Source organism: Myotis yumanensis, unplaced genomic scaffold (assembly GCF_028538775.1).
Source record: "Myotis yumanensis isolate MYYU_CA2020_CCGP unplaced genomic scaffold, mMyoYum1.0.hap1 SCAF_8, whole genome shotgun sequence".
Taxonomy (NCBI): Eukaryota; Metazoa; Chordata; class Mammalia; order Chiroptera; family Vespertilionidae; genus Myotis; species Myotis yumanensis.
This window is the reverse complement of record NW_027223759.1, coordinates 28,126,446-28,197,635: the sequence shown is the minus strand read 5'-3', so window position 1 is coordinate 28,197,635 and position 71,190 is coordinate 28,126,446. Positions and strand designations below refer to the sequence as shown.

Here is a 71,190-nt window from a genome sequence, read left to right as displayed (position 1 = left end):
AGAATATGAATATAATTTTCCCCTATAGTCTCATTCTGACCAGTTCAGGCATATTTTTTAATAATCACTTGTGAAAACATAATTCACAAAGCAGATCTCCCTAGAACAATTGTGCATTAATTTACCTCAGTTGTACCACATGCTGGTGCTCATCCAGCATAACCGGAAATAATTATTTAGCATCAACATGGTAACTTTAAAATCAGAATCCACTTTAAATACTAAAAAAATACACTTTCAAATTAGCCTCTCAAAATGCCCTCAATTGACGAAACTCTGTACTGAAAGAATATATATATGAAATTGTTATTGTGAGCTTGAGAAAAATATATTTTATAGCACATACTCAGTTGAGTCTGCAAATATTTGATAGGGGCAGAAACAGAAAGTTGTAAATCAGCTGTAATTGTAAGAAATATTAATCATGCTCTGTTAGCCCTGATTGTTTTATTCTGATTAAAGAAGGCACATTCTAACCTGGCTGGCAGTTACACACAGGACCTGGGAGCTCACCTGGAAGTGCAGCCCATCCTCCCCATCAGGGAGCTGCCCATTATCACGGAAAGATTAACAACCTTGTTGCAGAAACCAGAATCGCCAGCCCTTTGAAGACCCCAGCCCTTTTGCATATCACTAACCCTTTGAAGATCCCTAGTCCTTGTATCCCAGCAGGCATTGCAAAACTCCAACCCCCATTTCCTGTAAACTGCCCATTTGGCATAGTCTTTTGCCTACTCCCCCATGTAATCTTTGTTCCTCTGCCCAATATAAGCAGCTGGCTTATGGTGGGGTGCAGAGCAGATTTTTGTGGATGACCTGCTGCTCTCCCGTACTGCAGGCAGTATTGGAATAAACTCTATGATTCAACCCTGTCTCTGCTTAATTGGCTCAAGTAGTGACAGGCAGCATGGACCCATTGATTGGCCAGTTACATATTGACAGGTCCAGGATGTCCATAAGGGAGGGACAGTTTAGTAGAAAAAGGTGCTTATCTTGAAGTGCAAACACTGTATAGATCTCTTAGGCTGATGTGAAGGGGCTTTTGGCAGGGATTGGGGCACTTTAGTCCTCTAAGCCCCTTAGCATTCTGGTCTGCAAATATATTTTCTTTCTATTTATCTTCTTTTTTTCTCATTTATCATGGTCAATGATATCTTTACTTCCCTTTTACCCTGTTCAATTTTATAATTACACTAGAGGTCCGGTGCACAAAATTTGTACAAGAGTAGGCCTTCCTTCCCCCAGCTGCTGACACCAGCTTCCTTCCCTCTGGCACCCGGGATCCAGGCTTCCCTCACAGCCTGGCTTCATCTGGAAGGTCGTCTGGAAGGACGTCTGGTCTAATTAGCATATTATGCTTTTATTATTATAGATGAAGTATTTGTCTGCATGTGTGTGTTAATGTGTGCATATGAGTTTGATATTTCCTATGAAGAAATGCTAGCTTTTGGTGCAAAATGGTCCATGCAGAATTATGGCAGAAATATAAACAATGGTGAATCCATTGCTCAAACTGGAGACTTTCATCAGAAACTCCAAGCACAGGAGTACAATTTTCCAGCAGGGCTCTGTCACAGCCCATTGGTCACACCAGGCTGTATCTAAAAATCGTACTATTTTTCATCTTATTTTAAAACTAAAGACATCAACCCAGATAAAATTATCTTTCCTGCTGGTTGATTTCTCAATAATATACACAAGTGGCTAAAGGTTTATCAAAAGAGATTGCTAAGGTAATTTAGGACAGCTTCCTTCAAGAAATACATTTCCACATGGTAACACATTTGTCATTGTGTTTTCAATAGAGTTAATATCAAAATTGTATTTAAAATTAAAGCTTTACACTTGTCAAGCTAATTTTGAAAAGAAAACAAGACACCTCAAACTAGAAATCCCTTTGAGTTTACCAAGCCCTTCTTTAACCTATTTCCAAAGCAATTCAATCACCAATGGATTCCATGTAACCCACTTACATCTTCTCCTTTGACTGTAATGTATAAAACAGGGTAAAAACTGTCATTCTCTGGAGCACTATCTCCATATGTTGAGATTCTGCTTCCTGGCAATTGTCGACAGTTTGGCTCAAATAAACTCACAAAAATTCTTTACAGGTTTTAAAGCTTTTTTTTACATTAACATTACAGATGCAGCTATAGATGGAGATAGACATAGACATAGCTATATAGATATATTCATATTCTTCTATTTCTATTTTTTTCCTTCAAACCAAATCTAAAAATACCTTATACATATTTAAAAGATAGCCTGAAACAAGGTGTGTACATATAGCCAATGCATAAAAAATTTTATTAATACTAAATTAGAATTGAGCATTAGCCCAAATACTTAAAAAACAAACAAACAAACAAAAAACAGCTGATGCTATTTTAAACACGGGCCACCTGCTTTTCCCAAGGGAGTCAATAAAACCTGAGCTCGTGGCTAAAAGCACATCTGAGAAGGGAAGGCTCGGGGCTGCAGTGCAGGCACACAGCGGCCAGAAAGACGAGGAGCTGCCCTTGCCCATGTTAAGAAGGGCAGTTCGTGCAAGATCATCTCTTCAATTACACAAGACAGCCCTGATTCCAACCTTGAAATGGCACATTCTCAATGGAGAAAGAGAAGGTCAAGAACACTTATTAGCTGCCAACTATACCACAGGCCTTGTGAGCTGGTTTTTCTTCTCGTGTATAACTGATTTCATTGTTATTGTATTTCCATTTTATAGGTATAGGTATTGTATTTCCATTTTATAGGACTACAAGTTAAGCACTGTCTTAATACAAAGTCCAAACTCTTTGTCACATACCGTGTGAAGTGGGTTTTCTCTCCCAGGATCATATACTGACTCCAAGCTCATCAGCCTTTGTGTGAATCCTGCCATCTGCCCTCGGCAGAAGGAAGACACCAGTCTGCAGTGGGGGGAATGGGCCACCACCAGGGATTTGTTTGAGGGCAAGCCCGGACAGAAAATGTCTCACCTTGCACAGTTACAGCAATATTTTAGGTTGAACCACATAAAATTAGTTTGCTTAAGATTAAAATTTGTCAAATTTAACAATTTCATACAATTCAGCCTAATTATTTGCTCAGGGTAATAACCCAAGAGTTAATAACTGTACCTGCTACTCTAGTTTCTGTTGGAGATGTTCTGGCCTAGAAAAAAAGTGCACATCTCCTTTTGCCCCAGGCATACATAGAAGACAAGTTTCCTCTTGCCTGGGGAAAATACCCAGCATCATCCTCCACTACAGGAAGTGCATTCCTTCACGAAAATAGGGAAAAACCACATCTGCGTTGAGCAAAAATGCAGGCATTCCCCCTTCAAACTGCCATCTCCATAATTAAAGACAAGAGAGTGTGTCTGATATAGACCTACAAATAAAGTATCTATATGAAGAAAAATACTAAACCAGGAGTCACATCTCAAGGGATTCAAGAGGATCATCATACGTTTGGCATAAACCCACGCCAAAAACGATACAGGTCAACGCACTGGAGGGGCCAAGGGGAAGTGTACCTGTGATTGTGTCTACAGAGGGCCACTGGCCTCTTTGATTGACAGTATGAATAATTAAAATTCAAATTTGAGGACATTTGTCAACTCTTCCAATATGTAAGAATCACTGAAATTTTAATAGAACCATCAGAACACCCTAGGGAATATGTCTAACTTTCAGATATTTTCTTAAGTATTTGACAAATTCCCTTTAATTTTTCTAATTATCTTCTCAAGTACTGAAAGGGGATTCTAGGAAGAATTTTGAAATTCCACTTACTGATATTTGAATCTTCTTGTCAACAATGATTTTGATGGCTGTGCAGGCTGGACAGGTTTTTACTCAGAATACAGATTTGCAAAGGAGGGAAACTACTGAAAATCTGGGAAGATTCAGAGCCAAGACCACTTGTTTATTAAACTGAACCAAATTTTTATTCACACGCCTGAATCCATAAGAATTCATGCAAGATAAGCTGAAAATACTGACTGCATTTATTTTACTCCCTTTCAGTTTCCTGGGAGAAGGTGAATTGGAAGGTTGTTGTTGTTTTTTTATGTCTACTGCAGAGATATCCGAAGCCATCGTCATGAATGAGAAAATGTGCATTGAATGTACAAATTCTTTCTCAATTCTTAAATTCTTTAATTTCAAATCATTAAGCAGTGTCCACAAATAATATTAGCTACCCATTAATTGTGTCTGATATATTGGGCTCTTTATGTATTTCTTAAACTATTTAAAGCTACCATACTGCCCTGCTGGTGTTGCTCAGTGATTGAGCATTGACCTGTGAACCAGGAGGTCATGGTGCAATTCCCAATCAGGGCACATGCTCAGGTGGCTGGCTTAAACCTCGGTAAGAGTCATCTGATCAATGATTCTCTCTCATTGTTGATCTTTCTCTCCCTCTCCCTTTCTCTCTGAAATCAATAAAAATATATTTTTTAAAAACATAAATCCCATTCTATTATTAGTCCCATTTTATAGCTCAGTCAAGGGGTGTTTGAATTATCAAGGTACCACAACCAAGAAGTGATTGAGATATTAAAACAGGTATTCCAATTCCTGAGTCTATATTTTTAAAGACAAATTTCTGTCACGCCTGAGTGGCTATCAGGACAGGCACCCCCCCCCCCCAAATTAAGATCATTACAACAACTTAATGGCAACGAAGCATCCACTGACACCCTCCCTCCAATTTTTCCAGGAATTGGCTACCACAGAAAACCTCCCGCCTATACCAGTGAACAATCCTTTTTTTTTTAATGTCTCAAACTGTTTGCTGCCAACCAAGGGCTGCCAAATGTACCTGAAGACCAAGTAGAAAGTCACTCAATTTCCACCTGAATAGAACACTTGGCAATTGGAGACTATCTCAATATTGCATCTTTTTACTCTATGAAATTGACTCACTTTAACACTTTGAACACCTGCTGCAATGAGAGTGACAGCTGATGGTCTCCCTTGACACATTTATAAATAAGTAGTCTTTAGAAATTTGGTTTCAGACTTAGTTTTTGTCTTTAATAATCAAACACAAATCAGTTTGACCCTTTTGATTTACAGTTGTTAAAATAATAAAATTTAAAGTGCCCACAATTCTTAGATTCTTAATCCACTAGAATTATAATAAACTTTATTCAAACATAAAAACAAATCCATGTCACACTCTGATCAAATATTAATATTAAATACATCATTAAACGTTGTATTCCAGATGGATTGAATCATTATAAAATCACTAAGTGTAAAATGGATTTCAGCAGAGAAATCTATAGAGAGAAATAGAACTATTTCTTCCTTACTGGTCTGTGTCCTCAGAAATAGATGGAAAATGTCTCCACAGTGCTTCAGGTATAATGAGATATGTCATTTGCCCCAGATATGGCAAGATGGTCCTAAGCTTTAAGCCATACCACTGAGCATTGTTATATATCCTCACATAACCCTGACTGAAAAGGACATAAAGTTTAATCTTTATACCTTTCATTTGTAGCTATTAAGAAGCAAGAATGTTTCTGCCAAAAGATAAATACTGCCACCTACTGAGATAAGAGAATAAATAAAAGCATAAAGCCTGTGAGCTCATTTGTTTTTAAAACACAGCAACATTTTCTAATTTTCATTGCTACTGGTAAGAGCAGTAAAAAGTGTGTTCTTCATTGCTCAGAAGGAAACACAGATATCTAATGTATCGCAGTAGTTATCTGATGAAGATCCCACAGACCCAAAAAGTAGTAGCAGAGGCAACTTTGTTCAAAGAGGTGTATCCAACATTTCCCCAAAAGTAAAATCAGCTTCTGTCCTTGTCTTCACTGCACTTACAATCTATAATAATAAAAGCATAATATGCTAATTAGACCAGACGACCTTCCTGATGTCCATCCAGACAACCTTCTGGATGAAGCCAGGGCTGCAAGGGAAGTCCGGGTCCCGGGTGCCAGAGGGAAGCAGGTTTCAGCATCCTGGGGAAGGAAGGCCTACTCTTGCAAGAATTTCGTGCATCAGGGCCTCTAGTTTCTATATAACTGCTCTAGGGTTCCCATCTCCTGCATCCCCACAAATCATCATAAACTCATTAAGATCTAGGTAATAGAACCTGAAAATCCAAACTTAAGAGAAGAATTTAGAGAGAAAATGATGGTTTGGCCTTGATGTGCAGAATTCAAAAAGTACCCCCCCCCCCCCACACACACACACCTTTATCAACTATCCTCCATATTTTAAGCCAGCGATTTTCAACTTGCCACAGGAAGTTTTAAAACATGCAATACCTGATTATTTAGTCAGAGGCATTTACCTCTTTTCCCTTAGATTGTCAAATTTAAAAAAATGACAAGAGTCAACACAACAATAGCCTCCTAGTATGAATGAATCAAATTATGCCTATTTTTTGGTCAGATCAGCAAAAAATATATATTTTTGGTATGGTGCAGAATTTTAGCAATTAGTTTGTGTGCCAGATGAAAAAGGCTGAAAATCATTGTTCTAAGCCAATATCCATCCTGGGATTTCTTATAAAAACCAGGATATTTCAGAGGATAGATGTAAGAAAGTAGTAAATAGTGTTAGTAAAAGACTCCAAGTCATACCAACTCAAAGGTGAAGTCTTCCAGATGTTATAATGATTGATCTCCATTGGGTTTACCCTAAAATGGCAGGGAAGCCCTCATAACGACCTTCCTGAATAGAGACTACTCTTGCACAACCAAAGTAACATTGGAAAGCATCAAACCATGAATTCTTAAGAGAAAACTTTTCTGAGAACTTCTGGGTCTTGTAATTTGAAAAGCATCAATTACCAACTGGATCTTCCCTTTCTGGGCCAGATTTTTTGCCAAAATAAGAGAGTGTTTTCCTATCAAGGTTCACTTTTTTCATTATACAGGTTTTATTTTTCATTTCCAAGATGTCAATTGCATTGGTTATCATACCAAACATCAAAACCTAACTAGTGGTGTCAGAAATATTCTCAATACTAACAAAAGAAAGGAAACCCCTGTACTGGCCCATGCAGCTCAGTTGGTTGTGTGTCATCCCATGCACCAAGAGGTCACTGTTTCAATTCCGGGTCAGGGCACATAACCAGGTTTTGGCTTTGATCTCCAGTAGGGAGTTTGCAGGAGGCAGCAGATCAATGTATCTCTCTCTCATGGATGTTTCATTCTCTCCCTCTTTTTTCCTCTATCTCCAAAAAATCAATTAAAAGCACATAAAAAAAAAAAAAACTTCCAGCCCTAACCGGTTTGGCTCAGTGGATAAGAGTGTCGGCCTGCAGACTGAAGGGCCCCAGGTCCGATTCTGGTCAAGGGCATGTACCTTGGTTGCAGGCACATCCCCAGTAGAGGGTGTGCAGGAGGCAGCTGAATCGATGTTTCTCTCTCATTGATGTTTCTAACTCTCTATCCCTCTCCCTTCCTCTCTGTAAAAAAAAAATCAATAAAATATAACTTAAAAAAATTCCATAGCTTGTTTGTCCACTAAAAAACTAATTATATTGCTTGTAAAGATAGCTCTTAGCTTAGAGTCTCAGAAACAATCATTGTTGAAAGATATAATCCAACTTCAAATATACCCAATGAGCTAACACCAATATCTTTATAGCTTCTGTCTTTTTCCCAATGAAAAAATATATGAGTATTTACATATGAGTATTAGCATAATAACTAATGCAATTGGTATCTTGGAAATGAAAAATAAAACCTGTACAATGTTGGGAAAATTGATCACTTGCCTTGGATTTAACAAACTGCATTTAAAAATGCAATCCTTTGTAATAAATAATGACCATTCAAGAAATATCCAGAGTCAGGAATACAGTTACATAAATCAAAGAAAAAAAATCCCTATAGTGTTATTATTTAAGTATATTCATCGAAGAAAGCATCAATTTCATAAACAAAATTAACTCAATTTACTGGCTTTGTGGTCTCTTTTCCTGTACATTTTCTAATGCTTTTGTTTCAGATTCTTCATTTTATATGTCTTTATATTGAGGTTAGGCCATTTTATTAAGCAATTACTAATATCCCTCTTACTGTGGCTATTGTTACAGGGTAGAAAAACTTCCAGTTTTAAATGAACAGCTTGCTTTTATAATCTCACACAGGCCTTTCTAGTACTGAATGCAGTTCCTAAATCATTATTGTATCTACCTTTTCACTATCCACATTGTTGTATGAACAATAAGAATCTGAGCATCTGTTTCTTTATATCTCCAAAAGCTATTCTTTTTTGCTTTTTTATTTAGTGTCTGTGATGTTTACAAGAAATATTTCTAATCTGTTACAATATAGTGGCTGGGATAAGAGTGAATTTGTAGTTATCAGGCCATCTGGAACTGGGACTGGATTACAAAATAATTATATGCACAACAAAGATACAAAAATTAAACTCATTAATTGCAATAAAGCACCATGCGTCATGATGTTTATTTTTAAGATGTATTTATTCAAGGGATTCAAAAGGAATTCAGACCAAAAGAAAAACCAAACATGACAGTCCATAGCCACGTGGGAAAACTCATAGACAGCACATCACCATTTAATAGCTTCATTGAGCTATTGGTAGGACACAGCCTTTCTAGGTTTGAGTTCATGTCCGGCCATCTATTGGCCAAATGATCTTGGGCAAACCACCCTCCCTTTCCCAGGCATGTTTTATCGGCTCTAAATTAGGGCTATAGTAATTCCTACTTTATTTCTCTTACCAAATGAACTAATTTATGCAAGTCTTGTAAATGTTTGGATATACTTTTCTTTGTATTATAGAAAGAAATTATCTGATAGGGCAAAGAAAGCCAAGGTAAATAACTAGAAGATTGGGTTTTTTGTGTGAAAGGGGAATAATTAAATTATAGATGATAGATTAAAATGGCAATAAAACTGGCTAGCTAAAATTTGTTTTTTAACTAAGGAAAATGTTTATGATTTGGTGGTCAGAAAGCGAAAAATAAAGGGGGAAAGTGATAGATAATTCCATTGGTAGCAGGGCTAGAACTGCTAAAATGATGGGGCAAATGGAAACAGGAGGGGCAGCCAGCTCTCTCCTGGACTTGATAAGATAAAAAGAGATGGCAAGATACTAAAACTAAGAAAATGGTGTCAATCATCTGGCAACTGGGAAGGATACCCAGGACAGATGCCAACAAGGAGGGCAGAGGGAAAGCCCCCAAATCCCAGGTGCTTGAGTCATCTGGCCACTGAATAGAAAACTTTGGGACTAACCTGGTTCTAATTATGTGTTTTGTTACTTGTAGCCCAAATCATCCTAACCCAGATAACAGTGAAGCTGAATTAAACAAAACCAAAAAGTAATCTTGTAAGATAACTAAAAATGACTATAGATATTTTATGTCAGGTTACAATTCCTTATGTTTGAGGAGTATGTCTTTAAATATCTTAATTGCTTTTTTTTACTTCAAATATCATCCCTTTGGAGATCCAAAAAGGTAAATTATTTTAAGAGTAACAGCAGCATGCCAAAACCGGTTTGGCTCAGTGGATAGAGCGTCGGCCTGTGGACTGAAGGGTCCCAGGTTCGATTCCGGTCAAGGGCATGTACCTGGGTTGCGGGCACATCTCCAGTGGGAGATGTGCAGGAGGCAGCTGGTCGATGTTTCTCTCTCATCGATGTTTCTAACTCTCTATCTCTCTCCCTTCCTCTCTGTAAAAAATCAATAAAATATATATTTAAAAAAAAAAAAAGAGTAACAGCAGCAGTGGGAAACACATAAAATAGTAAATTCACTTATAATTTTAATTAAAAGATGTTGGGTATGCTTTTACATGACAATATAAGATTTACAGGTGTAAAAAAGCATTGTTCAGTTCAAAAAGCATGTATTTTATCTTTAAATCAGGCATTATGCTTAATCACAAGCTACTGCAGTTTTATATATGAGTTGTTAGAAAAGATATTTCATTTTTATGATGACCTACTTTCATAAAATTCTATATGAAGTCTAAATATATGGAGATGGATTAGACCATAATCATCTATAGTGATCATCTCCTCACATCCCAGCTCCTCCATTCAACAGGGGACCTTTAAAAGAAAAATTTCCCCAAGGCGCTTAAATTTTAATTTCATTGATAAAAACTCAATTTACAATTCTCCCTAAGATACCTATAATACATGAAGTGAGTTATATTTAAACCATAATTTATGAGTAAATAACACTGTGCTCCTTTCAAAAATGTGAAAGTTTTGTCTATATATGAAACACAATTTTTAAAAAGATGACTGCTAACTATTGAGCATACAAATAATGGCAAACATTTACCACCATGCTTACTAGGTGCTGGGTATTCCTACAATCAAGAACTAGTATTATCACCACTTTCCAGATAGGAAAATTGAGACAGAGTGGTGAGGTAACTTGCCAACAATTAAGAGTTTGAAAACAGAATATACATAAAGGCAATCTGACTTGTGACCCCATACATACTTCATGAAACCCTACAATACTTCAGAGGAAAATAAAGTGAGTATAGGCAGTGTAAGTGCCTGACAACAAGCTTTCTTATTGTAGTGTAAGTGCCTGACAATAAGCTATCTTATTGTAAGTGCATGACTTTAAGCTTTGCATTATCCAGGCAACCATTTCCAAGACATCCATCTGGAATAAACATCACCAGCTGCTTGACCCAGCTACTAGCCTAACAACTAGGTAAGGAGCCAGGCCTCTCCCACCCATGAGGTTTCCCTTTTGGGGCAACCTGGATAACTAACTGGTTGAGTAACCCCATTTTTCCTTTCCATGCACTAATTCCATGCTTATGCTTTAAATTCACCAATAGTGAACCCACAAACCCCAGGCACCCCACCCTTGCCCCTAACAAAGGGAGAAGCCCAGTCTGCACACCCCCCTTCCGTCTCCCTGATGGCTGTTGCTGAGGTGCATCTTGCAACCATAATAAGAACCACAAGGGCCAGACCAGCCACATTGGCTCCAGGTGAGGAAATGCTTTTGAGGTTGCCACTAGCAGAACATGTCCCGTGAGTGCCTCCTAGCCAATAGCATCACTACCCATAGGCTGAGAACCAACAGGAAACTGTATATTATAGTTTTTCTTATAATCTTAAGTATTTAAACACTTATTTTTCAGTAGGTTAGGATATCTGGAAACCTTCATAAATATTGTATAAAGAAAACAATTCTTCAGTACATAAAAATTAGAGGAACAAGCCATTATTCTGGCCAAGGGCTTCCTACACCTAAATTGGTCCATGAGACATAGGATGCTCTCCGTAACCACACGCTGGCGGACTCTTTGGAGTGATGAAACAAAACGGTACCACCACTTTCCCTAAGTCATCAAAGACACAGAGGAGGACTCAGTGTCTGCCGCTTCTTTAGAGTTTTAAAAGTAGCAAAATTTTCATCTATTTTCCTTTAACTCAAGCTCTCCTTGTCTTCACCATCCATGAACCTCCTCCTTCTAGCAACTGCATAAAAATTTTATTTACTTTATGTTGCTTTTATTTTTTCTTCTTGAGGGTTAAACATCCATAGACTATCTGAAAGGTAATTCTCACCCAAAACCTTCCTACAGATTTGACACTCTTCTCCCATAATTAAGCCTGTTCACCTGAGAACACAGTGTTCAATCTAAGTCCAGCTTCACTGCCTGATATCTGGATGTCATTGACTCACCTTCCTCCTGCTAAAGTCAGGACTGTTATCTGCCAGGAGGATGAAATGAGATGATCCATATACTTGGTTGGGCAATATCTGGCACACAATGCCCGCTATTTTTATTACTCAGAAAATCATTCTATAAGATTCTCTTGCTCTGGATTCAGGCATCACTGGTTTTATCCTCTGTTTTTTCTTTTACCATTAATTTAAAATAGGTATTGAGATACTTTTACATAAGACACCCTTTATAAAACACTTTTAGTGTTTCAGCTGCAATCATGTTGGAGTTTGATTATTTTCCCTGGTACCGCGATAGTTTTCCACCCATACTTCATATTCAATAGTCTGAACATCTATTCATTTTACTGTTCCTTATAAGCAAACCTGCCTACATATTTTCATTCCACTATGAATCCAGATTACATCTGCTACTAAATGAGATCCATTTTAGTTACCCTGTGTGCTGCCTTAATATTATTTGGTGTAGGCCTCAACTTTTTTGGGGGGAAGGGGAATATATTCTTGAATGTGAAAGAAGAAAGAGCAACCTTCTATTCCAAGGCTACCTTTCTCATTCTTAGCTAAAAAAAGTAAAATAACTAACTAAATAATAAAACTTCTAATCACATTCTTAACATACATGTCCCCCTAAAAACACATCCTAAATATCTTTGTACAATTCACAAAAAATTTCTCTGAATATTTTATTCAACAGAAATTAAAGTAACAACCTTCACAGTAGAATCTAGGAGACATGCTGTGAAATTGCTCTGGTTTCATTTATCAGTCTCATGATACTATTAAAAAATAAAACAAAATTGAAATAACCAGCAACACTTTCCAAACAGTAGGCTGTTTCCTGTCATCTCCATTAAAAAATATCAAGAAATGATATCTCTTCATCAGTTTTAATAGTCATATCTGTGAAGCAAAGGACAGTGTATCAATAGTTGACTTGTGGGAAAAGAGAAAACATGAAATATCAAAGCAGGGTGCCTGCCATCTTCGACGCTCGGCTCCTGCTCCCATCGCTAGCGGGTGTGCTTATCGGCAGCTTCTGCAGTCAGTGCCATATCCTACAGGTATTATCCTTGCTGCCTATGAAGACACATTTCACAAGGTTATTTTTTCTTGATTTCACTCCCTTCACCCTCTTTTTTTATAAGTTGACATTTTCTGGGTCACTATCAATTATCAATGAGCTAAATGTACAAGTATCTCAGGGGCCAGCTCCCAAGTCCCTGAGATGCTCGGCTCAGGTGTTTCTGGACTGGGAATTTTTTTCTTTTTCTTTCTTTTCTTTAATTTTGCATGATTCTGTCAGTCCTAAATCGTGCAAGTTCATGTCCTACTCACAGCAGCAAATTCACGGTATGTTAAACTTGGAGGGGACCTGAGATGTCAGCCATCTCCGCTGCTTTCCCTCAAGCATAGCCACCAGATAGAACTGCAGTGAACTTGAACATCCCCGGGTTTGGGTGTCAGTGTGTAAGACAGTACATTCCACTTTAGTGCAGATCAAAATGTCAACAGGTGTTTCTCACCATCAGTCAACATGTGAACTTTGCATCCTTCCTACACTCCTCTCTATGACAACACACTTCCGAAGTGGCCTTGAAGTCCCCCTCCCTGAGGGTCGCCTTTCACATTCCTCTATGGAAAGGACCGTCTTGGCGTGGCTTCCTTCCAAGGCCAGGCATATAACATCAGCACAAGAAGTGTGGGCTGCATGGATTGGGAAAGCCTGCGGACACTGCACGTTCCACCAAAAGCACCCTATGTCCTCAAAATGCAGTGACCACGCTGGCCAATTCCCTTGCAGTTTGTGCTTCTGAACCTACCAGGCATTCCATTAAAAATGCGTGGTGGACACTGAGGTCAGCCATGAAAATGGGGGGCGGGCAATTCAAACAAAGTGGGCTGTGGTCAAGACAAGCGTGTCACCCCCGTTCTAACAAGCTCTGCTGTCCAGTTGGCTTTGGGATGCACTAAATAAATCAAGAATATATTTAAAGAAGCTCAGGAATCTAAACGCCAGTGCTAAAAGAAGGCACAGACAATGAATGTTCCTCCCCACGCTCTCCAGGGTCGTCGGGAAAACTGGTGAGAAATGAGGTATGCGGTGCTGGCCTCACATGCAGCACGTGGATTAGGAAAGGCGGGTCCTCTGCCAAGCCAGCCGAGCCTCCTCCTTCCCTTCCTGCCAGCAGGTCCCTGCAGAGCACCCTGTGCCTGGCATCACAGCCCCCACCTCTGTCCTTGTCCTGGGGAAGGGCCTGACTTGCGGTTCACAATAAAACACATGGCTTCTCATGGCCCTGTCTTAGGAGTAGCTACCTGTTAGTTACACTTGAAAACCATAAAACCCACAGGAAGTAATCAGTAATTTTAGGACTTATCCATAATTAAGTAGAAGGGGAGGTTTTAGGCCAGAAGGGCCTGAAGTTACATGACTACGAAGTAGCCAATATACAAAGCCAACCTTGCGTATGTGACATTGAACTTATTAGACAGTTAAGCAAGTCTTAAATTTACTCAACATGGTGGGAATCACTGGGAGTTAGGCCTATTGGGTCTTAGTGCCTGTTTGGGCATCATCCCTGCCCCACACTGTTGTAGCACCCACCCCTGCCAACCCTCCTCCAGGGGCACCACACTGACATCGGACCAAATGCTTGTCATTTTCCTCTCCTTCCCGCAATCTAAATTAATTTATTCTCAAACCAATTCTTACAAAATGTTGCCAATATAAATAATTCATGATAAATTTGGTAATGGTTGAACAGTGCTCAATACCTGTTTTCTTCCCCCAAATATATGTATGTTAGCAGGGAACATCAAGGAAAAAACAACTTAGCTCAAAGAATAAATTTCTAATGAGTCAAAACCTGACTGTGGAGAACCCTGGTCCTGACTTATTTTAGTTACTAACACCTAACTGACATCGACTGGAAATTAACCATTCGGTGACCATGCCTGGGGAATGCAGAAACCAGCAAGGCAGGCTCAGAATTCTTACTCTGCCTAAAGCAACTAAAATTCAAAGTCACAGAGCCTTACAGTCGGTGACAGAGCTCATTCCTGTGGTTCCCTGATGCAACTAAAATTAAATAATGAATATAGAGCACCCCTTTCCCCCATGCTGAGCCAGGGACCCCAGAAGAGAGGTAGGGGATGAAGGTGAACTCCTTTTGGTATTCAATTTAGGATCTCTTCCAGCCCATTTTAAATGAAACACACGTCTGTGGTGTTTGTTTCTTCCCACCTGTGATGATTATGTTGCCTTTATAGTTGAAAGCGCATGAGAAGATTTCATCTGTGTGCCCCCGGAGCACCTGGAGGCACTGGCCAGTCTGAGCATCCCAGATTCTCGCTGTTTTGTCAGAGCTTCCTGTTAGAAGATGGTTCCCTTGGGGGTTGAAAGAAATCTACAAAAGAGAAAGAAAAAACCATGACAGGTTTGTGTAAAGATTCCCAACAAATTTAATCAGCAAAAAGGGGACATCACTAAGCACCTGTCACCTTCCCAGCCTGGTACTTATTCTTACACAGAACAGTTCCTTCATGATGGGAAAAATATTGCAGGGACAAATACATGCAAATTGAAATCTAGACAGAAACGTTAATTGCATTACCCCCCCCCCACACACACACACACACAATTCTAAGGTCAAAGACCAAAGCACCTTTATAGTTTGAATACTCCCCACCCACTTCTTTCAAAAGACTGGTGATGCCTTCTCCATGCAAACAAAGACACAGGGCCCTGCTGTGGCTGAGAACCCATCAGGCTCCTTTATACCCAAACCTCTAAGCTGCCTCTGCAACCCAACTTTCTGGGGTCAAAAGCACACAGTCTGTCACAGAATAAGCAAATATCAGGGCCTGCAAGAGAGGACGTTCTAACTATTGCTACTCAAAGTGCAGCACTTTCCATAAACACGTTCTAAGTGTCTCCCATGTGCCAGGCATCATCTAATGGTACCTGAGCAGCAGTCAAAGAGAACTTGTGGTCTTCCATTCCTTTTGGTACCATGTTCATAACATTCTCTAAATCATCAGAAGGCAATGATTGGTGCCACCTCCTCCATGACTGAAGGTGTGATAAAGGCAAAGCCATGTCTTGTTTTCATCACTGTCACCAATGCAGAGAGCAACGCCTAGCACAGCGGAAGCTCTCAAAAAGCATTTGCTGAATGAATGAATGAATGAATGAATGAATATGACCTTAGTTTGATACTCCATAGAAATGCCCTTACTGGGTGGCAATTCAAGAAGCAATATATCACTTAAGTATAAAATGCAACAATGTAGAATCTTAGAACTCTTTATAGTCAGACTCAGGCAAAAATAGATGTGCAATTATTGAGTGGGGCATGCCAACCATGTCAATAGCTATCAAGCCAGACATTCAGAAATATGACCCAGCTCTCTCCTCAGCCTATCTCCCATGTCCACACTTGCCTTATATCTCTTCTTGCCAGCCCCTGAAGCTTCCCAGCCTGTCAAGAGAATGTGCTCTGCACTTCCATGGAGACCAGACCTGCCAGGCTCACAATGACCACCAGCAGAAGGTGAGGGTGCAGGAGGGGAGAGAGCATGGTAGGGTTGGTTCTGGTGTCCAGGTGGAGCCTTCAGAGACTAGAAACCATCAAGCTGATATTTTACAAGGAAGGAGAAAATCTGACCTGAGATCAAGGAATTGGGCTAGGAGGTGAGAGTCACCAAGTCCCAGCTTTCTCTAGAAATATTTGAGGACACATCTAAACCTCAGATCACAGACTGTATGGCCCTGCTCTGTGAATAAGCTTTTGGGAGAAGTTAATACAAAATTCTTAACTACAACCTTGAAGTTTCAACATAGGTCATTTTAAACTTTGTTGAGTTAAATATTTCCATGAAATACTTCCTCAACTGCACCTAATTTACAGAATACTTGATACTTTCTTTGCACAATATAACCTTGTGTGTCTAGCAGAACCAGGAAAATCACTTCATAAGCTTCATAAATAACTTTAATAAGCATTTTCATCTAGCTAAATCTTTGCTGATGGCTGAGAAAAACACTTTTATAGTTTATGAAAAATTTTAGAAATAATTTATTACACTGAGTTTGAGGACACACTTAAAAATAATGTCCTTAGGTACCTAGTTTCTAAAAAGAATGAGATCATTGGACAAACCTTAGTAGCTTAGTGCCAATACTTACACTAAACATGCTATTTTTTTTTAAGTAAATAAATTGCTCCAAATGAGAAAGCAACTCACCTTTGAAATCTCACCTTCATGACCTTCCAATTTAGTAATGCATTTTCTGGTGGCTGCACTGAAAACTCTTGCTGTTCCTTTTTGAGAGGAGTGGGGATACATACATAAATTCACCTGAAATACAGAACTTTGAACCACATGCCTTGAATGATCTAACCACTTATCACTCTGACACACAGCTGCCTGCTAGGTTTGTCTTCTGTGATGAGAGCCAGCCACTCAAATGCAAGCTGGTCCCACTGTGGGTAAGAGAGTGTGAGGAGTGCCTTGTTAGCACTGAGCTTATCACAAGAGATGATGGGTTCCAAGGTAGAAAAGCAAAGAGGCAACAATTCAGATTGGAAAAAAAAATATTTTAAAGGGAGAAAGAGGGAATGAAAACAAGTCTTGAGGGGCCAGGGATGAAATAAGCAGAAGGCCTACTATCATACACCAAATATGAGTCTAAGGTCACAGAAGGCACGAGCAGCCACTCTAAGAAGAAACAGTCGCTGCCACTCAATGAACAAAGAACAGTTACTTGAAACCCTTTTCAACAGAAAGACCTAACAGAATGGTTTGCTCCCTGTTGTGTCCCCAGTGCCTAGAAGTGCCACTCAATAAATAGATGCAGTGTGGATGGATGAATGGATGGATGGATGGATGGATGGATGGATGGATAAATAGAAGAAAAAGTATGGTTTTTTTTTTAGAATTAAAAAGTAGAGGAGTAAAATAAGCATAGAAGAGAGAAAAAATAGCAGTAATGTCATTGTTGTCAGAAAAAAAGTTAACATTTGTCAGGCCAGGAGAAGGATACTTTCTTGTCGCAAATTACAGCATTACATAGAGTAAAATTAGCAAAAATAGGGTGTTTTGGACACAATTTTCATTCAGAGAAGAGCAAAATGTCTTAATTTTTTATTTACCTTTCTGACAATGTCAACTCAGGAGGAAGTAGACAAAATGATGAAAAATTGCTATTTTAGAATTAATATAATCTAAAATAATAAAAGTGTAATATGCTAATTAGACCAAACAGCTGAACGAACTTCCAGGCGTCATTCCGGATGTCCTTCTGGATGAAGCCACGGTGGCAGGGCTGAGACAGAGGTGGTTAGGGGCGATCAGGCAGGCAGGTGAGCAGTTAGAGGCAATCAGGCAGGCATGCAGAGTGGTTAGGGGGTGATCAGGCAGGCAGGCAGAGTGGTTAGGAGCCAGTGGTCCCAGATTGTGAGAGGGATGTCCAACTGCCGGTTTAGGCCTGATCCTGCCTAAACCAGCAGTCAGACATCCCCCAAGGGGTCCAGGATTGCAAGGGGGTGCAGGCCAGGCTGAGAGACACCGCCCCCCACCCCGTGCATGGATTTTGTGCACCGGGCCTCTAGTCCTATATAATAAAAGCCTAATATGCTAAGTGTCCTGTTGAACAGTTGACTGTTCGACCAGATGCACACTGACCACCAGGAAGCAGATGCTTCTATCACTAGGTTAGCTTGCTGCTGGGGTCCGGCCAATTGGGACTGGGCAAGATGAGCCAGACACATCCTGGAGCCCTCCCTCAGTCCCTTCCCAGCCAGCCAACCTCCTGCGGTCCCTCCCTGGTTGGCCGGCCCCGATCAGCCCTGATCATGCACCGGTGGGGTCCCTCAGCCTGGCCTGTGCCCTCTCGCAGTTCGGGACCCACCAGGGGATGTCAGAGAACTGGTTTCGGCCCAATCCTCACAGGCCAGGGCAAGGGACCCCACTGGTGCATGAATCCGTGCATTGGGCCTCTAGTTAAAATATAAAACTTGCTCCTTAGTGGGACATTTCAAATGCCTTAAAGGAAAGTGGTCAACTTGTTTTAAGAGTTTATTAATAATAAAAAAAGGAATATACTACATAGTGCAATACTCTAAATTAGCACAAAAGCATTTTTAATCTTCAGAAAACACAGAAATAAGATAGTCTGAAACCTTAATTTTTTAAACAAAAAAAAAAAGATAGAAATATGAGTAAGATAAAAAAAATTAAGCCTTCAGCATAATTTCAAAGAAGAAGGAAAGGATAATATAGAGGAACAGATGTAGCTGCCCAGGTAACTCATTGTGTTGACAGATTCCATTTTAAGAAGGAAATAAGGAGGAGAATCGAAGATGGCGGCATAGGTAAACACCGGAGACTGTTGCCGCAAACAACCACTTCAAAAATACAACTAAAAGACGGAACGGACATCAACCAGAACCACAGGAAGGCTGGCCGAGGAGAGACTCTTCAACTAGAAGGAAAAACAACAGCATTCCGAGGCTCAGAGGAGGCGCAGTGTGGAAAATTTAAAGGTACGGTGGTGCGCGCGCAAAGCAGGCTGGTGGCTGAGGGCGCGGTTGTCATTTTCAATCAGGAGGGAGTCTCAGACTCTGGGCTACAGATCCGGGCGAGTCTCTAGGGACCCAGACTCAAACGGGAGAAGCTGGACTGTCTGGCTACGGTCCCTCCGAGGTTTGCAGCGGTTGCTGGGACAGAGAGGCAGAGCCTCTGGGGACGGACTGAGAGCAGCCATAATTGCACCCTCTGCCCGCCCTGTTGAGCCTGTGCGACCCGCCCCGCCCAAGCCCGGCGCAGAGCCATTTGCTGGATCGCATCAGGCAAAGGCTAGATTAGCACCTCCCCAGAGGACAGAAGTTTTCCCACAGTTGATTCTCACAGCCAGTCGGCCTGGTGGTCAAATCCCTCTAGTATTAACTACAACAATTAAGGCTTAACTAGAACAAGACTGTGCACAAAGACCACAAGGGGGTGCACCAAGAAAGCATAAAAGATGCGGAGACAAAAAAGCATGACAGAAATGGAGGATATGGAGCTAAAAATCGCAATTTTGAGGGCTTGCAATAAACTTGAGCAGAGCCTCACGAAAACTAATGAGACCCTCGATGCTATGATAAAGAAACTAGAAAGTAAGCATACACAGACTGAAATAAAGAATATTACACGCAATAGCAGACCAGAGGAGCACAAGAATCAAACCAAAGATTTGAAATACAAAGAAGCAAAAAAACACCCAACTGGAAAAGCAAAATGAAAAAAGAATCCGAAAGTGTGAAGATAGTGTAAGGAGCCTCTGGGACAGCTTCAAGCATACAAAATTATAGGGGTGCCAGAAGATGAGAGACAGCAAGATATTGAAAACCTATTTGAAGAAATAATGGCAGAAAACTTCCCCCACCTGGTGAAAGAAATGGACTTACAGGTCCAAGAAGCACAGAGAACCCCAAACAAAAGGAATCCAAAGAGGACCACACCAAGACACATCATAATTAAAATGCCAAGAGCAAAAGACAAAGAGAGAATCTTAAAAGCAGCAAGAGAAAGAGACTCAATTACCTACAAGGGAATACCCATACGACTGTCAGCTGATTTCTCAACAGAAACTTTGCAGGTCAGAAGGGAATGGCAAGAAATATTCAAAGTGCTGAATACCAAGAACCTACAACCAAGATTACTTTATCCAGCAAAGCTATCATTCAGAATTGAAGGTCAGATAAAGAGCTTCACAGATAAGGAAAAGCTAAAGGAGTTCATCACCACTAAACCAGTATTATACGAAATACTGAAAGGTATCCTTTAAGAAGAGGAAGAAGAAAAAGGTAAAGATACAAATTGTGAACAACAAACATGCATCTATCAACAAGTGAATCTAAGAATCAAGTGAATAAATAATCTGATGTACAGAATGAACTGGTGATTATAATGAATCAGGGACATAGAAAGGGAATGGACTGACTATTCTTGGGGGGATGGGAGGGGAATGGGAGATGCGGGAAGAGACTGGACAAAAATCGTGCACCTATGGATGAGGACAGTGGGTGGGGAGTGAGGGCGGAGGGTGGGGCGGGAACTGGAAGGAGGGGAGTTGTGGGGGGGAAAAGAGAGGAACAAATGTAATCTGAACAATAAAGATTTAATTAAAAAAAGAAAAAGAAGGAAATAAGGAGCAAAGACCAGAGATAAATAAAGAAATTGGTCTAAACATCAATACTTTTCAAGAAGCACAAATGAAAAGAGGTTTACAAAACACACCAAAAAAAAAAAAATAATAAGTAATGTCTTATCAAACAAGAATGGAATCACTGCTAGGGAAAAGAGCAGATCATAGAAAAAAACAAAACAGGAAGAATCAAACTTGTATTTTATTCTCATCCATCCTAAACCCTTAGCCCTGCTTGTTTCCTGCCCCCCATAGCACTGACCAACTCCTAACATCCTGTACAATCTAACATCCTTTTTAATCTAACATTCCACATAAAACGTACGTATGGCATTGGTAATTGTCTCCTCCTCCAGGAAGACAGGGGTTTCTGTCTCTCTTTTTCACTGATGATACCCTTTTTTCCTAAAACATAGGTATTCCTGGCCCAAAGTAGGCTATATATATGTGTATGTACATATACACACACACACACATTATATTGAAGAAATTGTTTGTATAAATGAGGATGATATTTAAAATGAAAAGGGCAGATTAATTACAGTTGAAAGATGATTTTTAAAAGCCAAGATCTGTGAGAAAATGAAAAAATAGTTACTTTAAAAAATAAAATTGTCCAGATTCAGAGGGTTTACATTCCAGGATATAAAAACAACTTGTATGTATAGTCAAAGAATTACCTTTGAAAAGCCCCAGTAAGAGAACAAGTATGCAAATGCAATTTTAAAAGGGAGACAATGATGAAATAAAAACTGGGTAGTTAAAATGAACCACCAGCAAAATAATATAATGGCATATGTGATCAACAGGGAAATGACATAGATGTTTTATAGTGTCATATGTGGTCTACGTGAAGTTGAGGCACATCGTGTAGCACCAGCCTATGTTTATCAATAAGAAACACAGACATAGTATAGAATCATAGTGGTTCTCGTGAACATGATGTATAGCAGAGCATTATATATGTTTATCACGAAGGTTTGCTAAACATAGTGGAGCAGCACATGTGGTCATAAAGGAAATAATGCAGATTTATTGTAGAACCATGGATGGTGGTCAAGTTGCTGAGGTTGACATTGTGTAGCATAGTGCATGGACATCAGGGAGATGACCCAGAATGTACCATTATATATCATTATTAAAGAGATGATGAAGACCTAGTATAAAATCTAAGTGGTTGTCAAGGAGGTGATGCAGACATTGCATAGCATTACATGTGGTTTTCAAGGATATGATACAGGCATAATGTAGTAATATACAATGACATCATAGGGATGAAGCAGAATACAGTTTCTATCATAGCTGGTCATCAGGGGGATGACCTACAGTGTAGAATCACTCTTATTTATCAAATAAAGCATAAGTCCCTCCATAAGTTACATGTATGAACAGATGACCTACCATCAGCTGAAGCAGTTGCAATAAGCTTTCCAGTGTAATCAAAACAACAGTCGAGTATTTCATCATCATGGCCTGTTAATGTTGCCATACATTTTCCACTTGTAGCATCCCACAACTGCAATTAGGAGGAGGAGAAGGAGGAAGAGGAGGAGGAGGAGGAGGAAGAAGAGGAGGAGGAGGAGGAAGAGGAGGAGGAGGAGGAAGAGGAGGAGGAGGAGGAAGAGGAGAAGGAGAAGGAGAAGGAGAAGGATGAGGAGGGGGAGGAGGGGGAGGAGGGGGAGGAGGGGGAGGAGGGGGAGGAGGGGGAGGAGGGGGAGGAGGGGGAGGGGGAGGGGGAAGGGGAAGGGGAAGGAGAAGGAGAAGGAGAAGGAGAAGGAGAAGGAGAAGGAGAAGGAGAAGGAGAAGAAGGAGAAGGAGAAGGAGTCAACGACTGTGACTTTTGGTCCAAAATTTAAAGATGGCCAGAAGTAGTCTTTATGTCATTCTTATGGCTGGTGAAATAACTGTGCCAAAATCATGTGTATGATTTTTACATGTTCTATTCATTTTACCTTGATTCTGACAAGCAACCACAGCCAACCACCTAACAAGGCACACTTTGGACACAGAGGGGACCAAATGCAGACACTGAGATCGGGCAGTGCAAATCTGGTACCACGTTAGGAAAAATCTCCAAGTGCGCACTTCACTGGTTGGAGTGGAAGCTTGTGTCCTCTTTTCATAAGAAAGGTGTCAATGTCAAGAAGTTTGATCTAAAACTACAATGCCAGGAAATGTAAAGTTCATTAAGATTATAATACATTTATAATAATCAAATAATAATTCCAAAGTATAAGCTCTTAGTAACAGAACCTTAAAGTCAGACACTGGTTGAAACTTCTTGAGCTTCACTCTAATCAATGTTTAATCAATGAATAGAGGGACATTAAGCAAAAAGAATGTACCTTTTAAAAATAAAAACTCTTAATACATTTGAATCCATTGCTATTGTCTTACTACATCAGAATTCCTCTAAACTTGAAGGATCAAAAACTTGAAATTAAAAACTTATCAATTATCTACACTAATAAAAGACAAACATGCAAATTGACCATACCTTTGCTACACCTTAAGCCACGCCCACCAGCCAATCAGAGCAACTATATGCAAATTAACCCAACCAAGATGGTGGGTTATAGAAGGTAAATAAATCCCAGAATAAAAAAAAGAAAAGAAAAAAAGGAGAGGCTGGGAGCTTCTGTAGCCAGGGAGGCTTGGCCAGCCTGAAAACAGTCCTCAGCCCCTCACCCAGACTGGCCAGGTACCCCAGTGGGGACCCCCACCCTGAAGGGGTGTGACCTGCCTGCAAACAGCCATCAGCCCCTCACCCAGGCTGGCCAGGCACCCCAGCGGGACCCCCACCCTCATCCAGGACACCCTTCAGGGCAAACCAGCCAGCCCCCATCCGTGCACCAGGCCTCTATCCTATATAATAAAAGGGTAATATGCAAATTGACCCTAACAGCAGAACAACTGGGAATGACTGGTCACTATGACACACACTGACCACCAGGGACCAGATGCTCAATGCAGGAGCTGCCCCCTGGTGGTCAGTGTGCTCCCACAGGGGGAGCTCTGCTCAGCCACAAGCCAGACTGACGGCTGCCAGTACAGTGGTGGTGGTGGGAGCCTCTCCTGCCTCCTCAGCAGTGCTAAGGATGTCTGACTGCAGCTTAGGCCTGCTCCCCACTGGCAAGTGGACATCCCCCGAGGGCTCCCGGGCTGCCAGAGGGATATCTGACTGCCAGCTTAGGCCCAATCCCCCAGGGAGCTAGCCTAAGCCAGCAGGTGATCATCCCCCGAGGGGTCCCAGACTGCGAGAGGGTACAGGCCGGGCTGAGAGGACCTTCCCCGCCCCCCCCCCCCCCCCCCTAGTGCACAAATTTTTTTGCACCTGGCCTCTAGTTATTTATAAATTAATATCTTAATTTTATAACACCTTCAAAATTTGTTAATGTTTCAATGAATCTCTGACACAGCAAAAAAGCAGACATGAGAATTATAAACCAAGGTATTTCTTGAGCTCACCATGCATGTTTTATCCATAGAGCCAGTCAATATCATAGAGCAATCCCAGTTGAATAAGGCACTGCTAATCTCGGCACAATGCCCAATTAGGTTGCACACCTTCCTGCAAAATGGAAATGATTCAAAGATGCCTGATGTCAGCATATGTGCGCAATTAATGATGGCAAACCTATTGACATAAGATATAAATTCCAGTTTTTACAAAATAAAGTCTTTGATGACAAAACAAAGATGGCTCTACTAAAGCTCAAAAGTCAACTACTAATTTCATTTCAACAAAAAATATACTTAAATTTTAAACCATCAAAGATAGCAATATTATTTAAGATAAGACCAGAAAGGCATGGGTAAAAAAATAAAGGTAGCCTGACATTCTGGAAGTGTTCTTACACCAGATGAGTGAAGCCCTGAAACCACCTGTCAGTGTCTGCAGGGCCCCTCCTGCTCTCTCTTGTAGACTCCACCCTGGGTATCCTTGATGATTAACCCTATAAAAACACAGGCAAGTCTCAAGAGTGGAGTTTTATAACACAAATAGGCTAATTTAGTTAACTTCTTAGCAACTAGAGCCAAAAATGATTAGGAAGGAAATTGAAGTTCTGGTACCAAATTAAATTTAGGAAATTAGATGTGATTTTATTTACTCATGATATCCATGCCTACCATAATGACAAGCCATTGAAATTTGATTACTCGTACAAAGGATAAATAATAGCTATATAGCCAGGCTATTACTAACATTCTCCTTTTATGTTGCTAATTGACATTTTTTATCAGAATTCTGAGAAATGACATTATTTTTGTGGATCAAAAATATGGTTAAAGAATGAAATACATAAGTGTATCTTATTCTTATAGAGTCTGGAACACAGTTAATATATTTAAGATTAAACTAATAAATAACAAAGATTTGTTTTCTTAACCCTCTGATCCAGATGAAAAAATTCTTAAAAATTAAGCATACTGGTTCTGGCTGGGTAACTCTCTTAGTTAGAGTATTGTCCTGATACGCCAAGGTTGTAGGTTTGCTTCCCGGTCAGGGCACATACAAGAATCAACAAATGAATGCATAAGTAACTGAAATAACAAATCATTTTCTTTCTCTCTCTCTCTCTCTCTCTCAAAGAAAAATCAAGCAATAATTTTTAAAATATATATATATAGACTACCTTCCAGTCTCAGTGTCCCACACTACAGCTGTGTGATCAAAAGACCCCGTGATGATTCTGTCTCCTGAGGTGTTAAAGGACAAGGAGATGATTTCAGCTGAATGTCCCTAAGAGAGAGCAGACACCGGCATGCATACTTTTAGATAAGCAAGTACTAGAAATGCACAATATTAGCACCTAAAAGAAAATGCCAGAAAAGACAAAGCTATACATATAGAGGGGGAAACGATTAGTGGCCCACTGGGGTAGGAATGGGAAGTGAGTACAAATGGGCATGAGGTAGCTTTTGGGGGTGATGGAAATGTCCTAAAACTATATTTGGGTGATGACTACACGCTTCTTTAGGTTTACTAAGAATGGACAGACACTTAAAGCAACTCCATTTTCACTCAATAAAGTTGTTTGCTTGCTTGCTTGTTTGGTTTTGAAAGGAAGAGGGCAGGTTTTGGGAAATCAGAGGGCTATATGCTTCATGGGCTAATAATAGGTGATGAGTAAAAGAAAAAAGCTTGTGAAGTTAATAACTTTTAAAAAAGAAATTTCTATGATGATTTAATATGAATTGATCGATAATTATGGGGCCTTTGGCCTGACTTTCACCTGGTGACAGTCTAGGTCCAAGGACTCAAACTGAGACGATGAGAAAAGCCCCTCTCGGCAGTAGATTCTGCTGGGAGAAGATCCCTCGTTTTCCTAATTATTTTAGTACATTCACATAATTACTTTTTAAAATAATATGAAAGTTCATTTACAAATTAAATTTCTGGTTCATCCCACATAACAAAAATCAAATGTAGCTAAACATTAAAATTCTGAACACGCAAAACAAGTGTGTTCTTCTCTGGCAGGAGCTGGGTGTGCAGAGCAGGGCTCATCCCTTCAAATGTTTGGAAGGGAGAGGCAAAGACCGGCAGAAATGATGAGAACGAAGACCAGAAAAATAATACTTATGTTAATAAGGCCAGGCACTCTGAGTTGAGAAAGAAAAACTCTTGGTGTTAGTTAAAAACAGTGTTGTTGTTTTTTTCTCTCTTATTTAAGTCCATGTTTGTTTGTCTTTTACTTTTTTTAAGAAAAAACTCTCCTAGGAAAGGGACCCTATATTTTTAGCACATCTATAATTTGAAAGGATGAGAAAACTGGATTTGCTTTTATCCAGTTGTTCCTACTAATTGCCGTAGACAGCCGCCTTATTTTTGTTGGGTAGTTTCGGGTCCATGGAAAGGAGTGGAGGATAGCAGGTGACGCGACTGTGGTGATGACAAAGAGGGGCCCCTGTGCAGACACACCACCAGCATTCACTCTGGGAAGAGCCCCTGGGCCTGCTCCCCTCCTGCCGCTTGCCTCTTGTCATTTTGGACTTTGTGATACAGAAGGTTGGAGGGTCGTGGAGAAGCATGCTAACTAACAGTCATTCCTTTGAGAAACTTGCTAGAAAGTTTCCCAGTTCTGCCTTTTCCTAAAAGTGCCAGCCTCCACCTACTTTGCTTTTAGCCAAATAGATGGCAATTGTTTTAAGCTATAATAGGTGTGGCTTCTAGGCTGAAGTGAGTCAAAATAAACCTGGTTTCCCCAGTACATCAGTCAAGTCTCAGAGAACAGCCATCACCTTCTCTAGAAGATTCGCTACTGATACACCAATGAGAACACTCTCTCGCTCCGGTCTAAAAATCATTGTCTACTTAGAGCTAATTTTGTAGACAAATAAAAATAAAAACAAACACAAACTATGGACTTCTCCTAAAGAATGGTGATGAAAATGGGAAACTCTAAAAGGTATTATTAACACTGATAACATACGGTTAAAGTGAATACTTCCTCTCCATTCTGAATGTCCCACAGTTTGGCCATTGTGTCCATACTTCCCGTAGCCACCAATGTGCTTTGAGGATTGAATGATAAACACACCTGCATTACATGAAATGAAAAGGGTTTTAGAAATATAGCATTTTACATTGTTAATTTTATAAAGAAAAGCTTCAAGATGAATTTTGATAAATATAAATACATTTTACACCTAAAATAAGCACCTTGTTTATTTTTACTAAAACTATCACTTGTTTCATAGGGTGCCAGTTATCTCACTAATTGCTTTTAAGATGTATCAAAGAATTGCTGCTGGGGTCTGGCCAATCAGACTGAGCATGATTGGCCAAGGGCAAAGGCACACTAAAGTAAAAGCTGTTTAGAGTATCAGACTATTTATACAAATTTGAGTTCTAATGACAGTCTAAATATTTTACATGATATAGAAAATTATTTTGAAAACTATCATAAGAATTTCATAAAGAACTAATTAAGTCAGTTCTTTAAAGAAATATAAATGAAAAAAAGAAAAGAAGGAAGGAAGGAAGGAAGGAAGGAAGGAAGGAAGGAAGGAAGGAAGGAAGGAAGGAAGGAAGGGAAGGAAGGAAGAAATGAAAAAGAGAAAATCAGTTTGACTACTGTACTCATGTACTTCTTATATAATGTGTCTACTTAGTCAATTCAGGAATCTACAAGATACTAAAATTAGAGTAGTTTGTAAATTATATCAATGCCACTACACAAAATTTATAGAGAATAAAAATACTGGTTAGAATTGTTTAATTAATTATAAAGATAGAACCACCACTTTTATAATGTAATATTAAAAAGAAATAGTAATATGTGTCAGTGCAGGTTCATTATTTGTAAACAATGTACCACTCCTGTGCAAGATATTAATAATGGGACAAGCTATTTGCATGGGGGTGGGGGAAGGGAAGAGGACTGGGAGTATATGTGAAATCTCTCTACCTTCCTCTCAATTTTGCTATGAATCTAAACTGCTCTAAAAAAATGAAATCTATCAAAAGAAAAGAAAGGAAACATAAAGCAAAACAAAGAACAAGAACATGAAAAATAATAAAATAAATGTACTCACTATTTCTGCTGTATGACCCCTGAAGGTATGGTAACATTTTCCCGTCTCTACACTCCACAGCTTACAAGTCTTATCAAAGGACCCAGTGGCAATTTTGTCACTAGGATAAAAATAAATAAATAAATATGCCGATTTTGAAATTTAATTCAACCACAGTATGTGACACACTGAATTAGGATATTAATACACAACTCTCTACCTACTCAGAAATTTACTTCAATTTTAAAACAAGAAGGAATCCTGTATCTGCTTCACTGGTAAAAGAATAAAGGTCTAATTTTTAATGGCATCAGTTTGTTTCATTTTAAATATTTTACATTAAAGATATATGTTTAGGATTAAAAATACTTTTCAAATTAGTACAATTGTAATAGTGGGGAATTGTAACTCAGCCCACCATTCTTTTGACATTGTTTCTATAAATGCTGGGTCTGACTACTGTGTAGCTTGTAGATAAACAGCATCCTATATAATAAAAGCTTAATATGCTAAGTGTCCAGTCGACCGGTCCGCCGTTCAACCAAAGGGTAATATGCTAATGATATGCTAAGGCTGCTCAACCACTCACTATGATGTGCACTGACCACCAGGGGATAGATGCTCTGACTGGTAAGTTAGCTTGCTGCTGGGGTCCGGCCAATCGGACTGAGCATGATGGGCCAGACATGCCCTGGAGCCCTCCTGCAGTCCCTCCTTGGCTGGCCAGCCTCTCGTGTCCCTCCCCCTCCCTGATTGTGCACTGATGGGGTCCCTCAGCCTGGCCTGTGCCCTCTTGCAATCCTGGACCCCTCAGGGGATATCAGAGAGCCACTTTCAGCCCGATCCCGCAGGCAAGGCCGAAGGACCCCACTGGTGCACGAATTCATGCACCAGGACACTATTGTTTATAAAAGAATCCTAGGAACTAACTTCAGAAGATGCAGACTCTGACTTTCATTCATCCAAGTTCCAGGATAATTGCTGACCTTCAACTGTAAGACCAGGATGGTGCAGAACCAGGATGACAAAGACCACGTGATGCACACCAGAGCTTCACTTGACCATTTTCCAGGTTCTTATTAGAATTGACTCAGTTGGCCTGCACATAGAGAACTTTTCAACCGCCCCCCCAACCTTGATCTTTTTGTTCTGCTTTCCCTCTCCCTCCTTATAAAAACATCTGCCTGCACTGAGATGTGGATATGTGCTTTGGACAAGAGTTCCCCATTTTCTCAGGTGAACAGCACTCGAATAAATCTCTTTCCTTTTTCACCTGCCCCTGTCTCACAAATTTGGCTTTCATGGTGGCATGCAGCCAAACGTACTAGTAGGTTCCAGTTACTCAATGAATATGATAAAAGACTTAGTTTAGAAAATTACTAACAAATGAAAATTAATACTCCTGTATAATAAAAGCATAATATGCTAAATGTCCAACTGATCAGTCGACCACTCAGTTGACTGCTCAACCAGTCGCTATGATGTACACTGACCACCAGGGGGCAGATTCTCCAATCAGTAGGTTAGCTTGCTGCTGGGGTCCAGCCAATCGGGACTGTAGTGAGTGAGCGAATGTGTTTTACCCATAAGGGTTGTTGAATGCGATGGCATACACCACGTTCCTGTGGCCGTCCAGGGTGAAAAGTTCCCCTCCAGATGCGGTGTCCCAGACTTTGCAGGTTCGGTCATAGCTTCCTGTGATGAAGCTAAGACAGGAATATCAATTAATCACAAGGGGAGAAAAGCTGTGTGTTAATAAGACCTTATTTCTTACCTGCAAGATTATAGCCCCATTTCTCATACTTTTTCCATGAAAATCGTGTATGCAGAACAAACAGTTAAAATGGGAGCAATAACTCCTTTGTCTTAATAAGTTCTTTGCCTTCGAAACTTTCCAATTTTATCCCCAAACCATAATCCCCAGGACCCAGAACATGACTGGCACATGAATAAGGGTTCAATAAATATTTGCTTCATATTTAACACTTTTTAACATGACTATTCTACTACAAGAAGTCACTAAATAAAATAAAGAGTAATCCTTGCCAATAACTAACCTTACAATAAAAATAAGTATATTAAATAATGACAATCACTAACATTTTGGGAAATTCTAATATATCTTAATAAATAGCATCATTCTTCTAGTTGGTCAGCCCTTAAAATCTTATTATCATCTTTGATTCCTCAGTTTCTCTCACATCCCACAATCTATTAGTAAATTCTTTTATCCCGGGCCTTCAAATACATCCCTGCTAGAGCTATTCTCACCAGCTCCATTGTCTCCATCTCTTACCTAAACAAATAAAACCATATTCAAATGGGTCTTGCCTCACAAATTGTCCTTACAAATTAGTTTTCCTCGCCAGAATTGGAGTTATTTTGCTAACCTTCTAATGGCGTTCTAGCAACCTGGAGGAAAATTCAACTTCTGCTCGTGTCCACGAGGCCAGCAGCCCTGGCTCTCTCTGGGACTTTAATCACCCTCACCAGCCACATTCTCTGAAGAACTGCATTGTTTATTTTGTACATGCTAGTCCTTGTACCCATCTGGTTCACCACCATAATCCCCAGGACCCAGAACATGACTGGCACATGAAAGGGTTCAATAAATATTTGTTTCATATTTAACACTTTTTAACATGACTATTCTACTACATGAATAGTAATATATTGACCTCTAATATTTTAAAGTAAATATCTTACATATTCTATTAGGGACACTATTTCTCTAACACAGAAAGTAATGCACAATATTGAAAGGTGAGTAGAAATGTCAAGTGGTAATTATACAAGGTAAAGACAGATTCTAATATCTAAACCCAACCAAATAGGAAGGTAGACAAGGCAGTGTGTCTTTGATTCTCCTCTAGGCATTCTCTTCCCAGCTTCTCCAAGAATGTTTCGGTGCGGTCATTATGGAAGACAGGATGGTGGTTTCTCCCCAAGATTAAAATTAGAGCTGCAATGTGATCCAGCAGTCCCACCTGGGGGTGGGTGTATGTCTCCAAAGGAACTGCAGGAAGGATGTCATAGAGACAGATATTTGGACTCCCATGTCCATTGCAGCTTATTCACCATAACTCAGAAATGGGAACAATGTAAGAGTTGGACAAGGGATGAATGGATAAAGAAAATGCGATGTATACAATGAAATATAATTCAACCATGAGAGAGCATAAATCTTCCAATTGTGACAACAAAAGTCAACATGGATGACATCACGCTAAGTGAAATAAGCCAGGTAGGAAAGGACAAATTCTGTATGATCTCATTCTATGTGGAATCTTAAAAAGAAGTTAAACTCATAGAAGCAGAGTAGAACAGGAATTACCAGGGGCTGGAGAGTGGGAGAAATGAGAAGGTGTTGGTCCTAGATTACAAAGTTGCAATTATGTCGGATGAATAAGTCTAGATATCTAATCTACAGGCATGTGACTACAGTTAATAATACCGTATTGATTGTGGGAAACATGTAAAAGAATAAATTTCAGGTGCTTTCTTCACACACAAAGAAGGTAATTGTGAAATGATATCTTCATTAGTTTGACTAGCAATTATTTCACTGTGTATATCAAATCATCATATTGTACACCTTAAATATATAAAATTTTTACTTTAAAAAGTTTACCCCTCAAATGTTATAAATTATAAAAAATAGAAATATATAGCTATAGACAAAATAAAAATAAGAGGCGTTTTAGGTCAGTGAAAGTGCTCTGTGTGGTACCATAGTGGTGGGTATATGTCATTATACATTTGTCAACCCATAGAATGTACGAAGTCAAGAGTGAACCCTAATGAAAACTGTGAACTTTGAGTGATAATGATGTGTCCCAGTAGGTTCATCGATTGTAACAAATGTTCGCCTCTAGGGTTGTTGACAGTGGGGGAAGCTGAGGGGGAGAAGGGGAGAGGTGAACATGAGATATATGAGAAATCCCTTTACCTTCTGCTCAGTTTTGCTGTGAACCTGAAACTACTCTAAAAAATGAAGTCTAATAAAATTATTATTTTTTAAATAAATAGAGAACCTTACCAAGAGCCCGATTTATTCAGTGCAACGTTAGTCAATGGTAGTATATGTGCTCTGAGAACCTTCAATGAAAGAAAATACCATTTTTAAACTCAAATAAAATTAAGTTTAATTCATTAATTTTAAATTTCAAACCAATAAAAATATGCAAGCTTATCTTAATTATATGTAATAAAAGGACAATATTCGATATCTGAACAAATGAGAAAAAATATATTGTACCATCTATTATTATTATCAATAATACATTTGGTAGTTATGAATAATTACAAAATCAAAATCTGTGTTTTCCACCAATTTTCCTTTAATATAAATTATTGCTATTAAATAAGATATCAAATAGCACTAATTTATAACATTTTCTTTAACATAGTACTCATGGTTTTGTAGATATGTATGAATAGTGTACAGAGGAAATACACTAAATGTTTACAATGTATTATTACTTTTTTAATCATAAAGCTCTTTTAGAGTCAGGATATATCTTATTGTATTTATCTTTCAATCCCTACATGATTTGGCACACAGTGAATGCGTAATATTTATTGGATAAATATAGGCAAATTGGATATTCTGTTTACAGACAGAGTGATAGATTAGGCTGGGACAGTCTAAGTTATGTCTATTACCAGAGTGTAACTACTATTAATAGTGTTTTCTTTCACTATCAAAATTGTTCCCTTTGAAGGATAAATTACAAGGTCATGCTAGTTATAGAGCTCCTATTTGAAGTCTAATAGTGCCACCTGCTGGACAAAGAAATATTACAAGAATAACCATCCTCTTTTAGTAAATTGAAAGGATGAGTACAAAAGATTGCTTTAATATTTTGTATCAGAATATGCTGATTATATAAATAATAATTATATTTTATTATAATTATATTTAAATCATACAAAATTAAATCATTTTAATATGAAGCAATTCTAGAAGAAGCTATAAAATGCTAATAAAAAAGCTGTTCCTGAATTAATAAATGACTAAATTTGTTATATTTTTAATTTAATAATCAAAAAGTATGGAAAATAAGCATATTTGAATTGCATTAAAATTGTTATACCAATCATATCAGTAAATAATTTACTGAAATATTGATATACCATGAAACACAATTTCTTAATATTACTCTAACTGGAAAAAAAACACACTTCAATTATTTAATAACTTAAAACTTCCTTAATGGTTATCCTTTAAATTAATCATTATAAAGAACAGCTATCTTTATGTAGTTTAATAAAGAACTACAAATCTTTATTAAACTTCAAAAAATAAAAGTTTGAATTTCATTCATTCAACAGTCATTGAGACTTAGCCTTAGCAAATAAATGTGAGGCATTGAGGGGAAGAAAAAACACGATTTGCATTTCACCTCAAATTAGTAGGGTTTCAATGAATTTACTGAAGTTACACCTTGTATTTTGAAAACACACGTTACCTTGAAAAGTTCGAATTGGTGGTCGCTGTGCTCTCTGAGTTTATCCTGTAGTCTCTGAATTAAAAGTTTCACCTGATGTGATCGTGAAGCTGTGATTAGAGGTTCTGCTCTCTGTATCTCTTCTACTAGGGCACTGACATCAGTACTAAGATTCACAAAAAGAAAGTTACTTCTCCTATGCCACAGTCACACATGCATTCATTACCTGAAGAGTTACGTTGTTTTACAAAGCAGAGTATTTATAAAATGTCAAGAACACCAACATCTTTATCAAGAGGTCTCTTGCGGGGGGGGGGGGGGGGGGGGGGAGTAATTGTGGGGGGAAGAAATCATGCAAATCAATAAAGAGCATTGTGGCAGGGATGGCAGCAGCTGGGGTTCTCCAGAACCTGTTTTCACTTCCTGAGACTTCTCCCCTGGGAGGAGCGGGTGCAAAGATCCTGACTTGCTCACCTAAAGGCCAAGAGCATCCTGGCCTGAGCATGAGCTTCTTCTATATGTTTTTTCCTTCTTTCTCTTTGAAATGAAGTTATATTGAATGTTCCTGGTACTACTATTCTTTCCACTTTACATATGTTCTCTCATTTAATTCTGTAACAACCTTTTAATGTAATGCTTTTATAATTACTACTAGAGGCCTGGTGCATGAAAATTCATGCACTAAAGGGGAGGGTGCCTCAGCCCGGCTTGCCCCCTCTCACAGTCCAGGAGCCCTCAGGGGCAGGAGGTGACCCGGTGATCAGGGGAAGGCGACGCCCGCATCACACCTCTGCTGCTGCCACTGCCTTTTAAAGCACAAGCCTAGGCCGGCCCTGGTTACCTGAGCCTTGGGTGGCCCTGGGTGGCTGGGCAGCCGCTATCTGAGGCTTGCTTGTGCCTCGGGCCAACCCTGGGCAGCTGGGGAGCTGAGGGGACTGGGGGACTCCTTGCCACATGCCTGCCACCCCAGCAGGGTTGAGGGGACTGGATGCCGCCATCTTGTGGCTGTGGGCACCACCATCTTTGAAAGAGGGGTAGTCAATTAGCATATTCCCTCCTTATTGGCTGTGGGCACTGCCATCTTTGAGGGCAGGGCAGTCAATTAGTATATTCCCTCCTTATTGGCTGCAGGCGCCACCATCTTTGCGACAGTGTGAGAGTCAATTAGCATATTCTCTCTTTATTAGATAGGGTATTTGCACTAAAAGAAAAACGAAAAAAAAATGAGGTCCAGAAAGTTTCTTTAAAAATATATATATTTATATGTCCCCTTTTTCCCCTCATTGACCCCTTTTAGCCTGCCCCCACCCCCTGCCCCAGACCTTCCTCACCCTATTGTCTGTGTCCATGGCTTATGCATATATGCATACAGTGCTTTGGTTGATCTCTTCCAACCCACCCACCCAAAGTGTCGGCTCTAGATATTTTCAGGGGAAGAGAAAGTACCTGACCAAAAATAAACATTCAAAGCATAATGGTGATTTTTATTACTATTTCTTATTGGCTACAACAGGGGTCCTCAAACTTTTTAAACAGGGGGCCAGTTCACTGTCCCTCAGACCGTTGGAGGGCCGGACTATAGTTTAAAAAAAAAACTATGAACAAATTCCTATGCACACTGCACATATCTTATTTTGAAGTAAAAAAAACAAAACGGGAACAAATACAATATTTGTATTTGCATGTGGCCCGCGGGCCATAGTTTGAGGATCCCTGGGCTACAACATGATTTCTCTGAAAGAGAACTGGTCTGAAAAGGGCAGATTCATGGTTTTCCTCAGTATTCAAGTAATCTATACCAATTTTGGTCAATTTTGCTAGTCCAGAATAATATTAAATCAATGCAAATATTAATGATTATGAACTGCAAAGCATCCAAATGGGGTAAGTTTGCAAAACATGAGTCAAAGATGCACACTACCCAGCACGCATCCTTAAGGCCCGGTGGCCCAGCTGCGAGGGGTGATGAGTTAATGGACAGCCTCCAGCTGAGCTGCTCCAGGATCCGCCTCAGCATTTGAGCTCAGGGCCTGGTCTTCATGGTGGCCCTCAGCGCAGGGCTGAGCAAAGGGGCAGAGCAAGAGCCTGGACGTTTTAGAACATGAGGAACCCCCCTAACCAGCAAGCTCCACTCCGAAGCTCCCCTTTGGGCTGTCAGAGGCCATTGTCAAATCTGCATCATCATGACGTGTGCCTCCTCCTGCCTGACCCCCTTCACCCTCTGGTCTGTCACAGGTGTCACTGCCCAGTAACCTTTTACCCGCCTACCTCTGTCTAAGCATACCCTTCCCAGAAACTCGAACTCTGATGAGCATCCTAAATACACAATTCCTGAGCTCCAGTTCTGTGCAAGGCACTGAGCTTCGAGACTACTGGTCCCATTAACTTTTACTGAGTACCTACTGTGGGTTACACGCTGCAGGAGTAAAAGACATGGTCCCAGCTCTCAAGAAATACAGCCTATCAGAATTAGAGTGAGAATTTGGAATGGAAATAAACCAGAGACAGTTTATAATGATGCCTTTGATAAATTCGGAGACAGTTTGTCATCAAAAAAATTATACTTTCATAAGCATTAAAAACATCATAATGCCTTTTGGGAGTTTCCAACAAATGTGGTGAATCAATACAAATTTCCTAGTGAGATCTAAAGAAACCAGGTGGTTAACCAATATATCCCAACTGCGGTCCTATTCTAGTTGTTATCTTCTAATATAGTAACTGCACTATGTCATATATAATGCAAGTGTCTTTATGTGCAGAATACTTCCAGATTCTAGGGCAGAACTAGAAATAAGGCCCATACTTTTTGAAAACAAACTTTGAGACATTTATTAACTCCATCGGATGACTACAGCATCCTAAAGATCTACATTTTTTATACATAAGTCTGCACTGTCCTGAATCTCTACCTGGAGGTTATTCTCTCACCTACAAATTTATCTGCATCACTCACATGATGTTCATCTGTTTCATACAAGCTGTTCCTCAAACTAGACAATAAGCCCACTGAGGTAGGCATTATGACTCGCATCTTTATAGCCTCTCATAGACTCTAACCTAGAGCTTTACATGTAGAAGGTGCAAATCTTTGCCACCGTTAACTTTTTTATTTAAAAAATAAATGCCTTCTGAGTCCTCTGTGCCAGGCACCGGAATCGACTTGGACTTCACTGTAACTGTTATCATCCGAGCCACACCCGTTCCCACGCTGAGACAGACTCCAGACCTGATGGCAGCTCTCACCAGCCAGGAGCTGTTTGGGTTTATTCTAAAACTAGAGAGCAGCTCCTCTCCTATGTGAGAAGTCCCTTTGCTGACAGACTCTGTTCCCCTCCCCACTAATCAGGACAAAGCAAAAGGACAGTCACAGTGGGAAATTACCCATTGCCACCCCGGGGATACTAGATAAAACACATACTGCAGTATTTTTATACTAGTTCTTTTTTATTTTCTCCCATGCAGAATATCTTCTCCTTATTTGCATGTGGGCTCCCACAGGTATAATCTCTATTCTGATTCTATCTCCCCAAGTGCAGTTTTGCATAAGGCGTCCTAACGGGAATGAATTCTTGGCAATAAGATCTCGCAGGGGGATTTCCTCTGAGCACACAAGTTTCAGAGACAAAACTTAATTCCTCCCAACTCTGCCCCATGGCAATTATTGAGGAAGATTGTATGCAGTCAGCCCTATGAGATATTTATCTACTAAGAAAATAGCAGGCTTGGTAATATTTTTAAAATGTCATGACCAGTACCCCTCAGTAATGTTAAGGTCATCAAAAAGAAGGCAAGTCTGAGGCACTCTCACAGCCCTGAGGAGACCAAGGAGACGTGACGACTAAATGCCATGTGGTCTCCTGGAGGGGATCTTGGAAGAGAAAAAGAGGTTTAGGCAAAAACCAAGGAAAATTGGGTAAAATACAGTCTTTAGTTAATAATAATGTATCGATGCCGGTTCATTAATTATGAGCAATGTACCATACTAGTCTAAGATGATGATAATAGGGGATATCGAGTATGCGGTACGTGGAAACTTTCTCTTCACAACTTTTCTAAAACTATTCTAAACTAAAAGGTTTATTTTTACTTAAAAGAGTCTATTTAGGGGGTAAGAGAGAAGGGCAAACTAATGATCCATTTTCTACCCCTCCCTCAACAAGACACTCAAGTAGAACTCACTGAAACAAACAGGAAGTCACACACCACACAACATTTTTAAAGCAATGTATTGTCTGAGGTTATGCAGCTCCTCCATACGTCACCCTATGTCAGGGTTTTCCAATAAAAAAACTGGGTATGAAATACATGTTACATTGTATAGCTAGCTTACCTGGGACTGAGATCAAGTAAATCTATGGATTTGGTCTTCAATTCTCCACTTTTCTCATATTCCAACATAATTCCTATAAAAGTAAACAAACATGTTTAAAACATTTATGATGACAACTGATGTCCAAAGTTAATCTACTTTGACAACTTGATCATTTTTATTTCTCAATAGCTTGAATTTTTCAAAACATATGCACTGATGTCTAATTCTAAAACAAGATCATGTAAATTCACTTTTCCCTGGTCTTTCCTCTAAATACAATTAAATACCCTTGAAATTATTCAACAGGCAAGGATAAAATAATTGAGAGTTGTATAGGAGAAGGTGGACTGGCCAAAGAACTCAAGACTCAAGGAATGACAATAGGGTAAATTCCCTAGATTTTCCTTTGTCACCTTCTATCCCCAAACTGGGGACCAACAGGACGTGTAGCCTGGAACCACCAAAAAGCAGAGACAACAAAAACCAAACATTAACAAAAACCATACCACAACCACAGCAACTTGCTTGCTATGGCCAAAAGTCCACAAGAAGGGAAGTCATACAAAGAACTAATAGGGAGCCCTAAACCCTGCTCCACAGCTGGGGCCCCGGCAGGAATCCATCCACTAGGGAAAGCCTGGGCTGATCCGGTTTCCACTGCAAAGCTGGGCCAGCAGCTGTCTAGTCAGCCTGCAGCAGACACAGCAACAAAGTCCCAGGTTTTCTCAACACATGCTCCTCTGCTGGGCCCAGGGAGCCATCCAGTCTGTCTAGAGAAGCGGTTCTCAACCTGTGGGTCGCGACCCCTTTGGGGGTCGAACGACCCTTTCACAGGGGTCGCCTAAGACCATCAGAAAACACATATATAATTACATATTGTTTTTGTGATTAATCACTATGCTTTAATTATGTTCAACTTGTAACAGTGAAATTGGGGGTCACCACAACATGAGGAACTGTATTAAAGGGTCGCGGCATTAGGAAGGTTGAGAACCACTGGTCTAGAGGAATGCTAGGGAAGTCCCAGGGTCTTCCATACCCCACTTCACAACCAGGCCATTGGTAGGCAGTCTCATCCACCTTCAAAAGGAGCAGCAATGAAGTCCTAGGATTTCCCAGATGTCACTCTACCACCAAGTGCCAAAGCAATGCCTCTCTGTATTTGAGCAGTGGCATAACCAGGCCTGTGGTTTGTCCCCCATCCTCAGAAGGTCACCCAGTGAGAGCAGGCATATTGGGATATAGCTCTGCCCCTGCTGGTGGCACCAGCAGGAATGGAGCAGGAAGAAGCTCTGGCAGCACCAAGAACACAAAACAGACCGGAATCGCATTGCAAGGCCTCAGAAAACTGACCTGCCTCTGGAACTAACACAAGCGCACATCTGTGAGGAGCACAGGACCACTGTCAGAGTCTGCGGCCACTGCCTTGATTTGTTCTACGGTACCAGCTGTTTCACCTTTCACTGTTTCTGCACCCTTAGTGCAAATGTCAATACAGGGGGAAAAGCAAATGATATCTTATCGTTATTATGGAAAATGATTTGGCCTGGAGGCCCCCTTTTAAAGAGGTTCAAGGGCCCCTACAATTTGCGAATCACAGTTATAGACCATAATTCAATATAACAGATGTCAAATTAATCTATGGCGTTAAAGTAATTATCATGATTTTATATTTGGGATTTGAAAATTTATCCCATATTATAACAAACTGTATTACAATAAACTATGGTTCTGATGCAAAATTAGATCTGTGTTTTAGAATCACCTTTATATGAAAAGTCCCTTTATTTTAAAGATAAAGTGAAGGTAATATTTCAAATTAATTGGGAAAGAATGGTTTGTTCAATAAATAATGATTTCATAATCAGCTGAATTTTGAAAAAGTAGTAAAACTATAATTCTACCACGCAGTGTACAAAAATGTATTCTAGGCTGATTAGACATTTTTAAAATTAAGAATGAATTATAAAATGGTCTAAATAATAGAATATATTTTTATCTTAGTGTTTGTAGTTGACTTTTTAAGCATGACGTGAAACTCAACAGCTAAAAAGGGAAAAAAAGGAATCTCAAAAACGAAGAATAAAATATAAAACATGTCCACTGACTTTTCCACTGTGACAAACATCAGGCAATATAGTCCCTCTTCCATGATCACTGAGCTCCAAAGTGAGTGAGAGTCTGTGAAGAATATGATTTTTAAAAAAATAGACAAAGATGCTCCTGAATACATGTAGTTCTTCAGTAATTGTTTCTCACAGTATAAATATTCCTGATCTCCCTCTGGTTGTGAATCATTATTCAATTGATATAATTCCCAAAACAGGTAAGGAGCCACTACCCCCTAAATTCTTCAGTGTACTAAAAGGCTAAGCTTCGTAAGATGTCAGTGTCCTTACCCAGGTCATCTTCAGTCAACAGGAACCTTTAAAGTGCTCAGAACATTAATCAATTTAATTAATATTTATAACTCCTTCTCCTGACCATAACACTAAGGACTTGCATCTAATCAATAAAAGACAAAAGCTGTCACAACTGAGTCAGTTGAAAAGCACTTATTCAACACCTGCTCTTCGAGTGAATTAATGAATTCATTAGTGTGACCAAGATAAAAAGGAAATGCCTCATGTTTGATTAGTCATGTTACTGTTCTGTGTCTTTATTTTTTTTAAAATATATTTTATTGATGTTTTACAGAGAGGAAGGGAGAGGGATAGAAAGTTAGAAACATCAACCAGCTGCCTCCTGCACACTTCCCACTGGGGATGTGCCCGCAACCAAGGTACATACCCTTGACCAGAATTGAACCCGGGACCTTTCAGTCCACAGGCTAACTCTCTATCCGCTGAGCCAAACCGGTTAGGGCTGTTCTGTGTCTTTAGTCATCAGGAATTTAAATGGGAGAGGGATCATTCAATGGATGCCAACAAGACAATGCTCCTGATTTATAGATTACTCAAAAGAATGTGGGAGGACTGAAATGAGAGGAACAGGAGGTGAAGAAAAATTGCTCTATAGACCAAAGGGATAAAGGTGGCATGGGGATGACTCAGTGGGGAGCAATTTTTCCCATGTAGATAATGTTATGCACCACCCACCTGCTATTCAGCAGTAGCTTGGAAGTCTGCATATAATACATGGCTCACCAAAGATTGGAATTCAGAAATTATGTCTAGATGCTAATTGTGTCTAGATGCCCTCATTAGAAGAGAATCATTAAGGCAATAGTTGCAATCATGGCTCTAAAGCCTCACTTGAATCTAAGATTACTATTCGAACCCTGGACTTTTAGAGCTGGAGCGGACCTGGGAGATCACTACACAATCCATTCACAGTTCAGGCAGAGTCCTAGGCATGCTACTTAACACACATCATCTCATTAAACTCATTCATTTATTCAACAAATACCTAAGTGCCTATTTATTCACCATGCTCTATTCTAGGTGCTAGAGATATGGCAATAGACAAAATAGACAAGGTCCCTGCCTCATAAAACTTTTGTTTTAGTTGACGAGACTAAGATAAATAAGTAAAATGATGCTGAATTGAGAAAATGCTAAGAAAAGATAAAGCAGGGAATGAGCTATGGAATATCTTGAAAAGTTGGAAATTCTAGAAATGGAATTTGATGGAAAGACTTTAAAAAAAAAACAGGTGAGAGTGCTGGTTATGCAGATGTCCAGGGGAACTGATTCCACGCTAAATAAATAACAGCAACTACAGAGATCTAGTGGGGGTACAACCGGTGCATCCAAGGAACACCAAGGAAAGTAGTTTGTCTGGATCAGGAAGCAAGGTGAAGTCAGGGATGCAAGGGCAGGGAAGGATCTTGCAAGGCCTTGGAGATTATAGCCTCAGAGATCATGGTCTTTTACTTCAAGTGAAATGAAAAGCTATTGGAGGGCCAAGAGTGACATAATCAAATTCATGTTCTAATAGAGTCACCCTGCTGCTGTGTTGAAAATAAACTAAAGTGGGGCAAGAAACTCTAGCAATAAAGGGAATATCACCCATGGTTGTGGGAAGTTGCTAAATTCTGTCCAGTCATGTACCCCATAATGTTTCAGACCACATATATGAAGGTGGACCCATCTATCTATATATATAAAAGCCTAAGCAACTGTTGCAACCAACTGAATGACTGGTCAACTGGTCACTATGATGTGCATTGACCACCAAGGGGCAGATGCTCAATGCAGGAGCTGCCCCTGGTAGTCAGTGCACTCCCACAGCCAACCTCCCACAGTCTCTCACCCTGGGTGGCCAACCTCCCAGAGTCCCTCCCTGCGGCTGACAGGCCTCAATCAGCCCCAATCAGGACTGGGAAAGATGGCCCCCATTGGCCCTGATCACTGGCCAGGCCGAGGGCCCCCCACCCGTGCACGAATTCATGCACTGGGCCTCTAGTAAGATTATAATGGAGCTGGAAAATTCCTGTTGCCTAATAACATCATAGCCATTGTAACGTTGTAGCACAATGCATTCCTCACATGTTTGTGGTGATAATGATGCAAACACACCTACTGGCTGCCAGTTGTATAAAAGTGTAGCACATACAAGTATGTACAGTACATAATACTTAATAATGATAATAAATGGCTCTGATACTGGCTTGGCTTTTGTATTGACTACACTTTTATCATTATTTTAGAATGTACTTTTTCTACTTATATAAAAACGTGTTTGCTGTAAAACAGTACACTGTGTTGTGCCAGCAGTAGTTTCATACATCTGTGTTTACCATGTTTCTTGATTGCATCATTTTCTCTTGTGCTTGATTTAAACTTGTGTTTTTTGTACAGTAAGATGCCATGAAGACTGTGGCCTAGGAGCAATAGACTATACCATATAGCCTACGTGTGTAGTAGGCTAGACCATCCAGGTTTGTGTAGATGCACTCTGTGATGTTCACACAACAACAAAATCACCTAAGGACACACTTCTCAGAACGTATTCCGTTGTGAAACAGTTAATGACTGTATTTTGAAGGTGAGCTGGCAGGGTTTGCTACTGGACCACATCGGGAGTGTGCAAGAGGGGAAAAAGGGTGAATCCAAGGTTTTGGCGTGATCCATAGTGGAGAAATGGAGCTGCTATTGACTTAGTTGAGGAAGACCACAGAGGCCCATGTACAACGCACATTGGATATCTGAAATAAAGAACCTGGTGGGCAGTTAGGTATTCAGGACGACTCAGGTGGTTTGTAAGCCTTGAGAAGAGATGAGGTCACCTAGCACATGAGGATAGATAGAGAAAGCCAAGGACGGAGCTCTGGGACACTCTATCATTAAGATTAGAGAAAAAGAGGAACAGCCAATGAGATGGACCGAGGAGTGACAGTGAGGCAGGAGATAAAACAGTGTGTCCTGGAAGCCAAAGGAGGTCAGAATGAGCAAATGGGTCCAATGCTACTGTCAGGTCCAAAAAGGCAAGGACTGAGATGCAGCTAGGGATTCAGCCACATTGGAGGTCACTGGGGATCTTGAAAAGGGTAGTTGCAGTGGAGCAATGAAGATGAACACAGGATAGAAGTACGTTCAAGACAGAAGGGAGAAGAGAAATTGAAAACAACATTCTTTCAAGGAGGTTTACTCTGCAGAAAGGGAGATAAATGGAAGAGTAGCTGGAAAGGGTCAGCAGACCTGGGTGCCATTATCACCATCTGACAGCTCAACAGATCAAAACAAATTGTCCCAGTTGCTGAATTTTTACAGGGTGAGAGTAGTTATGATCCCAGAGCTCACATTCTTGACCTACACGCCACAGCAAAGGAATGAAAGCAAGACATTCATTTATCATTCTATTTGTGGGAACCGTCCCCAGACTCTGTGCAAGCACAGCCAACGTGAGGTTGTGGAATGCTTAAAGAGAACAAGCCATTCATCTTAATTTAAAATTTCCCAGACACTACCTCTCCTATCTAGAGCCTTGTCATGGTATTTTAATTGGAATTCTGAGAGGGAGAAAGTGAATGTCTTTCCTACAAATGTTGACTTCCCACTGGAGAAAGTTGCTGTCTAGGCCCACTCTTGCCAGAGACCTGAACTTTACATTGGGCAAATATATATGGTCATCCACAGCCTTGGGGCAAATTTTTCATACTTTATACTTTTCTTAAAGTGAGTTCTGAATTAAAAGCCAAGAGTTCTGCTCCTGGTTCTGTCCCTAGCAAGCTGGGTGACCACTGGACTTCAAATATTCTGTAAAGGCGACCATGTCTTTGCCTGTTGAGAGAGAGAGAGAGAGAGAGAGAGAGAGAACATACTGGAACTATAGCATTCTGGGCTTATTTCATCATTTCCTAAACTCATTGGAAGCCAGGCCTGAGACCTTCTTTAAGGCCCCAGTGCAGGGAGTGCAAAGCACCTGGGCGGCAGGCCCTCAGTAAACATGCCCATCGATTGGCACGTGCAGTCTGGAAAACAGCCACTAAGGTAATGGATATTCATACTCAACACACCTTGCCTGGACCATAAAACCCAATGTGGCCCGTGTCGGTGTCTGCCCTTGCAGAAACCAGTGTTCCAGGACATCACCCATCGCCACCCCCCCCGCCCCCTGCATCCACCACCCTCCTAACTAACCAGAAAGCATAACTCAGCAACTTACAAGTTCAAAGACTTCCGAAGAGACTCATTATAAAAGTTTTAAGGAACAGAGTCCAGAATCTGAAAGAGTGAGGATGTTGGGAAGCGCCCTGCTTCCTGTCCCCTCCGGGATCACCCTCTCCTGGCCGCGCCGCCCTCTGGGTCCCCGCACCCTCTTCACCGCACACCCGCCCGGCGGGCGCCGCAGTCCAGGTCCCACGCGAGGGCCGAGGGCATCCACCTGTACCTGGCGGGTAATAACGGAGCAAGAGGCTCTTGAGTTTCATTTTCTTGCTCCCGGACCCCTCACGGATCGGATTCGTAGCCATGGAAACGGCCAAACAGCAGCGGGACGCCGGGGCGCATGCGCAGGCACCTGGCGCGCTCCGGGGGCGGGGAGCTTGGGGCGGGGGTTCGCGGAGCGCTACCTGAGTCCAGGCCCTGTAAGACCCCAGCATCTACCTCTGGGCTCCCAGGATGAACGGGGGCTCCAGGGTGCGGGGCCGGGCCAGCGCCCCCGGCCGCTTTCCCGCCACCTGAATCTGCATCCCTGTTTGCCTGGAGCAAGGTCCCCTCCTGGCCTTAGGAAGGGTGACCTCATAATGGCAGGTAAGCGACCACCACCGGGGCTGCGACCACTGGGTTCCAAAAAGCAGGGATGGGAGAAAAAATCCCTGTGTCGTTTTCCATTCCTGGCTCCTCCACATGCCCTGCCCCTGTCCCCACAAAGGAAAAATGACTCAATGTAATAGCCTACATTTGCCGATGCAGTACCGTACACTGCGCTAAGTGTGTTATACGCCTGTACTCATAGTCTTAAGAAAAGTATGACTTATGCACCACTTATTACCACCCCATCTCAAGAAGGAGACAGCTGAGACTTAGAGGTGAAGCCCTACCCCAGGTCTAGGTCTAGTGAGTGATGGAGGGTGGGAAGGTGGTGTATCGAACGCCTAAGCCTGTACTCTCAACTCCAGGTTTAAGAATTCCCAGGCCTCCTTTTGGCCTGTTCTATTTTTGGCCAGCATCATCCCCTACCTGCCACCTGGAGGTTCCATCAGGAACGCTGTGGACAGGAAGAGTTGGATAGGTAGAGTGAGTGTCAATTTCCTTTAAGGAATTTGACTTCCCAAGTTCCAAAATCGGAATTTCCCAAACTTAAGCAATTCCTGTGTTATCTCCTTATCTCCACATCTACAGTTTTTTCTGTCCTTTCAACTTCTCTAAATTGACTTACTGACTTGTGTTACTCCACATTTTAAAATGTAATTTAAAAGAAAATGATCTTCAATGCTGTAAATGAAAATTTCGTATTAATTTTCAATGAAGAGCAGCAGGCAACTGTAAAAATAAATGTGACTTTTTAAAATGCTAGTGAATTACTCTATACTATAGCCTACCAAATACTGGGAAACAAAGGCCTTTCTCCTCTTCTTCTTCCTCTTCCTCCTCCTCCTCCTCCTCCTCCTCCTCCTCCTCCTCCTCCTCCTCCTCCTCCTCCTCCTTCTTCTTCTTCTTCTTCTTCTTCTTCTTCTTCTTCATATATTTTCATTGATTTCGGAGCAGAAGGAAGAGGGAGAGGGATATAGAAACACCAATGGTGAGAGAGAATCATTGATTGGCTGCCTCCTGAGTGCTCCCTACTGGAGATCAAGCCCACAACCCTGGCATGTACCCTGACCAAGAATTGAACTGTGACCTACTGGTTCATGGGTTGCCGGCATTCAACCACTGAACCACATTGGCCGGCTTTCCTCCTCCTCCTCCTCCTCCTCCTCCTCCTCCTCCTCCTCCTCCTTCTTCTTCCCTATAGAGGAAAAAATCAGCAACTATTTGAAATTTTCAAGATAGGCTAGCACCCAACTGAGCCTTATTACTTTATGGAGTCAGAAAACACTTGAGTTGTCTTACTCTGAGCCCATCTTTTCTTTGGAAAAGACAATAATGCTGAGATAGATAGAAGGCAGCAGGAAAGGAAGAAAACCAAATATGAGAGACATTGACTCCTTAAATGAAGCCATAGCATGAGTCCACAGGAGCTGAGCAAGGCAGTTGAGGACAGGACATTGGACATCACTCATCATAGAGTCACCAGATTTGGGAGCTGACTCAATGACATGTAACTCACTTGGAAGGTTGGAGAGATGATGGCAATGGGAAAGCCTTTGTCACTAAGTAATACAAATGGGCAGCACATAAAAATCATCTCTTGCCACCTGAAGCAAGCATTCACATTTGGGAACCAGGGATCCAGATGCAATCTAACACACCTTCTAGCTCAGATTTCCCTCTAATCATTAAGACTTTGGAAAAGGTCCAAGTACAGAGAGGCAAAGAGTTCATCTATAGAAACAAGGGATTCTTTAGTAGATTTTGTTCACCCATGTTATTGCTTAAGTTTGTGTCATTTAAAATTAATGTCATTTAAAATTGGAAAAATAGTAACTCTACAGTGGAGAAGTCTGTTAGACACCATTTAACCACACAACCAGATTTAACATCACCAGTATTGGGACAAACTCACATCATCTCTCCTGTTACAATGCCTTGAAAAGGACACACCTGCCGGAAGCCGATTCCAGCATGTCAGCAGGGCTGAATCATCTGGAGTGGCAAGGGCATTTCCCCAAACCTGAAAAGGAATGATTGCTTGCTGCCAGACAGCTAAGGGCATCTTTTTTTAAAAAAAAAAAAATTATATATTTCTTTATTGATTTCAGAGAGGAAGGGAGAAGGAGAGATAGAAGCATCAATGATGAGAGAGAATCATTGATCGGCTGCCTCCTGCACACCCCCCACTGGGGATTGAGGCCTCAACCCAGGCATGTGCCCTTGGCCGGAATCGAACCCGGGACCCTTCAGTCCACAGGCGGACACTCGATCCACTGAGCCAAGCCGGCCGGGGCATAAGGGCATCTTAATCTACATGTTATTGCCTCCTACTGGCCAAACACCTGAACAGCCGTAGGCAAATTCTTCCAATCTGACAATGTATACGAAACCTGACCCTTTGAAGTATATATCTACCTCACCTTAGGACAAATTGTGTTAATAAAAAGCAAGCGTTCCTGAGACGAGGAGATCTTAGTTTCTTTAGCTAGGCTCCTCTGACCCCCAAATGCCTTTCAAAATTATGCTTCGTCTCTGGACTCTTTGTTAAGTTACACACAGCCCTTCTTCAGATTGCTGAACCCTTCTAGATGCAGGAACAAGAACCCTGGCACACACCAATTCCCTGGAACTCCTGCCCAAAAGGCATTACCTGCCTGGAATCACAAGGAAACATCCGAGCAAACCAAGTAGGAAATAATTGTTCAAAATAACTGTCAAGGTCAAGAAAGAAAGGATAGGCTGAAAAGCTACTCCAGGTTAAAGGACACTAAAGAGAGAGAGAAACTAAATGTACTGAGTAATCTTGGATCCTGAACCAGAAAAAAGTTTAGCTATAAAAAACATCACTAGGACAACTGGATGAAATATGAATAAGGATCATAGTTTATATTAGAATAATATTATAGAAATGTTAAATCTCCTAATTGTGGTTATTTATATTTTATGGTTATGTAAGAGAATGTTGTTTAAAAATAAAGTCATCAGATTTATTTAGGGATAGATGGGTATGATATCTGCAATCAACTCCCAAATAGTTTTGAAAAAAATTATATTATGATGTGTGTTTGGGAGATGAAGTGTAATTTGATAGGTAGATTGATAAATCCAATGAGCAAAATGTTGACTCTAGAAAAAAAAAAGGTTTATTTTGAGGAGTTTCTTGTACTACTCTTGCAAATTCCAAAATAAAAAGTGGTCTTGGTTTCCCATAGGCCAAGCCAGACTTTAAAATGTTATAGGTTATAGAAGACAATCAAACTATTTGGTTCCACTTCTGTTTGGTTAAGAGAATCCCAAGTTCAAGTTCATTTCCTATTTCACCTCCAAAATCCTCTAGTTATGGAACCAAGAGCCTCCATGATTGTTACCTACCCTTCCTCACTCCCTCCATTTCTGGGATTTCCAGTTCTTCTATGAACCAAACTCAGGAGCTGTCCTTTTACTTCTTAAAAAAAAAAAAAAAAAGATTCCAGCTCTGCAGATTGACATCTCTCCCTTGGCTCAAGGAGCTTAAGGCAAGCTGTCCCATATAAGTGGTTAGAGAGCTTCCTAACTACACCCCCATCATATCCAGAGCCCTCTTTATTAACTCTGGGGCACAGACCCTTGGAGATGAGGTCTAATCTTCCCACAGCCTTTGCACAGGAGAGGTAAGTAACTCTCACCTTTGTCTTTCCTTGAGAATTATTTACCTGGATGTCCAAGTACCCTGACTGTCCATTGTTTCCAAAGTTCTTCTCACAGTTTCTCCCAAGGACCTAGGCCCTCTCTACTAATAGGACTCCTAGTGTTCTAACTTACCAGACAGAATCCTGGTCACAAGTACCCAGTGAAAGTCCTCCATCCCCTTTTCTAGGAAAGCAGTGGGGTTGTATGCAAATGAAATGGTGACCCAAAGAGAAGCAAATAAAGTTCATGAGTGCCAGCAGATTTCTCTTTGGGCCTTGGCTTAAGTTGACATTAATCTGTGCTTAGTTGATTCACTGTCGACTCATTTCGGGAAGCTTCTGTGTGAATCTCTCAACTGAATAATGATTATTTTATTCTGAATTGGCCCCAGTGCAGTTATGAATGATGTACAGACATCTGCAAAACCAAAACCCCTACTTTACCCAGGTGATGGGCACTCATCCCATTGTGTGATTAACTTAGTATGACTTCCTTACCAGGCTATTGTAAAGACCTTCCTAAAAGTTGTATAATACTTTTCACCTATTCATGACATTCTCTGTTGAATAGACCATTGACACACTCTATCAACAATTGCCATTCATATTGATTTGTACAGATAACTGGAATATTTGGCTCAGGATTTCTTCCTACTGAGACCTGCCTTAAACACCAGAAACTGAAAGATTAGTAGCATTAACTTTTCTCCCCAGGCCAATCCAATCTAGAGCATTGAAGCCACTCTGGGCTTCAGTTCTCACAGTGCATCCCTAGGCCAGCAGCACCGGTATCATCTTGTTAGAAATGCAAATCCTTGCCCCACCCCACCACCTACAGAATCAGAAATGCTGGTAGTGAGGTCCAACAATCCATGTTTGAACAAGCTTTCCTGGTGATTCTAATGAATGATGAATTTTTAAAAACATTGCTGTAGTTTAATAGAGTAGATTGGGTTGGCCAGCACTGAGAGAAAATTGAGTGCCCTTCCCCTATAATCCCCTTTCGTGTACTCTGAACAATCTTCCCTGATTGCCAGGGGCAGTAAGCTGGTTGCTCAGCCACATCCTAGGATGTGAATAAGACACAGAAACAACGTGGGAAGAAAGTGTTATTCTCTAGCTAATTGAGTTTTAGGTGCTCCAATGCACCAAGAGAGACCAATGGACATTGGGAAGGAAAGAAGGTCCCTGGGAAGGAAAGCAATGTGGGGGAGGGGGGTGTCTCTACAAGAGAGAGAGGGAGAGGAAGAGGAGAAAAGGGCAAAAGAAGGAGGCAGGAGTGTGCCTGGGGATTCAGATTTGGCACTGAGATGGGACAGGTAGGCAGGTGTTCCAGCTACAATCTACAATGGGCCTTGGTGGTTTCCATGTGACCTGGCTCTTCCGGAGAAAGCCATGGCATCAATCAATGCCAAACTGTGTCAGTTGTCTTTGGGGTCCTCATGAAAAATAGTAGATAAAAAAGAGAGGTACAGTTCCCTCCTGGAGAGAAAGACAGAGAGAGAGGAGATCTAGATGTCCAGAGCCTGGCTGTAGACATCAGCTGTGCACACTCCCAGGAAGAGAGGCTCAGGGGCACACAGATGGCACATCACTGTTATCTTCTTCCCATGCCTGCCTGCACCCAACTGAAGGACCCACAGAGTATCTGATCTTACCTGGAACCATCTACTGGTGGGGCCAGGGGCCATAATTGAATCATTTAATAAATATGTATTGAGGACCTACAGTGCCAGTTCCAGGTTTATCCTACAGTGCCAGTTCCAGGTTTATAAGGGACCCAATTCTGGAAAAAAAAAAAAATTTCAGGGAAATCATTCATAGAAAGAATCAGACTTCAGGTGGATTTGGAACTATTGCAGTTATGGAGAGGGGGCCTGTCTCTAGGTGTGACCGCATTTACATTCACTGATGGGTACCACTGAGACATGCAGGTCACACTGGTAGGGCCGATAAATGATAGCTTTGCCATTTGTTGTAATCCCTTGGGGCAGAACACCTTACCTGAAGCCTGCCTCTACCATCTGCCAGCCATATGATCTGGGGCAAAGTTCCCTTCTGTATCAGTTCCTCATTGAAAAGAAATGATTGCAGTGTCCAATTAATAGATTTGGTATTGTTGACTCTGGCTCATTCATAAACACTCCATAAGTATCAAGGGTGGTGGAGATAACAATAAGTTTTTATTATCCTAAGATTATTTTTTTTGAGATTGGGAAAGGGTGTATGCATATTGTTCCCATTTAAATTGATAATCTAGACTGATAATCTAGGTGTACCTTAGTAGTTTTGTAATTAGTGTTAGAACAATTAGTTTAAATATTAAAACTATCTCACATTCCTTCAGACATAACTATTTTCTCTGCATATCCAAATCAATCAATCATCTTCTTAAAGAAATGGCTGTGAGAATTTAGAAGAGAGAAGAGGGTTCGATACCTTAACAAGTCCGGAGGCCCTCCAGAGAAGAACAAGCAAGGTTAAAAGGACTTGAACAAATTAAAAGAACATGGACAAGGGGACCTGGTGGGGATACAGCACCACGTTCTGTGCCTGGTGCTTATTAGGTGCTCCATTCCTGCTTGATGCTTGAGAATTTGGGGATCCATTTGGAAGAGGGAGTAACTGATTATGGGCAAGTAGAGTTCAGGGCTAAAAGAGCCAAACACATGGAGACAGATTTCAGCTCCATGTGAAGAACTCTGGGACCCATGTCCATCCATCCAGTCAGGGGCCTGGCTGGCTCCGAAAGTACTGAGAATTTCCAGCACAGGAAGCATTCTGGTTGAGGAGGCAGTTTGACCAGCTGCCAGGATTATTGTAGAGCCCAAGGTTAAGTTGGATGAGACATAGGTCTAGATAAGAGGTTTAATTTCTCTTTTGATGCTATGATTCCATGATTTTGTACTGTCTGTGTGTTTTCACAAGAGAATAAAGGTGGAAAGGCAAATAGCAGTGGACTGCATGTTGGAAGACAGAAGTTCCCATCCTGGCCTTCTCATCAATGACTTTTAAGCAAGTCATCTATCTTTCTAATCTTTGCTTACTCATCAGCAAATCATTTTCTTTCATTCCATTCACATCTAGCATACCACCCAACTAGCTTGTTCATGCTCTGGGCTTTTATTCTTGTCATTCCTTCCACATGATAACCCTCCCATGCCATCTGTCCTGAAGTCTTATCAGGCTAGAATCACCTTCTCCTCATGTTCAATTCATTTCATATAAGCGTATGTGGTGGATGTGGGTTCACATCACAGACTCTAAAATATCCCTGTTGAGCCACTCCTGCCTCAAGCCCCCATCCTAAAGGCTGCATCTGGCCACTTTCTGGTAAATTCACTTGAACCTATGCCTTTGGGAAAATTACAAAAGGTGTCACTGTAACACCATTCATTTGACATTGTTTCTGTAAATGCTGATCTGACTAATGTCTACCTAGTAGATAATCAGCAGGTTTGTAAAAGAATGCTAGGAACTAACTTCAAAAGATACAGACTCCCACCTTCAGTCATCCCAGTTCCAAGAGATTTGCTGACCTTCAACCGTAGAACCAGGATGATGCACACCAGACCATCACTTGACCAGTTTCAAGGTCCTTCTAAAAATGGACTGTATTGGTCTGCACGTACATAACTTGTCAACCCCTCTCCTTGATCTTTTGTTCTGTTTTCCCTTTCCTTCCTTGTAAAACCTCTGCCTGCACTGGGATGTTAAGATGGGCTTTGCAACAAGCATCCCTCACCTTCACAGGTGACTGACACTGGAGTAAATCTCTTTCCTTTTTCACTAGCAACTGTCTCATGAATTGGACTTCCATGGTGGCAGGCAGCCAAACCTTGGTTTCGGTTACATCAACTCTGGGTTGGAGGATTACAAAAGGTGTCCCTTCACCCCTCCAGGGCCTCTGGGGCCAGGGTTAAGGGAGCACTCCCAGAGCATGGGCCAGATTTCTCCCTCCTCACCTTCCCTGGAATGGCTTGGTGAGCTGCCCAGACTACCCGCTGAACCCAGTGGGCCACTGCAGCCCTCCATGAGTGCCCAAAGGATTGCTGGTCTTTATAATCTTGTTCACACAAAAGCCTTTACCCCTCTAAATGTCCCTATTTGTTATGAAAAATAATAATAATAAACAAACAAGCAAACTTCCCTATTTGGTTTGTACTCTATTTCTACTGCATTTGCTTGCGAGCTGCTATTCAATGCAGAAGAAATGGGGGAAAGATGGAGTGATGTGGTTAGGTTAGACTTGCAGAGAATCAAACTTGATGCTGTGGGTGACTCTGTGTTCTCTTTAGGGCAGGAGTATGGCCTAGAGAGGACAAAAATGAGTCAGAGGAGTTTGAAGTTTGAGTGCCATTCTGCCACTTATTAGCAGAGTCACTTTTAGAGCCTCAGTTTCCTCTACTTATAGTTGGGACAATAATAATATCTACCTCGTGGGATTCTTGTGAATATATGAAGTGCACTGCATACCCCTTGATATATCTAGGCACCCTTTTTTTTTCCTTTAAACATTAATATGCTGCAGTTAGCCCTAGCTGGTTTGGCTCAATGAGTACAGCATCGGCCTGTGGACTGAAGAGTCTCGGGTTTGATTCTGGTCAAGGGTACATGCCCGGGTTGCAGGTTCCATCCCCAGTGGGCGGCATGCCGGAGGTAGCTGACAATGATTCTCTCATTGATGTTTCTAGCTTTCTCTCCCTTCCTCTCTGAAATCAATAAAAATATATTTTTAAAAATATGCTGCAGTTATCTGCCTCTATAACTGAGTTATCTAACTTGGGGATACATAGATGCAAAATATATCAAACTATCTAATCAAAATAAAATATCACTTCAAGGAATTTTTGCAATTGAGTTATGGTTACTTAACTGCTAAATAACCTACTGGCACTAGGGGGCAGCAGTGTACACATGTACATATGCCCAGTAACACCTGCTCCCTTTCCAAGTCGAGATGGGGTCAAAGAAGCTTAGGGTCTGCACAGAGTACATGCCTCCCTTCTGGCTTCCTGACACTTGTTTTTGAAGGCCATCCCCCCAATATACCAAAACAGTACATGAGACAGGTTTTTGTTTGTTTTATTTTTTATAATTTTGTAATTATTTGTTGAGGTTTTGTCATTTGAAAGTGTCTTTCGCTTTGCTTTGAAAGAATACTCACAGTTGGTGAGCTAGATTTAATTATTGTTTTCTACTGCATTCAACTTTTCTTGTATGTTACTGCTGTGCTCTTCACCATAAATATATTTGAATGAGATTTTTAAAACCCATTACTTTTTAATACATAATAAAAAGTGATAATTATAGGTGGCATAGCTATAAAAAATCAAAACATGTGGTGTAAATAACCCTGCTAATAACACACAAATTGCTAGTAATGGGAACAGTGATATTTAATATTTGCCAAGTGCTCAGTTTGTGCCAGGCTGTGGGTAAAGTGTATTATACAAATTATTAGCTGATTTAATCTTCACAAAACCTCTGTGAAGTAAGGACTATTGTCCCCATTTAATAGATGAGAAACTGAGTCTCCAAGAGGATGAAATAACTTGAGCTTCCCTCTCCCTGTCTATGGTCTTTAGTTCTTTTATTATTTTTTACAACCGGATGTTTATTTTTGTCTTGTTTTGTTTGTTTTTTTCCTTTTTAAATCATAGTCAATATACAATATTATATGCGTCGGTTGTATGTTATAGTTCTTTTATTTAACCAACTTTTTTGCTTGCCTTTTAGTCTACTAGTAAATGTTTTATTTAAAAAAAGAAAACCTAAAATTCTATTTTCTCCACCTTTCCTTCTAAGAATGTAGCACTTTCATGGCATATGAAGACTTGCTTATAACACTTACGCTGAGATGAGACTGTGTGGGCTCGCCAGGACACAGTCCCTGCAGGTCTCACTCTAACGTCTAACAAAGACAATGATAGCCAGGATTTTGTTGTCACATGTGTCTGTTGAACTGAACACATGGTTGCCAAAAAGTAATATTTTAAAATGAGAAAGTCAAACTGCTCTTACTTTGTTTTGTTTTCCATAGGAATATATCAAAAAATACTTTAAAAAGAAATGCTTTGAGACCTATGGAATTATTATTATTGTTGTCATTGCTGTTGTTCTTTTTCCCCCGGACTTGAGTCCCCGGTTGCCCAGCATCTCACAGTGGCAGTATTTGTGGGCAACACCAGGAAGATGTAGTGAGTATATCTCAGATGCTCTCCCATAGTGGGATTCTGAATCTCTTCCCCTTCCCTTCGCTTTCTCTAACCCCATTGGTGCGCCCTTCCTTTCTTTGGCTTTCTCCTGTCTTTCTAATCTATTTCACTCTTTCTCCTGATTTAGTCCCATTGCCATCTCCAACTTGACCTAAGTAACAGCATCCTTTCCCCAAGCCAGCTCTTCTTCAGAATTCCTAGACTTTTCTTTCCCCCTTTCCTCCTATTTAATCAGCTGACAAGTCCTTTTATTTCCAAAACTTTTACCACTTTGGCAGATCCGGCAGGTGAGCTCATGCAGCTCCATTTCTCTCCCTGTTAGGTGTCCTAGCACTGGCTGGAGACTGCAGATGTCCTCATTGCTCAAGTGTCATATGTCCCCCAACTCCCATGAGGCAGGTGGCTCCCATGCCACCTGGAAGCAGAGTTGATGTCAGGGGTGGGGGACACAGCCCGTGCTGCGGTTGCCAGGTTCAGTCACTCAGTCATGGAAGCAGTGTGGTTTTTCTGCAGCAGATTCAACAGAGTTCCCCATATCTGCTCTCTAGCATCATGGATGTTGGAGAGAAGAGTGTGTGCCATCCAGAATGCCTGCAATCGTGAGATCCACAGCCATCAGCTCTGTGCATGGGGTCCTGCTTGCCTGCTCCCTGGTCGTGGCTAAGCTGGCCACCAACTTGTTTCACCTCTTGGTTCGGCACCGTAGTGTTGTTTTTTTACACCTACCTGGAATTTTCACTCAAAATCTCTTCTTCTAGCCCTCCAGTGACATGCAGTGTCATATTTTCGTCCTCTCTCTTCCTTTTCCCTATTATTTTACACAGAGGCCCGATGCACGAAATTCATGCAAGGGGCTCGGCCCTCGCCGCAGTCCCAGCTTCATCTGGAAGGTCGTCCAGAAGGACATCTGGAAGGTCATTCAGCTGTTCGGTCTAATTAGCATATTAGCTCTTTATTATCATTTAGTCCATATGTTATACTGTAACAATACAAGATTGTAATTAAACTAAAGGAGGAAAGGTCAGCACCAGGGGTGAATGCTGCAAAAGGTGACATTTTAGGTCTCTCTCTTTAGGGGCAAAATGGAATGCATTCTCATTTGCATGAGGGATGATTTCAGTTACAATAATGAGAGCATTTTTTGTGGCTGTTGTTGAGGTTTGAAAGTTAAGTCCTGGAAGAAGGGTGTTCCTGGTTGTTACGTAGCCAAAGGTGTGTCCAAAGGTGTGTCTATGGCAAGAATCGGATACTGGCTTCCCCAAGCCCATCCAAACCCCTCAAACTGGGCCTTCATGCAAGCTGGAGGCTGAGAAACCAAAGACTGCATTTCCAGACCTCCTGCCAGCTCAGGTTTCGCACGTGACCTTGCCTCCCTCGCCCTCTCTAAAACAGAATGGGGAAGAGGTGTTTAAAGCCACATTTGGGCCACGTTTTCACCTGCAATAGAAATGGCAGGAGTCAGAAAGATGGGAGTTTGAATTCCTACTCTGCCACCAAATCTTACAAGAATCTAGGCAACTTCCTGACCTTCTCAGAGCTGAGCCTCAGCTTCCCCTGGGTGAAACAATAACCCCTCCATGGGAAAATTATTATGAGAAATAAATAAGGCGGTGAGTGTAAACCACCTAATAGAGTACCTGGCACGCAGCACCAAAGGTAGTTCCTCATCCCTTAACGATTGACACATCTGTTTGGCACCTTGGTAATTGATCAAATCTTTTCCGGAAACATAATGAGTGGAAAAAAATATCCAACATTGTAGAAATGATAATAAAAAGAACTTATGATATTATGTAAGAGGGCATGAAGCCAGGAGAACTATCACTCCAACTGAGATCTGATTATTTTTTCTGAGGGTGGCAAGTTATCTGGGCAAAGCCCTCTTTGGAATTCAAGGCCAATGTCACTCTAAAACTCCTGGACTACATCACTGTTTCCCCGGATGACTTTGTTAAATAGTTTACAGGTGGTAGCACCAGGTTGTGCGCAGACCCCCGCGCCCCCTGCCACCTTGGGTTGTTTCTCCCTTGAAGCAGGAAGTGCTGTTTAACAGCAATTGCCTAGCATGTTCTTTTTGGTTTGGTTGGTTTTGTTTTTTTAGCACTTCCCGAGTTAAAATTCCTAAAATATGTCATTGCGTGCTCTCTGCTTTCATGTTAAAGCAGAACTATTTGAAAGGCTTGTTCTTGAAATTCACCCATGACTTAACCTTAAGAGGTAAAAAGAATAAAAATTCAAACTGTTTCTTCACAGTGGAAACCACCACTTTGGAAACAATAAAGTGAAGTTAGCTTTCAGGGCTGTCTGTCCTGCTGCGCTTATTGTTCTAGAAGTGCTCAGTGCCTGACAACCCAGAGCAGAACAAGAAAGCTATTCATCATCAGTAGCAAAATACACAATGCGTGATGTATTTCTGCTCTAACTGCTCAGAACTTCCCAGCCCAAGGTGGAGGGAGGAAGTTCACCTTTGAGAATTGGTTTAGAGCAGAAACCCATTTTCTTTTAAAAATATATATTTTTATTGATTTCAGAGAGGAAGGAAGAGGGAGAGAGATAGAAACATTCATGATGAGAGAGATTCAATGATTGGCTGCCTCCTGCATGCCTCCTACTGGGGATGGAGCCTGCAACCGGGGCATATGCCTTGACTGGGAATCAAACCAGGACCTCCTGATTCATAGGTCAACGCTCAACCACTGAGCTATGCCCGCCAGATGAAACCCATTTTCTTTTAGCAAAATCATGAGCCTGATGAAAGTTACATGTGATACTTAAATATCTGCACACTGTATTCATATGATTCTTCTAATATAACCAGGAATAAAACAATGAACAGGTATTTAAGTATATACCTATGTAAGGATAGTACTTAGGTATTGTTTAATAAAGATGTTAATTCATCTATTTATTGATAGAGGTAAAGGGAAGAATAGAAGACAAAAGAGAGGAAAAGTAGCTGAGATATATGGTTAAAGAGGAGGAAAAGGGAGCTATTAAGAGAGTCAGAGAAAAATATACGGCATATGAACAAAAGGAGATTGAGAGGTTAACTCTAAAATGTAGTAGGAAGCACAGTGCTAAATAATTTGACATCTAGGTCCTGGGAGCAAGTGATGTAAGTGTAGGAGAGAAGCTGTTCATCTCTGTCTTCCCTACTTGCCAAATCTGTGTTCAACACTGTACCCGAGTGCCTAGCCCAAGGATAATAAACCCCTGTTCGGTAGCCCTTGCTCAGAGCAGGAGGAATCATCACAGATGCCAAAACCTTACAAGGGTCCCACCTCCCTAGGGTCATTGTTCAGCCTATCTCGGTCCTTTCCAGTAAAAGAATGCACTTCTCAGGGCAGATAGGGGTAGCTTTCTTCTAATAACATAAACCCACTCCCCTCGAGACTGGACCTCTTCTACCGTACAGTCCGGTGACCTTCAGATCACCTTGAAACCTGTTTGCTCCTCACATCACACCTTCCAGTGCCCTCTTCATCATGACTGTGCCCTCTGAAAGCATTTCCCTCTTTTTACTTCTCCTTTCTTCTTCTCCATTCCCGTGGAATGGTCTGAACAACACAAAGGAATGGGCTGTTACTGCCCTTTTTCTAGTGATCACATGTCTAATACTGTGCCTTCAATTCAAATGCCTTTTCTTTGGTAAATGAGCGATCATCACTGAAGAACACTTCATAGTTTACACGCCTCACATGCAACAACAGTTTTCTTCCCCTTCTCTGGGTACAAAGATCTGGGAACTTGTTGGAACAGGATAAGAAAGTTTGTCTTTGGCCAAGTCTCAGCTTCCTTCATGCACCAATTTTCCTTCCCCCAAGGGAGGTTCCCAAGGGCTCTTTTCCTTCGGACCCCGCCATGAGCAAGGGTTTCCTTGGGCTCATTCTAATTGCCAAAGTGTTGCAAGCCTCTGCATTAGCTAGCTGCCTTCCTTACCAACATTCCTCGAACCCTTTCCCACCCCAACTGCTCCCTCCTGCACAGCATTCTGGTAAAAAGGGCGAATGCAGAGTCAGGCAGCATCATGACCCCACTACATGGGTCTAGGCAACTGAATTAACTTCTATTCTTGCAAAATAAAGATACAGTAACAGTGCCAGGTGCCTGGTGTCCTTGTGAGATACAGCAATACATGCAACCCCGAGAGCAGGACAAGGCACTCGGGAAGTGCTTGGGAAACGCTGGCTACTATTCCAATGTTGCCTCTGGCTCTGCCTCCTAAGACAGCCCCCAGTTTTTTACCAAGTCTCACCTAGAGGTGGCTGACTATTGACTTCAGTGTCCTGTGTGGGATTCCTTAGCTGGGCTCCTAAAATAGTAGACAAAATTACGTGGGATACGGCATTTCCCCCCTGTAATTCTCAACCTTGGCTACACATGAGAATCATCTAGGGAGCCTTTAAATACTACTGATGCCCTGGCTCCCTCCTCCACCAGATATCCTGATACATGTAGTCTGGGTGAGGCCTAGGCATTGCTCCCCAAATAAACACAATGGGCAGCCATGGGTGAGATGCCCTGATGCACAGCAGGTTCTTAATGAGGGTGGGTGTCAGATCACTTCTGTGGTTAAAAAATATACTAGTACATACCACGGCACCCATCCCAGAAACTCTGATTCCATAGGACTAAGGCGGGACCACATACCTATATGTTTCTAAGCTATTCGGATAATTCTGATGCGCTTTGGAGAACCACTAAGTCCCCAAATTTTTGTCATCTTCCCAAAGGTGACCAAGACAAGTTGGCTCCCAGACAGTAGTCTGAGATGTGGCCTCTAGTGGGGATGACATTTTCCCTGGTCCAGACTTCTCTTTTCTAGACCCAGACACTGGCGCTGAGCTCCGGGGCCAGACCTGGGTACAAGTGGCTTGAGGGAAGGGCGGGAGCCCTGCAGCCTCTGGTTCTTGCCTTCCTAACCCACAAATCACCACTCGGAGCAGCTTTATCACCGAGAGTAAGAAAAAGCAGGAGGAATGGCTGGATTCAAAAGGTTCCTTCTTTCTCTTTATCCAGAATAGTTTAAAGTAAGTAAAAGTTGTGTCTATTTCTGTCAGCACATGCATGTGAGAACAGATTTTCAACAATAACTGATCCAAACTAAATCTAGGAAGAAGTAGGATATTGTCACTTCCTTTCACACCACACCAAATATAGACTTGCTAATTGACAAGCTTGCATAATCGGGGCAAAATACACTCAAAGAAACTCAAATAAAAATGTTGTGCTGTATTTGTCTTTATCTACAGTCTTTAACATGTTCTCTTTTTTAAAAACACACATTTAGATATCAGCATAACTTTCCTTCCTGTGGGTCCTTAAGATGAGTTTCCCGTCTCTGAAAATTGCTCTTTTCATATTGATGGTGTGAAAATGGCTTTTCTTTAATGAAATGATGGCGTGTTTGTTCATTTGTTTTTAATGACTTTGTTTTGAAAAATAGAGAATTAGTAACTCTATATTAGTCAACCCCTTCACTGTAAATCCCCCACCCCTTTTTTTAAAACCAATCTGTGAAATCACAGAGCCTGGGAAACAGGTGGTTTCTGCAAAGTGCTTTTCAAAGTTCTTAAATAATATACAAACAGAGAAAGTATACCAAGTACTTAAACAACAATATACAAATATACAAAGGATTAAACAATATACAAATATATGCAGTACTTAACATACAAACATCCAAAATACTTAATATACAAACATACAAAGAATACAAAGTGCATAAGATATAAATATAGAAAGTATGTAATGTAATTAAACAATATACTAATATAGAAAGTATACAAAGTACTTAGACAGTATATAAATAGTAGGTGTAGGGTGGGGCTCTACCCCACACCTTATAAATGAGTATCTCCAAACTGCCCCAGATGCTTCTTGTATATGGAAATCTTATAACAAAACTAGAATATTGCATTGTTTAAAGGGCAATGTATTTATTCCAATGGATCTATAATTAGTGATACACCATAATGAAAGGAGGAACAAAATAATTAAGTATTTTGGGAAAGTGGGAACCAGCAAATTTGAAAAGTGTTCTTTTGGAAATATGGACAAAGCAGGCAAGAGGATGGATGGATAAACAGATAATGGACAAATGGATGGGAAAAAGGATGAAGTAGGATAAATAATGGAGAAAAGAATTGGGGATGGAAACAGAAAGACTGGAAAGAATTGGGGACAGGGAGATAATTAGATGAAGAGGAGAATGAGAAAGAGGAAGGATAAGAGAGTGTGTAGATAGCTTCAAGGACAGAATGCTGAGAGTCACTGTACAAATGAGTTAAGTGGTGATCATGTCCTCAGTTTCCTCATCTGAAAAGGAGAGAATTGGTTCTGATTAGCTCCGGTGGCTTTTCCTGTTGTGGCATTCTCTGTGTGAAAGAGGTAGACAAAGAAGGGGGGAAAGGGAAGAAAAAGAGAGGAAAAGATATTCCAAAACATTAGACTGCATATTAGTTTCTTGTGGTTACTGTAACCAATGACCACAACCTTTGTGGCTGAAAGCACATTTACTCTCTTACAGATCTAGAGGTCAGAGGCCTAGAATCAGGGCAGCAGCCTGTGTAGTCCTCTCGAAGGCTTTGAGACAGAGACAGGGCTGCTTTCCACTTTAGGTTCTACCTCCTTCTACTCTTGGTTCCCAAGGATATCACCTCGAGGACAGGTTTGACAGATTTAGAAAATAAAAATATAAGAGGCTCTGGGAAACATTGCATATCAGATAAATAGCACCAATTATCCTATATAATAAAGAGATGATATGCAAGTTGACCATCATGCCCTCGCACAAGATGGCCTTCCCCCATGTGGTCAAAGATGGCCACCCCCATGTGTTCACAAGATGGCCACCACAAGATGGCTGGCAGGGGAGGGCAGTTGGGGGCAACCAGGCCAGCAGGGGAGTGGTTAGGGGGCAATCAGGCAGGCAGGCAGGTAAAAGGTTGGGAACCAGCAGCCCTGGATTGTGAGAGGGATGTCCAACTGCCAGTTTAGGCCCAATCCCACAAGAATCAAGCCTAAACCACCAGTCAGACATCCCCCGAGGGCTCCCAGATTGGAGAGGGTGCAGGCTGGGCTGAGGGACATTCCCCCCCCCCCCCCTGCCCCCACCCCAGTGCACAAATTTAATGCACCAGGCCTCTAGTCTATATATAAAAAAGACCAAGCCACCAAACAACTGAACAACCAAACGCTATGTTGGGGAGATGCTCAACACAGGAGCTGCCCCCTAGTGGTCACTACACTCCCACAGTGGGAGTGCTGGTCAGCTGACTGACCCATTCCGGCAGCCCACCAGCCTGGCAGCAGCCACTCAGTCCCTTAATAGTCCTGCAGGTCCAATCTCCGGAGAATGGGCCAGGCACCAATGAACCAGCGTCACTGGGACAATCTCACCAGTGCCACTGGCCTCCTGGAAGTTGGCCTCGGGCACCATGGCTGCTTCACCTTCCTAGACTCTTGCAAGGAAGAAACTATATAAAAGCAGCTGCCAGGTGGCTCCCGACAACCAGCACAAACTTCAGCAGGACAGATTAAGTCCCAGGCCAGCAAGGGTGTCCCACTGCCTGCCCAGAGCTACACCCCTCAAGACAGGCACCAGATGCAGGGCTCATGGCTGGCTAACACCACTGCGGTGGCACAAGCCTTTTCCAATCATGACTGACTGGGCGCAAGCCCACGGTAGGCACAGTGGGGCCGGGATAAGCAGGAGCGGCAGGCAGGAGCAGCAGGTGGCATTGGACTGCCAATTTTGTCCCAATCCCTGCAGGCCACGCCGAGGGACCCCATCCATGCACAAATTCATGCACCGGGCCTCTAATCTTAATATAGGGTGTCCCAAAATTCACTCAAGATTTGCAATACAATTCAATTGCAAATCTTGGTGAATTTTGGGACACCTTATATAAGTATGTGCTAAATAACACATGAGACATAATAATGCTACAAAATTATGTTGTTTATCTGGAATTCAAAATTAACTGGATAATCCCTTTGTTATCTGACAAATTTCTTCAGGGATCATACTCATTCCAGCCAGGCAAGTGGGGAAAAGAGCATGGACAATCATGCTCTAAGTGGCATTCATGGTCCAGGCCAGGAGGAAGTTTGCTCATCAGTGAGCAGCTAGCTTCCCATGTGAGCTGTACATGCAGGCCAATTTCCTCCCCATTGCTCCAGCAGCCATTCTAGTCCCTGCTACCCTGCTTCAAGATGCTAATCTCAGCATATTACCACCCTCTTTATAATCCTTCCAAACTCCTTAATGCTACCTAGAAGTTGCTGCCCCTGACCTATTTCTGCAGCCTCATTTATTATTTACCCCTCTTCACTTCCCCAGCTCCAGCCACACTGTCTTCCTTCAGCCTCTTATATAACTTTGGGAGCCAAAATGGAGTTCACCTGGGCCTCCATAATTGCTCAGAGAAGAAAACATGTCACAACTGAAATGAGCTGAATGTCATTTAAGTCAATCCCTGGGTTCTTTCCAATTCTGTATGGACCCACAGTCCAGGGTCTTTAAGAGGCTAAAGCAGTTTTTTAAGCTCTCCAAAAAGGTAGAAAAAAAAACTGAACCTAGAAAATAGTGCAAAATATGAATATGTTTAAAGGAGGGTGGTTTTTAGGCTTCCGTTTAAAAGAAGAAAAAAAAAAGGTCTGACCCAGTTTTCAACTAGGTCATGATGTGGTAGACTGAGTGAAATCTCGAAAGGCACAAATTACCCCAGAGCAGAGGAAGATTGTTGTGAGGTCACTTCCTGGATGCTCCTTTACCTGGGGTGGAACTTGCCTTTCCAGTTCAGGGAGTGTCGTACCCCAGAGGAACAGTGAGCTCATGATTTTAACATTCCTCTACTTTATTTTCCTGCCCTCCTCCGACTTTGACCAACTTCCCCATTCTTTCCTGGAACAGTTGGTTTTCCCCCATTTCAATGATTCCGAGTGACCCTAAGTGGGTGGTTTTGTGGTGTTTTACATCTCTTCTGTCCCCTTTTTCTTATATTTTTAGCTGAGTAAGATGCAAAGAGACCTGAAGTTTAGAAAATCCAATCATTTATATCATTTTTTTCCTTCTCTTTTTCACCGGCATCGTAACTCTTCAGTGTTTTTTGGCTTCTTTTGGCTGATTATTTCCCTTAGCATTTTAAATGATTCTTTCACACCATGCTTGTTTCTTTTCTAAAGGTTTTTCCATTACCTGGTTTTGTTGATATTTGAAATTAGAGCCCTTTTGATTTTCTATAAATGTTTGTTCTTTTAAAAATAAGCCTCATTTTATTCTCACCCATGAACTTTTAATTTTCACACTCTTGTTAGACATTTTTTTTATCAATTTCTCTTTTTTTTCTGCTGGAACTCTGTTTTTCCCTTCTCTTTTATCTTTCTCCTTTCCTCACCTGAAGGTAAATGGTCTTGTCAATCCAGCTTCTAACATCCTTTATTTTAATTTTATTTCTCAATTACAGTTGACATTCAATATTATTTTGTATTGGTATAGTGGTCAGACAATCATATAATTTACTTGATAATTCAAGTACCCACCTGGCACCATACATAGTTATTACAATATTATTGACTACTAGAGGCCCGGTGCATGGATTCATGCACTGGTGGGGTTGGGGCATGGCCTGCAAAGATCAGCCCACTGCAGGAGCAGCCGCTCATCCCAGTCAGCCAAGTGGCACTCCCGCTGACCACTGTGGGAGTGCACTGACCACCAGAGGGCAGCTCCTGTGTTGAGTGTCTGCCCCCTGGTGGTCAGTGTGTGTCATAGCAACTGGTCAACTGGTCGTTTTGGTCGTTCTGTTGTTCAGTCACTGGGCTTTTATATATATAGACATATACTGTATTCTATATCCATCTGACTATTTTGTAACTACCAATTTGTACTTCTACACTTCTTCAACTTTTCACCCAGTCCCCCAATTCCTCTTCTTTCTGGCAACCATCAGTTTGTTCTCTGCATCTGTGTGTCTGTTTCTGTTTTGTTTATTCATATATTTTTTTGTTCTTTAGATTCATAAGTGAATCTAAAGATTCATAACATAAAGAAGTAAAATCATACAGTATTTGTCTCTGGCTAATTTCACTTAGCATAATACCTTCTAGGTCCATCTATGTTGTCACAAATGGTAAGATTTCCTTCTTTTGTACAGCCGAGTAGTATTCCATTGTGTATACCACAATTTTTATCTACTCATCTATTGATGTGCACTTGGGTGGCTTCCCTATCTTGGCCATTGTAGATAACACTGCTATGAACATAAGGATGTGTATATCTTTTCAAATTAGTGCTTCAGGTTTCTTCAGATATATACCCAGAAGTGGGATCACTGGGTCACAACAGAGTTCCATTTTTAATTTTTTTAGGACAACCGCTATTCAAGTGGCTGATCCAGTCTGCATTCCCACCAGCAGTACATCAGGGTTCTCTAAGGTCTTTGCTTCTTCCCTTTTTTCCATGGTAGCTCTTCCCAGCATTTTTAGTTCTATGTCTTTACTATCTTACCTCCTCCTCACTCATTCCCTACCCTCTCCTCGTTATGTCTATGCCTCAGTTCTCCCTTCTAGGTTCTGCTTAGTTTCCTCTCTTTTTCTTTAGATCTTCCTGGTTTTGCTTCATAACAAAATCTCTTTCCTTAAAAAAAGCCACTAGTAAATTCCTTAGACACAAATAAGACATCTTCTGAACTCTGACTTGCCTGCCAGCCCCATTTCTTATATCCTGACACACAAGCCTGGAGGCTCAGTGTCAAGACTGAGTCTTTTGGCCATCTCTATGTCTTCTTTGGAGAAGTGTCTATGCCCATTGACCCAGTGATTCCACTTCTGAAAATATATATGAAGAATCTCAAAACACTAATTCAAAATAATATATGCACCTCCATGTTCACTGTGGCATTATTTATAATATATAATAAAAGCCTAATCTGAACAATAAAGATTTTTTTTAAAACTTAGGCTTTTTTTTCCCTCTCTCTTTTGACTAAGTGACCATAGGTATGATGTGCACTGACCACCAAGGGGCAGACGCTCAACACAGGAGCTTCCCCCTGGTGGTCAGTGCACTCCCATAGGGGGAGCACCACTCAGCCAGAAGCTGGACTCACAGCTGGCGAGCACAGCAATGGTGATGGGAGCCTCTCCCACCTCTGCAGCAGTGCTAAGGAGCAGATAACCAGGTGGTAAGGAGCGAGCAGGCTGGCAGTAAGGAGGAGAGATCCCAGATTGTGAGAGGAATGTCCGACTGCCTGCTTAGGCCCAATCCCTTAAACCAGCAGGCGGACATCCCCAGAGGGGTCCCGGATTGTGAGAGGGCACAGGCCGGGCTGAGGGACCCCCCCCCTCCCAGTGCAAAAATTTCATGCACTGGGCCTCTAGTTATTTGTAATAGCCAAGATTTGGAAGCAGCCTAAGTGCCCATCAGTAGGTGAATGGATTAAAAAGCTGTGATACATTTGCATAATGTAATACTACTCAGCATAAAAAAGAAGAAAATCTTACCCTTTGTGATAGTATGGATGGACCTGGAAAGCATTATGCTAAGTGAAATAAGCCAGTCAGAGAAAGACAAATACCATATGATTTCACTTATATATGGAATCTAATGAACAAAATAAACTAACAAACAAACAAAATAGAAACAGACTCAGAGATACAGAGAACAGACTGACAGCTGTCAGAAGAGAAGGGCTGGGTGATAAAGGTAAAGGGATTAAGAAAAAGGAAAAAAATGTCATAGACAGACAATAGTATGGTGATTAACAGATAATTAGTATGGGGGCTGGGGAAAAGGAAGGAAAGGGTATAGGGGAGATAAATGGTGATGAAGGGAAACTTGACTTGGGTGGCAAATACACAATACAATATACAGATGATGTATTATAGAATTGTACCCCTGAAACTTGTAAATTTTATTAACCAATGTTACCCCAATAAATTCAATAAAAATAAATTAATTAATTTAAAATTAAATAAAAAAGACCGAGTCTTACCTCTGCCTAAAATGTTTTTCCCCTTTCTCTTCTTACCTCCTACTGTTCCTTCAAGATTATCCAGGCTGTCACCTTCCCCAACCACTAACCCAGTTAGTCAAATATTGTCTATGCTTCTGGGTTTAACCTCCTCACCAATCAAAATTCAAGGTGGGACTATAAATTTAACCTTTAAGAAAGGTGTTAAAGATTTTAATGTCACATATAGCAACATATGAAAAAAGTGCATAAAATGAACATACAGGACATCAAATAATTATTTTAAAAATCCGTACAACCTCCTCTGAGGTCATCACTCCCTCAAAGCTTAAGTAGTTAGGTTTAGTCACACCCTGCTTACTCTCCTGAAAATAACCATCAGCCTGACCTTTATACTAATCACCACCTCGATTTTCTTTAGCCTTTTACCAGCTTTGTATGCATTCTTAGGCAATACAGTTTAACTTTGCCTGTTTCTAAATTTTATAGAAATGGGATCTTTCTGGAGACGGCTCTCTTTTGTCTTCTCTTCACTCAAGGATGTGTTTAAGATTCCAAGCTATTACATTCAGATGCTGTATGATATCTTCCCTCTGTCTAGTTTTCCATTGCATGCAATATTCCACCATTTGTTTATTCATTGACGGACCAGTTTGGGGCTGCTAGGAACATTCCTGTGCAAGGATCCTGGCACACAAGTGCATGCATTTCTCATGAATGAGAGAGAATAGTTGAGTCATGATCAGCTTTAGTAAAAAGTGCCAAGCTGTTTTTCCAAAGAGGTTGTAATGATTTGCATTTTTACCTGCGTGCAGTCTGTGGGAATTCCTTTTGACCCAGAAACTCACCAACCTTTGCCCATCTGATGGGCACGAATGGACTTTTTCATCATCTCCGGCTGCCTAGAACTACCCAGTGACTGACGTGTAGAAGGTGCTCCCAAGAATTTGTTAATTCTGAAAGCTCCCTTATGTTCATGAATCACTACAAATTTATCCCAATATCTGGATATTTGCAAGGATCTATCCTAGGAGGACTTGTGGTCAGGTGTGTATGGACAACATCTACTCTGATCATTTCTTTTTCTTTAACATGTAAAAAGATTTGCTGCACTAGTGTTATTGGTATAGAGGACAAAGTTGTGTAAGCCTTTTGCAGAGTGAGGGAGGCTGCAGTGCATCAACCGGCTAGTGCATTCAGCACAAAGGATGGAGACCACCACTGAGTTTCTAAACTCTTGAGCTCAGGGGGAAACTTTCCACCTTGGCCTCACAAAGCAGTTCTGCATTCAAGAGATCTGAGCTTTCCAGGGACTTCTGTGGGGTTCTGCTACCTCCAGAGGCACAATAATACATTCTTAACTAGCCCATGGAGTCCCTCCTTAAACTCTCACCTCACAGTAAATTAATACATGTCCACCAGCAAATTTACTAAAATTACAAGTCTTTATGGATTGATATTTTTATTAAAAGATGTGAAAATGGAACTTTTCGAAAGACCTGACACCGTGTCTTCACGCTTCTCCGGAGATCATTTACTGGAGTGGTCACGGAAGGGAGACAGAGTGAAGCTGTGGAGCATAAAAGAACTGCCACTTGTGAACACATTCAAGAATTTTTGTTAAATGCCAGTGAAGTATTGCTAATAAAAATTTCCCCACCTACAAACGATATTTCCCTGAACTCAAGTGTTCAGTGAATGTATGAATCAATACTCCATAATTTTCGTAAATGCCTTTTGGTGAGAGCCTCTGTAATAAGTTGGTCTAAAAATAGATATCTTTAAATCTCTTCCACCTTCAGTATTTTCTCTTTTAGATAATGTGTTTTTAAAAAGGTTCTTCAAATTGAATGGTAGGTATGTGGGTATCAGAGCAGTTATTCTCTTTAAGAAGAAATTTCCAAAAAGTTGCCAGGAAAAGGGAATATTTGTTGTTAGAAATTTTTGCCCTAACATTCTCAAAAAGTGATGTTTGAGATGTGTAAAATGAAAGAACCTCCAGGCTTTAACCCTTTCAGTTGTCAGTCCCTACAAATCATTTCCTAATTGATGAATGAATCCTTCTTAGTCAGTTACAGTTGGGTCAATGAAACAAGAGGTTAAAACTTCATTCAAAACAATCACATTTGTCATCCTCATCAGCTATGCTAATTTTTTAAAGTCAGGATTAAGCAACTAACTTTTTGCAAGAAAAAAAATGTCATCACCAAGGTGAAAAACATGTAATCAAATGGCAGGGGCTTTTCGCCGAAACCAGTTTGGCTCAGTGGATAGAGCGTCAGCCTGCGGACTGAAAGGTCCCAGGTTCGATTCCGGTCAAGGGCATGTACCTGGGTTGCGGGCACAACCCCAGTAGGAGATGTGCAGGAGGCAGCTGATCGATGTTTCTGACTCTCTATCTCTTTCCCTTCCTCTCTGTAAAAAAAATCAATAAAATTAAAAAAAAAATGGCAGGGGCTTTTACAATAGAAAGAGCACTGGGCTGGGGCTCTGATGGTTCACATTCTAGAACGTTCTCAGTATATGCCTGAACAAAATACTTGAGCCTCATTTTGTATACCTGTAAAAAGAGTGAATAGGTAATATCTAATTTGGGTTTTTGGTTTGTTTTTTTAGTCCAGTCCCTACCTCTTTTTAAATTATGTGTAACTCAAAAAACCTCTCAGGTAAAAGTCAATAATGATTTTCAGAGTCTCAATGGTATGAAACAAATTCCTCTTCTTAAGAAAATAAAATAAAATAAAATAAAATCACATGGAAGTATTAATTTCTGTAATTGATGGATACTAAGTCTCCAGAAATAATGAAAAACTAAAACTTTTTTAAAAATCATAGAAAGATCATAATGTTTTACATATTCAAGAGATAAAACTAAACAAACAAATATACTACACACTTACCAGAATGGCTACCAAAAAAATGTTGGCAAGGAGGTGGAGCAACTAGAACACCATGCCTGGTTGGTGGGAGTTTAAAATGCCATAACCATTTTGGAAAAATGTATGGCAGTTCATTATACAGCTAACTATACATTTGTTCTCTGATCCAGCAATTCCACTCTTTATTATCCAAGAGATATAAAAATATAGGTCCATAAAAAGACTTTACAAGAATATTCATGGCAGCTATATTCATAGTAACCCCAAACTGGAAACTAACCTAGCCTGTCTCCTGTAGTCAAAATGACCTTTCTAAAAAGATCTGGTCACTTTATTCATCCCTCCGTTATTTAAGGTGAAATTCCAAACCCCTTTGCTTGCCTCCTGACATACTCATTTATATTCCTCACAAGAATCAGATGAGTGACTTTGCTTTACTTCATAGAAACGCTCCTGATACCAAAGATTCCTTTGTTTTCTCAGTGTGATGGATATTGCAAATTGGCTCACTCCACCTTCATTTTACATTTCTTTTTCAATTTAGAGAGTTTGGGAAACTAGAGCAACATTTTGCAAACTTCCTTTCACCTGTGGTATAAGGATCTAACGTTATCTTCCTATTAGATATACTACTTCAAGATTTGGAATGTAGGAATAAGGCAGGGTCATCTTTATTTTTGTTATATGGCAAAGCCACAAAAACAGGAGTTTTCTCTGCTCGCATTCCCCATCCAGGGGCATGAGCTATTGAGGTCCCTTGATGAGGCTTTCTAATGCCGGGATTGCAGGTCAGGGTTTCCTGTTTTCCACTTTCTGTCTAGAGGTGGTTGAAGAGGAGGCCACAGTGGCATCACTAGCTGTTGGTATTCAGTCCAGAGTCTTGCATCCAACCTAGTTCCCCTGGTGGGTCAATTCTTTATGGTTCTAGAATCATTCCTGGAGGCCCAACTTTAAACCCATTCTCTCAGACCTTCCAATAATTTTCTAAGATCTAATTTCCTTTATTAAAAATCTTTCCTAATGAAAATAGCCACAGTGGTTTTCACTTTATACACTGAACTCTGACTGATAACATTGTTTGAGTCTGAAACACAAGAATCTA

At 40.9% G+C, this 71,190-nt stretch overlaps 1 protein-coding gene across 3 annotated transcripts; it reads right to left on the bottom strand.

Moving 5' to 3' along the window:
• Positions 1-12,342: 12,342 nt before the first annotated feature.
• Positions 12,343-45,062, bottom strand: DAW1 (dynein assembly factor with WD repeats 1). Of its 3 annotated transcripts, XM_070423343.1 has the most exons (14): positions 44,981-45,041; positions 44,756-44,814; positions 38,165-38,237; positions 33,853-33,997; positions 32,421-32,479; positions 29,965-30,087; positions 28,403-28,502; positions 27,298-27,405; positions 25,498-25,604; positions 24,329-24,431; positions 22,262-22,376; positions 16,915-16,991; positions 14,912-15,074; positions 12,343-12,744 (listed from the first exon to the last, which is right to left on the bottom strand). In XM_070423343.1, the coding sequence occupies exons 3-14, from the start codon at positions 38,230-38,232 to the stop codon at positions 12,710-12,712; spliced, it is 1,203 nt and encodes a 400-aa protein (XP_070279444.1). In that variant the 5' UTR covers positions 38,233-38,237; positions 44,756-44,814; positions 44,981-45,041; the 3' UTR covers positions 12,343-12,709. The 3 variants fall into 3 exon arrangements, with proteins under 3 accessions (XP_070279444.1, XP_070279442.1, XP_070279443.1); XM_070423341.1 differs by lacking the exon at positions 44,756-44,814 and having other exon boundaries at positions 44,981-45,062; XM_070423342.1 differs by lacking the exon at positions 44,981-45,041 and having other exon boundaries at positions 44,756-44,969.
• Positions 45,063-71,190: the final 26,128 nt, after the last annotated feature.

Bases quoted from the DNA above. Each gene is read 5' to 3' on its own strand.
- DAW1 (XM_070423341.1), bottom strand. From the start codon at position 45,062: ATGGCTACGAATCCGATCCGTGAGGGGTCCGGGAGCAAGAAAATGAAA. The intron at 38,238-44,980 runs GTACAGGTGGAT...TTACTTTTATAG, and splicing joins GCTCCGTTATTACCCGCCAG to GAATTATGTTGGAATATGAG. The intron at 32,480-33,852 runs GTAACGTGTGTT...CTTTCATTGAAG, and splicing joins ACCAATTCGAACTTTTCAAG to GTTCTCAGAGCACATATACT.